Genomic DNA, 72089 nt, shown 5'->3' on the forward strand with positions numbered 1-72089 from the left:
GCACTTGGGCTGCTTCCAAATCTTGGCGATTGTAAATAACGCTGCCGTGAACATAAGAGTGCATATATTCTTTAGAATTAGTGTTTCAAATTTCTTTGCATAAATTCCCAGAAGCCCAATTGCTGGGTGATAAGGCAGTTCCATTTTTAAATTTTTGAGGTAATTCCATACTGCTTTCCACAGTAGCTGCACCAACCTACATTCCTACCAACAATGCTTAAGGTTTCCGTCTTCTTCACATCCTAGCCAGCACTTGTTTGTTGATTTATTGATGATAGCCATTCTGACATGTGTGAAGTGATATCATTGTGGTTTTAATTTGCATCTCTCTGACGATTAGTGATGTTAAGCATCTTTTCATATTTCTATTGGCAATCTGATAGTCCTTCTTGGAGAAGTGTCTATTCAGGTCCTTTGCCCATTTTTGAATATGATTGGGTTTTTGGTGTTGAGTTTTATGTTCTTTATAATTTTGGATATTAACCCTTTATCAGATGTATCATTGGTGAATATGTTCTCTCATTCAGTAGGTTGTCTTTTCATTCTGTTGATAGTTTCCTTTGCTGGGCAAAAATTGTTTGGTTGGATGTGTCCCATTTTGTTTTTCTTTGGTTTCCCTTGCCCAAGGAGATATATCAGAAAAAAATGTCGTACGAGAAATATCCAAGACTTTGCTGACTAGTTTTCTTCTAGGAATTTTATGGTTTTTCAACTTACATTTAAGTCTTCTATCCATTTTGAGATTATTTTTGTGTATGTTGTAAACTGGTCTTCTAGTTTCAATTTTTTCCATGTACCTCTTCAATTTTTCCATCACCATTTATTGAGGGCACTCTCGTGTTCCATTGTATGCTCTTGCCTTTTTTGTCAAATATTAATTGACCATAAAGTTGTGGGTTTATTTTTGGGCTTTCTGTTCCATTCCATTGATGATATGCCTGTTCTTATGTAAGTACCAGGCTGTTTTGACTAATGCCTTTGTAGCATAGTTTGATACCCAGTACTATGATGACTCCAACTTCATTCTTCTTAAGACTGTTGATGCTATTCAGGGTCTTTTTTGGTTCTGTATAATTTTTTAAATATTTGTTCCAGATCTTTAAAATGTGTCATTGGTTTTTTAATAGGAATTGCGTTGAATCTATTGATTGTCCTGTGTAGTATGGACATTTTAATAACGTTATATAGCCCAATCCATGAACACAGTATTTGCTTCCACTTATTTGTATATTCCTCAATTTCTTTTTTCAATACCCTGTAGTTGTCTGAGTACAGGTCTTTTGCCTCTCTGTTTAAACTTATTCCTAGGTACCTTATGTTTTGTTGTTTTTGAATAGTAAGTGGGATTTTTTTTAATTTGTCCTTCTATAGTTCATTAGTGTTTTTAAAATCCTACCCATTTTTGAATATTGATTTTGTTCCCTGGTACTTTTCCAAATTCATTTATTAGATGTAGTAGTTTTAGGGGGATTCTTTAGGGTTTTCTATGTACAATATTATGTTATCTGCAAATAATGACAGTTTTGCTACCTCTTTTCTAATTTGGATGCCTTTTATTTCTTCTTTTTGTCTGATTTGCGACTAGTACTCCCAGTACTACACTGAATAAGAGTGGTGAAAGCAGACATTCATTCTTGCTCCTGATCTTAAAGGAAATCTTTTTAGTTTTTGTCCATTGAGGATGATATTGTCTGTGGGTTTGTCATAAATGGTCTCAATACCCACCCATCATAAATGGGTGCTGGATTTTATCAAATGCATTTTTGCATCTATTGATATGATCATGTGATATTTAGCCCTCATTTTAATTTTTTAAAGATTTTATTTATTTATATTTTAGAGAGGGGGGAAGGAAGGGAGAAAGAGAGGGAGAGAATATCAATGTGCGGTTACCTCTTCTGCACCCCCTACTAGGGACCTGGCACCCAACCCAGGCATGTGCCTTGACTGGGAGTTGAACCAGCGACCCTTTGGTTCGCAGGCCAGCACTCGGTCCACTGAGATACACCAGCCAGGGCTATCCTTCACTTTTAAAGTGTGCTATATCATGTTTATGAATTTGCAAATATTCTAACAAACTTGCATCACCAGAAAAATCCCACTTGTTCATGGCCTATGATACTGGATCCAGTTTGCTAATATTTTGTTGAGAATTTTAGCATCTATCTTCATCACAGATATTGACCTATAATTTTTTTTCTTTGTAACATCTTTTTCTGGTTTTGGAATTAGGTTAAGGCTGGCCTTGTAAAAAGAGTGAAGCCATCTGACCTAGGACTTTTGTTTGCTGGGAGATCTTTGTTTTTATCACTACTTCAATTTCATTAGTTGTAACTGGTCTATTCCTCCTGCTTCAGTTTTGGAAGATTGTATGTTTCTAGAAATTTATCCATGTCATCCTAGTTGTCCAATTTTTTGGCATATGTGTGGGGACCCCCCCAAAACATGAATTATCTTCTGGAGGGCAGGCCCCTTGTGGTACAGGTTTCCCCCATTAGATTAGTGTTCTAAGAACACACCTGGATCAGTGTACCAGCTGGCATTGTTGTAAGAGGCTATGTTGGGCTTCACTGAATTTTTTGGAAGACTCTTTCAATGTGTTTGCCCCTTTCATTCTGGGTGATTTACAAGGGCACCTGCCCACACCATGTGGGCAGCAGTGTTTGAGCAACAAAGGCATAACCTACATGCCCCATCATCTCTATTCAACCGAGTTACTTGTTTTGGGATCCCTGGATGAAAAAAGTCTCAAAGGGAAACGTTTTGCTTGTGTGGAAGGGGTGAAACAAAAAATGGCAGAAGCACTAAAGGCATCAAAATCAACAAGCTCAAACACTGTTTTGAGCAGTAGACAAAATGTCTTGACAGGTGTATTGTATCAGATGGAGAGTACTTTGAAGGTGACTGAAGTTTAAATATGCAAGAATAAATACACAATTTTTTATAAATAAATTCTGGGGTTTTTGTGTCCCCCCCTGGTGGTTGTTCACAATATTTTCTTACAATCGTTTGTATTTCTGTAATGTCACTTGATCCTTCTCCTCTTTCATTTCTAATTTTAATTATGCGGGTTCTCCCTCTTCTTTTCTTGATGAGTCCAGTTAAAGGTTTGTCAATCTTGTTTATCTTTTAAACATACCAGCTCTTGGATTAATTGATATTTTGTATTTTTTTAGACTCTATTTCATTTATTTCTGCTCCAGTCTTTCTTATTTCCTTCTACTTACTCTGGGCTTTGTCTTTCTCTTTCTACTTCTTTTCCATGTAGGTTTAAATTGTTTATTTGAGATTTTTCTTGCTTCTTAAGTTAGGCCTGTAATGTTATGAATTCCCCTCTCAGGACTGCTTTTGCTCTGTCCCACAGATTTTGGGGGGGTGTTCAATTTTTTATTTCCAGGGAATTTTTTATTTCTTCCTTGATCTCATTGTTAACACATTATTTGTTTAATAATATGATATTTAGCTTCCATGTGTTTGAATGTTTTTCGGGGGTTTTTATTGTAATTGATTTCTAGTTTCATACCATCGTGGTCAAAGAAGATGCTTAATATGATTTTGGTCTTGTTGAAGTTTTTAAGGCCTATTTTGTGTCCTATCATGTTATCTATCTTTGAGAATATTCCACGTGCACTTGAGAAGAATGTATATTCTGCTGCTTTAGGATAAAATGTTCTATAAATATCAATTAAATCTATCTGATCCAGTGTATCATTTAAGGTCACTGTTGCCTTGTTGATTTTTTGCCTGGAAGATCTATGCATTGTTGATGACAGTGATGTTAAAATCCCCTATTATGATGTCACTCTCTCACTTAATGCCCACCACGATTTTCCTCATATATTTAGGTGCTCCTATGTTGGATGCATATATGTTTACAACAGTTATGTCCTCTTGTTGGATCAAGTCCTTCAGTACTAAGCAGTGATCTACTTTGTCTCTTGTTATGGTCAGTTTTTTTTTGAAGTCTATTTTGTCAGATATAAATATTGCTACACCATCTTTTTTTTTGTTTCGATTTGCATGGAATATTTTTTTCCATCTGTTTCCTTTCAGTCTGTGTGTACGTTCTGTTCTGAGGTGGGTCTCTTGTAGACAACATAAATAAGGGCTTTGTTTTCTTATCTCTTAAGCAACCCTATGTCTTTACATTGAAGCATTTCATCTGTTTGCATTTAAGGTTATTATTGATAGGTACTTATTTATTGCCATTTTATTCTTTATACTTATATTCCTTTTCTATATATTTCTTTTATATTTTTCTGTTCTTCTCTTCCTCCTCTTCCTCTTCTTCCTCCTCCTCTTCTCCTTCTCCTTCTCTTTCAAGCAGTCCCTCTACCATTTTTTTTTACAATATTGATTTGGTGGTAATTAACTCCTTTAGATTTTTTGTTTGTTTGTTTGTTTGTTTTTGTCTGGGAAGCTCTTTATTTCACCTTCAGTTTTAAATGATAGCCTTGCTGGATAGAGTAGTCTTGGTTGTGGGTCCTTATTTTTCATCATTTTGAATATTTCATGCCAACCCCTTCTGGCTTGAAGTGTTTCTGTTGAGAAACCAGCTGACAGCCTTCTGGGAGCGCCCTTGCAGACAGATAACTGCTTTTCTCTTGCTGCTTTTAAGGTAAAATAGGTACTCTCTTGATGTTGGATCAGGGGTCCCTTAAACTGTCCTCAATTATTTTGGATTTTTTTTTCTGTTCTCATTGGTTGTTTTCTGCTACTTGCTCTTCCAAATTGCTGATGCAGTCCTCTGCTTCATCCAATCTACTATTGTTTCCCTCTAACATATTCTTCATTTTAGTTATTGTATTCTTTATTTCTGACTGGTTCTTTTTCATGTTTTCATCTCATCTTTTATGTATCCTATCTCTTTTATAAAGTTCTCAGTGATTTTATTGAGCATCCTTATAAAGACTCTTTTGAACTCTGCATATGCTAGATTGCTTGTCTCCAGTTTGTTTATTTTTTTCCTTGGAGTTTTGTTCTATTCTTTTATTTGGGATGTGTTTCTTTGCTCTTCATTTTGGTTGATTCCCTATATTTGTTTCTATGTATTAACTGGAACTGGTAATTTATAATATGGCCTTATTTAATTAGTGTCCAGTGGGATCCAGTGGTGCAGTATCCCTGATCACCTGAGTAACCCACAAAAGGTGTGTCCCTTTTGTGGGTTGTTTGTGCCCTTCTGTTGTAGTTTAGCCTTGATTGCTATTGGCACATCAGTGGGAGTGATTGACCCTTGGGCTGATTGGCTATGAGAACTACCTGTGACTATAGCAGAGAAGTTTTTGTGCAGTGGCTGTGCCCATGGAGCAGGACTCACTTTAATGGGCTCTGGTGCCTGCCAAGTCTGCCCTTCTGGTGTGTTGTTTCTGCAACAGGTTGGGTGCTGCTCTGATATGGTCTCAAGCTAGCCACTGAGAATGTTGGGTCTGGAGCCTCTTGGGAGGAGCTGTGATGGAGGTCAAGTTCAGCTACTGCCTTTGCTCTGCCCAGGGCCACCTGGTATGGGCTATAAATTGATCTGCATGTGGTTGCCGCTTGTGCTGGCCTTGGTGGTACCTGGGAGAGGTTAGGCCATGACACAAGGATGGCTGTCACTAATGCCAGGCTTGAGGCACTTAGCAAGAGGTACAAGGCCTGCTGAGTCCAGGTGGTACTCTTTGGGGGTTGTGAACCTTAGACATATTTCAGTAAAGTCTGCACCATAAGACAGGGCAGGCCATTTGTATGGAAAAGTCACTAGAAGTGGCTTGGGTGGGCCCACAAATTGAGTCAGCTGGAGTCTCAGGGATTCACCAGGATGGGGCAAACAGTGTTAGCCAGGTTGATGGAGACTCAGATATAGAGCCTGCCTGTGCATGCAGGGGGAGGGCTCAACACAGAAACAAAGGCTTCTGTCAAGTACTTCTGTCTGGGATAAAGCTGCTCCTCCAGTCTTCATCCTGAAGCCAGACAATTCAGTTCCTCTTCATATGTCCCTCACACTTATCAAGCTGCTGTTCCAGCACTGGGGTGCAGAGCCTGTGAGTCTGTCAGCAAGTAAATCCATGCATGGGCCCTTTAAGTGGAATGCCTGGAACTCCAGACATTCTCTGTCTCCTTCAGCCACTATCCCTGCTAGTCTTTACAGTCAGAAATTACAGGAACATCTCTTCCTGGAAGTGGAACCCTGAGCTGGGGGGGCTAGTGTGGGGCTTGGACCACTTATTCCTCAGGGGTGACCTCTGCAACCAAAATATTCCTCCCGATTTTTTACCTAAGGAGGCTGTCTGACCAGCCTATTCCACATCTCCTTCCCTCCTACCAGTCTCCATGAGACTTCTTCTTTATATCATTACTTTTAGAACTTCTGTTCATCTAGACTTCAGGCAGTTCTCAAAGATCATTGTTCTATAGTTTAGTTGTAATTTGACATGGTCATGGGAAAAGGTGACCACAGCATTTACCTACTCTGCCATCTTGAGAGGAAGTGTCCTTGAGCAGTGCTCAGGGAAGAAAAAAATGGGGAAGTGATTTCTCTGAGTTCTACCTGAATAGAGGTAACTTCAACTTTTTGTGAAACAACTTTATCCCCAAGCTCTTAAAATACAAATGTGTTTCAGCTCTTTGAACTGCTTACCCAGCAAGAGATGGAGCAGATGGGCAGGTAGAATACAGAAAAGTGAAGGGGAAGAGGGCAAGATCAAAAAAAAGATTAGTAGCCACAATGTGGATGCAGGCATGTTTCATTCATAAAAGTCTTTGTGCACACTCAGTGTGTGTGACATTTGTGTACTAGCTTGGTCACAGTGGGATTTGGTATCCATTTGATTAGGCAAGAGTCTGCAAACAATAAGGGGTTTTGATTTCAATATAAGAATCAGCAAATCAGAAAAGTGAAACTGTTCTAGATAGATACATCTCTTGTATAGCTTGGCAACTGAAATCTATACACGTTGCATTATTGTCAGCTCTTGTATCTATCTCCTTTTTTGTCTGTACCTTTGGTTCATATTAGCATAACTTCACCCCCTCCCAAATTTCTTCCTTTCTGGTCTAAGTGTATGAAGACCTCCTCCCCTTGTGTATCACAACATTCTTGGAAGGACCAAATGAAGAGACATGGATATAAAAGTGTGTTATGAACTGTGAAACTTTATAATAATTTCAATTATCATTATTAATTTATATCCTGAAATATACAAAAGAGTGAGTAGACAGTTAAATATATGAGAAATGTTAAATGCTTAAGAAAGCTTACTTTAAAGAAAATTAGGTCTACCACCATTTAATAACCATGCTAAGTATACTAGGGATTATTACACTAAGAAGGTTTTTAAACTCTGTAGGAAAAAAACCTTATGGGGTAACTTCAAGCTTCAAGGTATGTCTCATAAGAAATTCCAACAGTCTGGGTTGAGTCCTAGGATGGATGAATCATTAAAGGAGTCTGTGGTCAGACTTCCCAGGAATTGCCTAAGTTGCAGAATGGTCACCATCTGATGTGGTTCACACTTTGTAACCAGCAAAAAAAGAAATGAGAGATTAGGTCGCCTTAATCGTTTTATTCCAGATTCAGAAAGGTCAAAGTATTGTGTTTTTTTTATAAAAACTTTTTGCAAAGTCTCTGTGATGCTAACATAAACATTGAAAAAAGAAAATCTAATAAGTGTGAATTAGTTTAAATTCCATCTATTATGCTGATCAAAATATTTTAAAATAAAATAGGTACTGTGTAGTAAATGGCAGTTTTACCAGCAACCTTTCAGATGAGACTTCTGATTATAAGACACTCCAAGGGATTCAAAATTGCATCACAGAGGTGGTAGTAGGAAAAGAAGAGCAAGTTTCCCTTTTTTATTTGTATCCTCGCCTTGAGAACCTGAGGTATGCAGGAAAAAGTAAGGTAGCCAAACCAAGAGAAACGCTCACCCTTCAGTGACGTCATCATGAACAGGCTCAGAGCCCTTTCAGAAAAAAGCTAATGCTGTCCTTACTGAGAGACCGCTCAGCTGCACCTTATGTATGTGGGTAGTATTCTGTGCATCTGTATGTTATGCATTTCTTTATAATTTTTTAAGAAAATAAAAAGGGAAATTAAAATTCCTGATTTCAAAGTTTTGTGGTGTATTTTCACTTCTCTCATTCAGATTTTACACTGAAAAGAAAAGAATTGAGGTAACGAGAAATCTAAATGTGCGATCTTCACGCAGTGGCAAGTGGGATTCTAACTTTCAGGCCCATGTGAACAGCTTTATTGGGATGCGCTACGTGTGCCTGTGTGAGTGGCATACATGCGCGTATGTACGAATTCCACCGCTGCTCCAGCACCCGAAAAATTTCCTCTACTACCCATGCGGTCCTTACAGGAGGAGCCCAGCACAGAAAACAGAATTCCTTTCTTATCATGAGCTCAGCCTTTTTAATTTCCTCAAAAACACAAGTGCAAAGTGGGGTAGAATTTACTCCACACAAGTTGCTTGAAATTGTAAGGGACTTTGGCACCTCTGGGGACCAGGCACCCAGTTATACCAGTGACCACTTTTATGGTGGCCGGCCTATTGATTATTCCTAAAAGAGGTGACACCTACAAATATATTAGAAAAACAAAATACAGGATCCTCTTAAAATGGAAACAGATTGCTAAGGGACTTTCCATTCACCTTTAACTACTTACATATTAACACTATTGCTTAAATGGTACTTGGCTTTAACCATCCAATAACTTCTTGATTCTGTTCCTCTCAAAAGATGCTTCCCAATAGAAGATTTTTTCCTTACACAAACAACAACGCAAATATATCAAATGTCATGAATAATGAATGATGGGAAGAGTAAGAGTTTTTATTTATTGTGGTATAGTTGACAAGTAAAATTGTAAGATATTTAAAATGTATAACATGATGATTTGATATAAATATACATTGTGAAAGGATTTCCCTTTCCACCTAGTTAATTAACACATTCATCACTTTACATATTTCCTACGTATTTATTTTTTGGTAACAACATTCTGGTTCCGTTCTCTTAGAAAATATCAATTATAAAATACAACATTATCAATTTTAGTCACCATGCTACACATGTTGTACATTAGACACTCAGACCATATTCATCGTATAAGTTCGTACCCCTTTACCTCTCTCTATTTGTCCCACCTCTGCCTTTAACAGTCACATTTCTACTTTGTTTCTATGAGTTTGATTTTTTAATTTTCATTTTTATTTATTTATTTATTACTTGGGTTATTTTAGTTTTTAGATTCCACATACAAATGATACCATGAAATACTTGTCTTTCTCTATCTGGTTTATTTCACTAAGCCTAATGCCCTCAGGGTTCATCGATATTGCTACAATGGGCAGAATTTCCTTCCTTTTTATGGCTCAATAATATTACATGGTGTATATGTAGATAGATAGATGATAGATAGATAGATGATAGATAGATGTAGGTATAGATACAGATATAGATACAGAAATGGATATACATATCACATTTTCTTTATCTATTCATCTGTTGACAGATGTCTAGGTTGTTTCCATGCCTTGCTATTGTATGTACAGCTGCAACAAACATGAGAGTACACATAGCTCTTTGAGGTAATAGTTTTGTTTTCTTTGGATAGATACACAGATGTGGGCTTGCTGGGTCATATAGTTCTATTTTTAATTTATTGAGGGACTTCCATAATGCTGTTTCATAGTGGGTGCACCAATTCACATTTCCACCAACAGTGCATAAATGCTTCCTTTTCTCCACATTTTCACTAACATTTATTTGTTGTTTCTTTTGATAATAGCCATTCTAACAGGTATGAGGTGTTATCTCATTATCACTTTAATTTGCATTTCCTTGATGATTAGTGATGTTGAACATCTTTTCATCTACTTGTTTGTCATTTGTATTTCTTCTTTGGAAAAATGTCTATTCAGTAAAGTTTCAGGATACAAAATCAATATGCAAATACCAATTGTATGTCTATATATCATCAACAAACTATCAGAAAGAAAAATAAAGAAAACAATTCTATTTATAATAGCATCGACAAGAATAAAAAAATTAGGAATAAATTTAACCAAAGAAGTAAAAAATCTGTACACTGAAAACTATAAGACATTGTGAAATAAATAAAAAAGACACAAACAAGACAGATATTCCATGCTTGTGGACTGAAAAAATTAATAGTTACTATGTCCATATTACCTAAAGACATCTACAGATTTAATGTAATTCCTTTCAAATTCAAATGGCATCTTTCAGAGAAATAGTGAAAACAATCTTAAAATTTGTACAGAACCACAAAAGACACCAAATAGCCAGAGGAATATTGAGAAAGAAGAACAAAACTGGAGACATCACGCTTCTTGATTTCAAACTGTATTACCAAGCTATAGTAATCAAACCAGTGTGCTATTAGCATAAACATAGACACAAAAATCAACAGAACAGAACAGAGAGTCCAAAAAATAAATGCATGTATATATATTCAACAAGTTTACAACAAAGAATGCAAGAATACTCAACGGGGAAAGGACAGTCTCTTCATTAAATCGTATTGGGAAAACTGGGTAGTCATATGCAAAAGAATGAAAGTGGACCCTATATTATACTATATGCAAAAAAATCAACTCAAAAAATTGATTAAGAACTTGAACATAAGACCTGACACCATAAAACTTCTAAAGGAAAATAGAGAGAAATGTCTTCGACACTGGTCTTGGCATATTTTTTGATTTGACACCAAAAGCAAAGGCAACAAAAGAAAAATAAACAAGTGGGACTACCTCAAACTAAAAAGCACAGCAACAAAAAACATCAATAAAGTTTTTCCTATTGGATAGCAGAACATATTTGCAAACCACATATACGATAAGGAGTTAATATCCAAAATATATAAGAAACAAATACAACTAACTAGCAAAAAAAACAAATAACTCAATTTTTATTATAAGGAAGGGAAGAGAAGTTTTAATAAATCTGAAGATTAGACTTCGTAAGAGTCAAGGCAAGATTTTCCTTGCAGAGTAACAAAGGCCTTTCATGTCTCGTTGGCATCACTGCTATCTTTTCCATCCACCCACCTGGACGGTTACTGCAGTCCATGGTGCACATCCTTCAGCAGTCATCCAACAGAGAACTATAACAGCAGCCTCCAAATAGCACCAACGGACACTAACTAATATTCACGTATTTATTAATGAAGCATTTGAAAAGCAAGGTAAGTGCCACAGTTTAAGAACCCATTGTTCTCTAAATACTATTTCAAAACTGGACCACATTGACCTGAAAAACATTAAGAATATGGGATAGAAAATCATTTATGTACATGGTAGCATTAATGGATTGAGGAGGAAATTTATTATTAATGTTGAGTTTTTATTTCTTTTAATTCTCTGGTATATCAGGTTAATGATATATTATGAAAATTAATACCAGTTGGAGGCACATGGTACTGAAATTATGGCAGAAAGAGAAAAACAAAGACTATGAGAAGCAGAAAAGATGTGTTTTTATTATAAAAATCTGAAAATATTATTTATGAAAGTAAAAACATGTAATATTTTAAAAGGGCAAGTTAAAGTATAAATGACCCATGGACATGGACAACAGGGTGGGGATTAACTATGGAAGCAGGGCAGGCAGGTGGGGTAAGGAAGGTGGGGGCAGTGGACAGCAAATTGGGACAATCATAATACAATAATTAAAAAATTTTAATAAAAAAGAAAAAATAAAGAAAATCAGCAATGGGATTAAAATAAGAGATGGCATAGCCTAGAGACAAAGCCAGTTTCTCAAAGTTACTTGAGAAGCAGAGAACAAGAAGAAGAACCAGCTTAAGCCATATACCAGAAACTGCACCAGAAAAAAATTAAGTTCATAAAAATATAATGAAGCTAAAAGCCAATATGTAGACCATAAGAAAGCTTAGTAGGGTATGCATAGTACAAAACAATCTGAAAAGTAAATCATCAAGAGGCTCAGTAGTCTGATCAAAAGAACAAGAGAAACCAATTGGAAAGACAAAACACAAATGCTTGTGTGCAAATAGTTGGAACCAGAGGATGCTCAGGAGTAAAAGCTTAGGACTTGGCAGACCAGAGAATGATAGAAGCTGCAGCAGCAAGAGCAAAGACTGTGAGGCAGGCCTCATATATACGCATTTCTGGGAGCTAGCCCGATTTTAATGCTTGGACACCAAAGCACTTAAAAATGAAAGCAGGCAGAGATTAAATCTGGCTATGGCACTGAGCAAGTATAAAGGTAATGCATAGTTATCCAGTGATTACTGAGGTCTTCAGTTTACAATCAGGATGACCCTTGGAAACCCTCTTTGGCGACATATTAGATATTCAGATATGTTATTTGGTCATAAAAACAACATTTTAATGGAACAAAATAATACATTTGTTCATCTACACATGAATGATTACACTGGGGTTTAGGACATTTTACTATTATTGGTACATATAAAACGTAATTTAGATAAGGTCACAAGTACTATGTAGGATTAAATGTATATTTAATGCACAACAATGAATATATATACCGAATTACATATTAAAAATATCTATGTTATATCAAATATCTCCTTTTGCTTGTCACAATACGTTACTAGTATTTTGGGATATAGCCACATATTTCTTCAATTCATTTCTCCTTTTTGAGAGCCATTTCTTCCATTTTCATCACCAAAATATAAATAACAAAATAACAATTTTGTTTTTAGATACCATGCCCATTTCCAATTGACTAAGAATGGAGAAAATCCAGTAAGTTCTGCTATCTCATCCTTAACTTAATTACCGCTCTTCTGATGAATGGGAGAAACAATCATGTTCAGTCTCATTTAGGATGATAAAATCTCTCACTTACCAGTCATTGCCCAGACTAAACTGTTGTTCACTTTAGTCTTGAATTCTGCTTATTTACAAAGGTCACAAGCTACATTACACTTACACTCTAAAATCAGGTTCTCAATATTTCTTTTTCCAATTTCAGGGCCAAAAGTTTATCAAGGTTAATTCAAACTTGATGACAGCATGAAAATCAGAGCAACTTGACTATTGCAGATTTTGCAGGCATGTTTTTTTAAATTCTCTTCTTGAAAATATTCTTATAATTAGATCTTAAAAATACAAATATTTAGTCCTGGCTCAGTGGCTCAGTTGGTTGAGGGCCCTCCCATACACCAAAAGGTCGTGGGTTCAATCCCAGTCAGGGCACACACCCAGGGTGTGGTTCGATCCCTGGTTGGGGCACGTATGAGAGGCAACTGATAGGTTTCTCTCTCACATCGATTTGCTCTCTCTCTGTCTCTCCTTTCCTCTCTCTCCAAAATCAATAAACATGTCCTCAGGTGAGAATTTTAAAAAGTATTTAAAACAAATAAGAAGGTTAACATATTTTAGATAAACAGGACATTTTCTTGTCCTCCAATATCCTTTTTATAAAAAGAAAATTGAGTAAACATTTTTGAAATTACTATTGGGAATTATTTTTATCTATTTAAAACAAATAAGAATGTTAGCATATTTCAGATAAAAAGGACATTTTCTTGTTCTCTGATATCCTTTTTATATAAAGAAAACTGAGTAAACATTTTTAAAAATACTATTGGGAATTATTTTTATCTAACGACAATATTACATTATATAAAATATTTCAGATCATGGTTTATCTTCTAACTGTGGGAATGTTTATATTATTCAGTGTCAAATATCAAAAGGTTTGTGTTTTGTTGGATTTTAAAGGTGGATTTATTATCGCATTCAAATTTGCATGTATTTGAATCCCCTACTATACCTTATCTGAGAGAGACAAAGAAAAGGAAAGATGGGAGAAGAAAGGGATAGGGATAGAAGAAGATAGGGAAGGAGAGAGAAAAGCAAGGAATTATGGAAGGGAGGGAAGGAAGAGAAGGGAAGGGAAGGGAAGGGAAGGGAAGGGAAGGGAAGGGAAGGATACGGAAAGGAAGGATAGGAAAGGAAATAAGCAAAAAATACTTGAACATATTGGAGAGCAACACTAAATGCAGAGAATTTCTAGAGAACAGTCAATATTCAGAAGAAAATAACAAGGATGATTTTCTAGGACTGGATGGTTTGTAGACTGGGAAAAGATTGCAATAATGCTCAGTTGGGTGGCTAAAACTCTGTCAGAAACCCCACAGTTATTCTGGGCAATTGTGGCCACTTAAAAATAAGCAGACAATCTGAGAAAAGAATAACCCAGAGAAGAGAAGCCCCAAATTTTGTGTATATTTCTGGCTGATTTCTCTGTGTGTGTGTGTGTGTGTGTGTGTGTGTGTGTGTGTGTCTGGCTCTAAGCAGCACAGCTGGGGATTAAAGAACTGAGCTAAAGTTTGAATTGGCACCCAGGAGATAAAGTTTGAAATTTGTCAGCTAAAACAAACAAAGGGTAATACTCTTCAACATACTATAACAAAATCCCAACACAAAGTATTGTTCACAATGACAAGAGTGCAATACAAAATTGCTTGACACATGGAAAACCAGGAAACTGTCACTCATGATCAAAAGAAAAGACAATTAGCAGTGTTCAATCTGGAGATGACTGAGGTATTTGAGCAAAATAAGAATTTTAAAACAATTATAATAATGATCAATGATATAGAGATAAATATGCTCATAATTAATAAAAAGTGAGGAATCTCAGTAGAGAAGCTAAATAAAAAGGAACCAAATAAAATTTCAGAAAATTACACTATCTATTATTTTTTAATTACAGCATGATGACAGAGTCGGTAAACTTGAGGGTAGAACAATAGAAATTATCTAACCTGAAAAACAAACCAGTCAATTAAGAGAAAATGAACAGAGTCTCAGGGACATATAAGACAATTAAAAAGGTCCAATTTACATTAAATTGGTGTCTCAGAAGGAAAGGAGTGTTTGGCCAAAATATTTGAATTAATAATAGCCAATATGTTATCAAATTGGTAAAAAAATAAATGTACAGATATAAGAATCTCAACAATACCCTACTACATCAAATTCAAAGAATATCATATCTAAGAACATTATAGTCAAACTATTTGAAATGAAAAATTTAAAAAATCCTGTGGAGTCTAGGAGATATTGAAATTACATATTCAAAGTGCTGAAGAGAAAAAATATGAACTAAGAATTTTGTAGCGAACAAAATTATCCCTCAAAAATAAAGGCAAGAGAGGAGACATTTTAGATCTTTTACATGAGTTGTCATAAGCAAACCAGTAATATGTGAAATGCTAAAGGGAGTTTTTCATTCTAATGGGAAATAATATCAGATAAACTTGGACCTCTAGGAAGCAAGGAGGACACTAGAAATGTTAATTCTCTAGATAAACATATACTACTATTTTTTCTTGTTTCTGTATGTACATACAAGTGTTTAAAGCACAGATTTGTAACATCATTGGTTGAGTTGTATAGTGTATGCACCTGTACCACGTATGATAGCTGGAGCATAAGGACGAAGAGGGGAGTAAAGGAAACTAACTGACAGAGAGGTTCTGCAGTTTACCTGCAAGGGGCCGTTGTTAATGCTGGCCAGCTTGTGAAAGGTATGAGTGTATATTATCATCTGGAGAGCAACTACTGAAATGTTTTTAAAAACTGAAGTGCCATAAAAATTCATTTTCAAGACAGTGACTGTCACCTCAATCAAATCTAAGGAAGTGAATAAGTTTAGTTCCAATGGAATAATTATCAGCATTATGCTCTTAAAGAAACTCTTTGTGTCATTTCTTTTTAATATTTAGTGTGTCATAATCGTGTTGATGGATGACAGAAGTTATAACACTTCAACGGAATCTGTAAAGCCCTGAGTTAGTCACAATAGTAACTAGATTCCTAATTTTATCTCTATTGTTAGGAGAATTGCTATCATTATTTCACATAAAGGCAGGTACACAAATATTTATCACAGCATTGTTTGTAGTTGAGGAGGAGCAGACGTCATCTGGAAGAGAGGATAAGTAAACTGCAGATGCATTCGATGAAGTATGCAAAGAGTTATAAACTACAGGCTAGACATACACATGGCAACACAAATGCACCTTTTAACTATAAACGACTGAAGAAAAACCAAGACAAAGTTTAGATCGAAATCTCTAAGACCATATCTTCAACATAAATTAAAAATCTATGCTTACACAACAGTGCACATCTTGGAGGAATATATACAAAGTGATTCATATAAACGTGTCAGAATAGTTGTTCCTGGGGAAAGGAAAGGAGAGGAAAGGGAATGCAGAAGGAAGTAAGAGAGAGAGGATAGGTAGATAGGTGGTAGATATGATAAAAAGAAATAATGAGAATATCTGTGCATTAAACAACAATAGTAACGTATTATGAAATACAGAGAGTGAATAACACTAGCTCTGTACCCAACTAAGATTTACCTTAAAAGGAAGGAAAAATTTGGAGGGGAGTGAGGGTGCAGAATGGAGACGACTGTACTTGAACAACAAAAAACAAGGAAGAAAAAATAATTGGATTTTCTAAACCTTGTTTTTTTCTTCTTCTTTGGTTTTCTTCTCTGAATGTCTAGAATTCATGTCCACACTAGTTTTATAACTTAAAATAATTGACAGGTTTTATGAAAGACTCATCAAACCAGGCTGCAGTAACTCTCAGCAATAAGAACTGGAAGCAGTAAGCAAAGTATTTGCAGTGATCAGTGTAGATGAAGAGTCAGATTTTCATCACCTATACATCCGTTAAAGCCAAATGAAAACTGATTCATAGGCTTTAAAATTTTGATTTAAACCACAACCTGGTGATCTAGGCCAGAGGCTGACAAACTATAGCTTATACCAACTCCCACTGAACAAACTGGTTTTGTACAGCCCATGAGCTAAGAATATTATTACACTTTAAAATGGTCTTATACATACCTATATAATACCTTTTATTTTACCTCTTGACTAGCAAAGCCTAAAATATTTACTATCTGCCTCTTCAGGAAAAAGGTTGCTGACCCCTGACATAGACTCCGGAAAGATAATTATTTCCAATATTCTTTCATTTAAGTGACATGACTTACACACCAGGTTACAAAAAAAAAAAAAAACAGTTTTAGAAACAGTTTTTTGACCCATAGTAGGACTCTAACACTGTCTGGCAACCCCTGAAGGAGAATATGGGGAAATGTGCTGTGGGCTAAGTAAAAAATGTGATTTCTATGATAGATATCTAAGGTCATTTGCAAGATAATTTAAGGAATAGCCTTTATTGGCACTAGAGTATAATGATTATTGAATATTGTGCCTTCCAAGAGGGACATCACAGAATTTTCTATTCCACACACTTTCTTAAAATGACATGTTGATACCTTTCCCATTGCTAAATGGGGTCTATTATATTCCCTTGAACTTGAGTACGCTGGTGACCATGAAGAATATGATGCTACATAACTCTTTAAGATTTGGGTTGCTCGTTCTTGGATCCCAGCTTCCATGATGTGAGGAAGCTCAGAACACACAAAGAGGCCATGAGCAGGTGTTCTGCTGGACACCAGCCAGGTCTCAGCTGACAGTCCACATCAACGACCAGACGTCTGCATGAAGAAGCCTCCAAGCTGGCTGGAGCCCTAGCCATCATCCACCTGCCACCTGCATGAAAGACCCCACGCAAGAACCTGAGAGATCACAGTAAATTGATTGCTGTTGTTCTAAGCCACTACATTTTGGAGAATTATTTTTGTAGGAGTAGATGATCAGAACAAGTATTTATAATCTCTTTTTTGAAAGATTCAAAGAATATTCTTAACATTATTCTATATATCATCAGATTAGTTTTATGCAGAGAGGTCACTGTTACAAGTGAGTTATTTGGCCTATCTGACTTCATGATACTGTGGCAGGATTAGATGTAACTGGAAGTTGCTGGCCATGACTAGCTTATAAAGCTTCATGAGCTGAAAGGAACATGCAAGAATCAGGGAGTTTCACAAACCATGACAAATCAAACTTGGTAATAAAGTGATTATTTTGAAATAATCATGTAAGCACAGCCCCAGTAAACCAAAAATTACATCAATAGTATAACTTAAAACTTCTTCTTCTTATGCAATGATTTGTGCATAAATATATCTATGCACATATATATAATTCCTAAACAAACAACGACATACACTTTTTCCAAGGAAAAAGCAAATTTCTTTATCATGCATCTTAGGGTTTACTCCCATATAACCCTTTCTAAAAGATAAGGCTTAAGACATAAACTTTGTTAGTTTATTTTGTTTTTAGGTTCCACATATAAGAGAAATTATATGGCATTTTTCTTCTTCTGTCTGACTTATTTCACTTAGCAGAATACCCTCGAGGTCCATACATGTTGTCACAAATGGTAACATTTCATTCTTTTTTATGGCTGAGGAATATTCCATTGTATGTATGTACCAACTCCTCTTCATCCATTCATTTACCAGTGGACACTTAGGTTGCTTCCATTATCTTGGCTATTGTAAATAATGCCACAGTGAACATGAGGATTCACAGCACATATATTTTTGAATTAGTGTTTTGGATTTCTTTGGATAACTAGCCAGGAGTGGAACTGCCAGGTCATACGGTGGTTCTATTTTTAATTTTTTGAGGCCCCTCCATAATGTTTCCCATAGTCACTGCATCAATTTGAAATCCCACCATGACTGCACAGTTTCCCTTTTCTCCAGAACCTTGCCGTCACTTGCACTGATTCTTTGATCATAGACATACTGGCAGGTGGGAGGCGATATTCATTGTGGCTTTAATTTGCATTTGTCTGGTGATGAGTGATATTGAGCATCTTTTCATGTGTCTATTGGCCATATCTCTGTGTATTTTTGGAGCAATATCTATTCAGATCCTCTGTCCATTCTGTAATAAGATTGCCTGTCTTTTTGGTATTAAGTTGCATGAATTTCTTATATATTTTGAGTGTATCATTAGTAAATATATTCTTCTCCCATTCAGTAGGTTATCTTTTTGTTTTGCGGATAGTTTCCTTTGCTGTGCAAAAACCTTTGAGCTTTACGTAGTCACATTGGTTTATTTCTTCCTTTGTTTTTCTTGCCCAAGGAGACCCCTTTAAAAATATTACTAAGAGCAACGTCACAGAGTTTACTGCCTCTGTTTTCTTCAAAGAGTTTTATAGTTTTGGGTCTTACATTTAAGTCATTAATTCATTTTGAGTTTATTATTGTATATGGTACAATAAAGTGTTTTAGTTTATTTAAAAAAAAAAGAAACAAACTCAAATACAGAGAACAAACTGACGGTTGCCAGAGGGGAGGAGTGGAGGGCTGGGTGAAAAAAGCGAAGGTATTGAGAAGTACGAATTGGCAGTCACGAAGTGGTCATGGGGGTGTAAAGAACAGCAGAGGGAATATAGTCAGTAATACTGTGTTAACTATGTACAGTGTTACGGGGGTACTCGAGTTACCTGGGGAATCACTTCGTAGGTTAGCACACCTGTCTGACCACTATGCTGTGAACCAGAAACTGGCAATATTGAATGTTAACTGTAACTAAAAAATGTTTAAATATGTATATAAACTTGTACTTTGGGGTTGTAATGAAAGTAAAACAGTTTTAATGTGATTTTTATGAACTTTGCTAAATGTGTCAGTTGAAAGAAAGAATATATATAATAAATTCTTTCATAACATTATAAAACAATATTTTTGGTTTTATGTTTGGGATGATAAATTTTCCTTTGTTTGAAATGACATTGAAGTAAACTATAAGAAAAGACTTTTGAGATTTTTTTTTTTTTGACAAAGACAAACCTATGACATTTTCACAAAGCTTTTGGTCTTAACCTTAGAAATCTGGCTGCTGAGGATAAAGGCAGGGAAAAGGAGCAGGAAAGCTCTAAAGGCGGGCTGCCAGTACTAAATGCAAATATATTCATTAAAATTGTCCAAACAGGAAGGTATATTGCATTTTTAATGGTTTTTTAAAACACGCAAATACTCTGCAGGTGTGCGTTTATAATTTAATTAACATCTGAAGGACGCAGTGGTTATCAGTGCAAATGGGCCTTGGTGATAAGATGCTATCTAGACTTAAGTTTTTCACCTGTTAGTTTACATAAATGTTACATAAAAATTTAAATCCATCAAGAGCTGCCTTATTTCTACTTGCATATCTTTGACTTCCCTGCAGAGTCAGTCCATCATTATTATGGGATTTTTATTCTGAGTTGTATTGCTAGAAATACCTGAAATAATGGAAATACTACATGTAATTTTTTAAAAAATCTATTTTCTAAAATCTTTAAAACAGTGATGGGGAATTCAAATATATTTTGCATGTAATGTATTTGTTTGGTACAAGATGAGACTGCAACATTTATTTGAGTATTTAGAAGAGACACACATACTCATCTACTCCTCCCAAATACAGTGAGTCAAAGAGACCTACAGATTTCAAAAGGTAAAATATTCCAGTAACACATTACGCCAGCGGTCCCCCACCTTTTTGGCACCAGGGACCGGTTTCATGGAAGACATTTTTTCCACAGACCGGGACAGCGGGGAGGCAGATGGTTTGGGGATGATTCAAACATAGTACATTTATTGTACACTTTATTTCTATTATTATTATTACATTGTAATATATAGTGAAATAGCTATACAACTCACCAGAACACAGAATCAGTGGGGGCCCTAAGCTTGTTTTCCTGGAACTAGGCGGGTCCATCTGGGGATGACGGGAGACTGTGACAACTGAATTGTGTTGCTTATGTTCTGTCTACTCTGTAATCTCATTTTGGTCTCTGTAACTGCTGAAAACACTGCTTCACAAAGACAGGATGTTGGAAATGGGAGCAGGCTTTTCAGGGCTTTTGTGGCAACCTCAGGATATTCTGCCTGGACTTTAATCCAGAATGCATGGAGGTTTGAAGTTCTCAAACATTTAAGGCCACTGTTATTTGCGATCTCAAGCAGTTGATCCTCTTCTGGTATGGACAAAGTCAATTCACCTGGCTTATTCACAAATATGTTGTGGGGACACATTTCTTCCCAGTTCAGGGGTCTTTTGTGGTTGGGAAGTATGCTCACACTCTTTTGAAAGCTGAGACGGGTGATCATGCACCAGCTGGGAGAAGGAAGGCCCTGGCTCAGCCCCTTTCAAAATCTCTGCTAATGCTTGAAACATGTCAAACATCCCAATGTTCACTTGTTGCCCCCAAATTCCAGTTTGGTCTTGAATGCAGCCACTTTATCTGCCGACTTGAACACAGTTGTCATTCTCCCCTGAAGTGACAGATTGATTCATTGAGCAGGTTGTCTATGTCACCCAAGTAAGCAACTTTTGCAACCTATTCTGTGTCACTGGAATGTGCTGCCAGTGGTGACTGTTTTTCTAAAAGAAGTCTCTGGAGTGACTCTTGTATCTCAAAAACTCTGGCCGGTGATCTACCCTTAGAAAGCCATCTCTCTTCTGTGTGTAAGAGGAGAGGTGTGTGCTCTGCGTCCATCTCCTCACAGAGCTGAGCGAACAGATGGGAGTTAAGGGCATGTACTTTAATGTAGTTGATCATTTTAATTACATCCTGTAAAACATTGTTAAGTTCAGGTGACTTTTTTTTTTTTTTTTTTTGCTAGCCAGCATTTCTCTATGGATGACACAGTGCATAGACCCACATTCAGAAGCGACCTCTTGGACCCAAGTAGTGAAACCATAGCTGTCCAGTCATGGCAGCCACTCTTTCCATGCAAATACTGACACAAAATGACCAATTCAGTTTTCCCGATATGTAATCATTCAAAGACTTGAACAGTTCTGCAGCTGTGGTGTGGGTTGGCAACAAAAGTGCACATAACACATCCTCACGCGTGTCCTCCTGAAAAATATGTTGCACAAAAACAAGCATCGTTGCCTTCTTGTCAACATCAGTAGGCTCGTCAACCTGGATTGCGTACCACAGTGACTCATTAATCCTCTCTAATAATTGTGCCTCAATATCCTCTGCTATTTCATCAATTTGTCTAATTATAGTGCTAGCAGAAAAAGGAACACATGTCACCTTTTGAACTGCAGCCTCTCCTAAAAGTTCATGACAAAGGTCCTTTGCAGCAGGCGGGATCAACTCTTCCCCAGCAGTAAAGGGCTCCTCAGCTTTAGCAGTGTGGTCAGCCACTAAGAATGATGCTCTCGGTGCAGACACACTTGATGAAGTGGTGGCCTTCGATAATTGCTTTTGTTCTTTGCTTTCATGGTTTTTTTTTTCTTTTGAAAAGCTCCAAAGGCTTGTCTTTTCATGCAGGGTGCTTGGTCTCCATGTGGTGAAACAGTTTTGAAGGTTTCATAGCTTTGTTGGGTAGCCAGTTGCCACATAGTATACAAAGCATGCTTGGAGACTGTGAATCACCTGTTGCAATGAACCCATAATTTAAGTAGGATTCCTGATATTTCTTTTAAATGCAGCTTTTTTTGTTGTTGGCAGTCTAAGGTTTCTGCTGTCTCATCATTGGGTCTTTCCCCTTTTTCAAAGGAGCTCGCCAGTGACGTTTGTTTTTTACTCATTTTGGCTAAGGCTAGCATGTGGGCTTACCAACACTGTGACTGATACAAGTGCACAGTGTGGGAAATAAGCACAGATGAAAGTGGTAAATGAAATAATGGTCAGGCCACGCACAGACTGAAATAAGTCAGACTCTGACTTAAAGCCTGCACCAGACGCAGCTGCACAACTGAAGTACATCAACTCACTTGCCACTATGGCCCAGGGGTTGGGCACCCCTGCTCCAGGCATCCGTGGGTATGTTATAGGATATTCTGGTCAGAACACTAAAAAGAATGGTTTCACTCTTTTAATCATCATTCTTTTTTGGTCATTAAGGTATTTGAAAAGTAAAAATTATTGATGGTTTTACCAACAGCTGCTTAGTTTCTACAACACCTAGCAAACAATTTGATAGACTGTTCTTAATTATTGAATTTTCTCAAGTACAAACATAAATTTGAAATGTTCTGAGCAAAAATAAGACACAGGTCTACACAAGCAAATGCAATGAATACTTGTTGAAATTGCTTGAAAAAATAATGGGAAAAAACCCTTTTGTGTTAGCATTTGAGATTAAAGATCTCTTTAGATTGAATCATGTGAAGATTACCTCATTTTTAAACTTCATTTAGGTAGATAAGAGTTTGGACGAGATAGTTACTTTACATACTTATCTTCAAAAAGTGTACTTAAATCATAAATATGTGTTCCTACATACTTAATGAGACTTAATGAGGTAGCTTTCTATAAACAAACATGGAAACATCTCACAATTTCATAGCTGTTTCCTGTATGTGAATTCATGATTTTTTTTATCCAAATTGTCTCTATTTTCATATGCAGGTCAAAATAAAGTCTATCTCTTATTTTAAAGTTATTAATAGAAACTTATAGCCTATATTCATTCTCTTCCTTTCTGTATAAAATTAATGCCCCTTTGTGGATGAAACACCCATTCCTCATCTTTTAAGTTAATCTTATAAGCTGTGAGTATAAAATAGCCTACAGAAGAAAGAACATTCAAATGCCACATCACCTTAAAAAGGTAATAATATTGCTCCTAGCAAGTGGTTGACAGATACTTTTTTTAATCTACAAGAACTCTCTGACTTTCATGGTACTAATGACACAGAAGCGACACATAAAGAAGTGAAATGAAGACTGTCTGACATGGGCAAGACTCACATCGGTAAAAGCATTCTTAGAGACCAGGACTGCAGATAAACCAAAGACCAATTTGAAAAACATTAAGTTAATGCATTGTCACTCCTTATCTACATAACTCATTTAGAAATATTCTAATAGATGCATTGTTTTTATAACATGATTTAGAAGTACATTCAAATTCTTTTTTGACGGTGGTGATGTCTCCTTTAAGGCTCCTGAGTTTGTAAAACATTTCACTTTTCTTTCTTCTCTCTTTGGGACCCCAATTACCTTGGAATTTTTCCCAGAAGTAACACATTTCTTCATTTGTTCTCAAGGTCACATCTGAATGTTTTCACCAAGACTTACCATCAGCTAAATAAAAACTCAATGTTCACAAGTACGAGTAAAGAAGACAAGAAAAAGTATTACCTGTATGGCAGACAAATGATGTGAAGTTCCAGTGCCAGTTCTGTCAATAACCAAACATATTTACAGCATTGTCTTCCCCTGTAAAATGAAATAATTGGTTAGATTTAATCTATGGTTCTTCTGATCTCAAATACAAAGATTTAAACAAGTTAGAGATTGTTCAGAAGTTGCCCTTCAGGATGATTAATCTTACTGATGGATAAACAGATTAAAATGGAATTGGACATAGGAGAAAATGAAAAAGAAGGAATTATAAATATCCAGGTCAAAATGACCTGAAGAGAGGAAAAAAGAAAAATTAATGGAGGCTAAAGAGGTCAAATAATTGCAATATAACAATGGGTTGAGTATGAGTGAAGGGAGACAAAAGAAAAGGAAAGGAACACAACTCTGAGAGGTTAAGTGTGGGCGACTGAGAAGATAGTTTAAGAAAAGCTGAATAGGTAGGATTTTCTTTTAACGACTCAGAATATCTTGGTTAAAGACATATATAGATTAAAATATGTAGCAAGTAGATGACAGCTTAGAAGAGAAGTCAGGAAAAGAAAAGTAGAGTTGGGATCATCGTCATAGAGATGACAGGTAAAGCCACGACACTGAGTGTGACAGGTTATGGGGAGAACACAGGGTCGAATGTCAAAAAATGTTGATGGAGCTAAGGGCTCAAGAAGTCACTGGGATTCAGCAATCAAATAATCACTGGTGACTCATAAGAGAAAATAAAACAAACTGTACTGCATATATGCCATTATTGCCATATGTTCAAATTTTTAGGAAAGTGTTACATCGTCATTAAGGCCAAATAAGATGTCATTTATTGTAGAAGTTTCATAGGAGTTTGAAATCTTGAAACACATACACACACACCTATGTTGCATCTTGGTTATTTTACCTCTCTCATATATATATATATATATATATATATATATATATATATATATATATATATAACATATATAACATAACATATACATATATGTTATTTTGGACCCTATTATTAAATGCATATAGCCTTGTCTCTATTATTGATTGTAAACAATATCACAAAATACTGCCTTTTGCTTTAACATCTTTTGTCTTAAATTTAAACTTGCTTATTAGTCATTTTATTACTCCAGCAATTTTAAATAATTTGCTTGATGTGGTTTTTTGTATTTCTATTTTAACTTCTCTTAGTTGCTTCATTTTAGATCAGGGCTTCTCAACATTGGAGCTACTGTTTGGAAGCTTATATTTTGTTTGAGAGGTTGTGCTATGTATTGTAGGATATGTGGCTTCTGCCCAGGGGATACCAGGAGCACCCCCACTTTCAGTTATGACAATCAAAAATGTCTTCAGATGTTGGCAAGTGTCCCTGGGGGTCAGGATCAGCCTCCAGCTCCTCTTCCTTTGAAAACAGCTGTTTGGGATATATCTTATATTCAGCATCTAAAGTGGTTGTGCAGTTTTTAGACAGAGTCATTTTTTCCTTTTAATAAGTAAACTTATCACATAATATATTTGATGTTTGACCTTCTTCTGGCCTCTAATTTTATATTTGTTGTTGCTTGTGTTTCCTTTGTTTTCTATTGCTTATTACATGGAATGTCTTGTATATTGTCTGTGTATACATGTGTACATGTGTTTGTGTGATATTTTCTTTTCCTGAGATGTTAGAAGGTTTATCATTTTTCCAGTCTTCAGTGATCTAATCATAACTCTGTATCATCTGTTGACACCTTTCCTTTAAAAAAATTAGCTTGACTATATTTATCGGTTCCCAGCTATGAACCTTGAAAAATTAACATACTAATACTCCCTTCCACCTTTGAAACAAGTATAATTTTGCTAATATTTTCAAGCTTGCTTTTTGCTCATTTTATTTGAATTAAGAAGAACCAAAATTCTGTGATTTCCATGTCTCATAAATCCACATCATCACCCTGTACATTTACTTCCCTTGAGAATTTAAAATATATATATACACACACACACATATATATATATTTCTGATATATATGTGTGTGTATATATATATACATATATATACACTTTACATATATATATGTATATATACACACACTTTCTAGTTAATAGAACACTTCATCAAGGAATTAATTCTTACTTATATTTCAACCCTAAATGGTAAAGTACTCTGTTAAACAATTGTCAAAGTAGTTAATACCCAAATATCAAAGTAAATATTACACTAGTAAGAGATGTTGCTTTTAATGAATAAGTGAAAAAAGGTGGATGGACGTGTCACAGATAAGATATTTTCAACAAATTCTAACAGGCAATCATTTGGGGGATGATGGCTGTGTAGAGTGGAATTGGAGGATATTCTTTCCTGGGAAGGACTTACTTCGCAATCTACATTCTTCCAACCTATTGAAAATGATTAGCAGTGGAAGAAGGCAGAGGTGATAGTGGGCCAATACATGTATGGCCTTATGAGTTGTTAGAATATTGAGATAATTCTCTTCAGATCAGTACAGATTTGCTGCTCTGACCTCCCAAGTGGCCTGACTCCTCTTGACTGCCCCAGCCCCTCTACTAGGATCCCCAGAATCTCCCCACAATTGAACAAGGAAAGAGTTCATGCTGTTAGGTCAGGGAACCTTAGGGACCCTGGTCTGTTGCTATAGTTTTCTGTTCTGTTTGGTGGTGCCGGTGCTAATTATAAGATTAAAATTATCTCTGGTAGTTGGCAGTTGGTATGGTTCAGAGTCCTCTTCCTATTAGATAATGACTCAGATAGGTAGGTGGGTAGATAGATAGATAGATAGATAGATAGATAGATAGATGATAGATATTCCTGGAGTGAACATGCTTCAGGTCTATTTCCCATTAGTCAAAGAATACACACACACACGCCTAATATTAAAGTGTGAAGAAATCTTTTACAAGGAAAACTATTATCTGAGCCACTTGGCATAAGCATACAGCCAAATGTTTGATGCTTTTTTCTTGAAAAAATGCAATCTCAAAGGCTGAAACTCCAAACACATCATCCTTACATCTGTCATTGTCTTATATCAGGCACTAAAATCTATCCACGGGTACAGAAGGTTCAGAACATGCACGTGACAAGAAAGTCATAGGACAAGTCAGTACAGACAACTCATAAAAAACTACATCAAGGATATGAACACCATATCACTGGAAAAGAAAAAGAAAAAAGAAGGAATCATGGGGGAAATTGCCCAGTGCTTGGTTACATTAGGGTTGTTTTGTTTTGTTTTGTTTTGTTTTGATTTGTTTTGTTCTTTAAGAAGCAAAAGTTCTCAAGACACTGCCAATAGATTAAGAACTTTGGTTCTGGAGTGACTTAGGGAAGTTGATGATGTGCAAAGCCATAGTAAGACGTAAGCGTTGAACAAAGGCACTTAGGGGGAAAAGTGTATGTTTTAATATGCATGAAGTTAATGTAAATAGTAGAAAGCAAATAAATCATTGCTTCACTTATCCTGACAACATTTCAATTCAAGAAATCACCATTGTGATTGATCCTTTCTTCAATGTTCCTTTTACATTTTCTGACACCTTACATGAAAAACAACATAAACCCTATCTGACCTTTTAGCCCAAGTTTTAGCAGATGACTATTTGGAATTCTTAAATTCGTAAACAATAAACTTTTAATCATTTGCAAATTTTACTTTATTAAAGATAATTCATTACTAATATAGGTTTAGATATCCTGTGACATTTATTCTGATGAGTTTTAAGCTTCTTAATATCTTTTGTTCTTTAATACTCCTCACTCTATCTTGCAGTAGACACCTTTCAAGTCATATGAAGCATTTTAAATATTTTTGCATCAACAATGACAGAAAAAAAACACTGTCATTCCAAACTTAAAAACAGATAAGCAAAAGAAAGTACAAGCTCCATTCCTAAGGAGGAAGAAAAAACAACCTGGTACTACTCAATGTTAAAATTTAAAATCCTTTTAAATGTGGAAAAATATGTTTCAGGTGCTAAAAATATCATGGGAATTTAACATCATTTGAGATATTTATTCAGATACTTGACAGGAATTAATCATCAGCTCTGAGTTTAATCCTAAACATTTAGACCAAAAAATACCAAATAAATGAACTTGTAAATAGAAACAGTCAAGTCCAATCTTAATGAACTTCTTTATTGCTCTATATTAAGAGCAAGGTTTGAGAAAGGAAAGGTCTGCAATAGAGTACATACAAAATTAAGGTGAAAAGTGGGTAACATATATAGCAGAAAAAATAGGACAACTATGACTTTTTGCATAGAATATGCCTTTTGCATTATTTAGATATTGCAGTATCCCATTGACAGGAACGTGGGACTGTGAAGCAGCAAGGCAGCAGACGAGAAATTTCACAGAGAAAACGTGTCTGTTGGAGGTAAATAAACCATGGCCTCCACTGAATAAACACAACTCGAGTTTTCTTAGATTCCTCTTTTCCTGGCTATCTACAATAGTTGCAACACCTTTAATTTTTTTTAAGATTAAGTTGTCAGTTCTTATGAAAGATTTCCCTACTCTTAAATTTCTAGGAGAGGTAGCACAGCATTAATTTCTCTACCACAGGGCACTGCTCTCTGAATAATTCAGACTTTCACTGTCCAGGGGAAAAGGTGGATACCTAGCTTGAGTGTGTGGAATCCTGACCAAACTTTCCATTGTTAGAAACTATAAATCATCACACTTGATATACATGATTCAAAATCTAGTGTTGCTTAAGGTAGGGCAATTAGGAAAAGAGTTAAGTGATGTTAGTCTTGGTTAAGATTTCCACATTCCCATAAGGGGAGTTAGTCTGATGGTTGCTGAAGTATAAATGAGGCAGTAGCAACTATAGAAAAAGTAAATGCCATAGAAAGGGATTATTTTTTTAAGTTGTCTCATCTGTAAATTTACCGTAAGAGACATATGGTAAAATTGAAACTAAAGGTCACGGGCTGCTTTAGATGCATGGACTTAATTTAGAGAAAGTCGTCAACGACTTAGTTTGTATTCATTATAATCATTTCATTTAGGAAATCTCTAAAAGACAAATGGAACTTTTGAGCCCATGAAAGATTAATTTTTGTTCACTTTAGCCCCAGAGTGGCTCCAGGTCAGAGAAATAAAGTGATCATATGTTGGTAATGGTCTATCAGTGCTGTGCTTGAGGAACATGGCAATGACTGCCGAGAATTTTGTTTTACTGCATCATATGTGTACATGTGAGTGTGTGCCTGTTTGCCCTTGAAAACCAGTCTGTCACTTTCCCAAAATCGACTCTCCTAAGGTCAGGAATTTCTTGTTAATCTTTGACATTGGGCAGTGCAATGTCTGTTAAACGATTCATTTCCCAGCCTTTTCATATCCCTCCTGATTCCTCTCGAAGCAATAATCCTTCCAGCATTTCCATTGACTAATTACCTCTACTGTATCCTTGACATTTAATTCCTCCAAGCCTCAGTTTTTTAATCTGTAAACTGGGGATGGTATAACTTTACATATATGTTAAAATCAAAAGAAACTAGCACATAAAAATGCACATTTTGAAATGAAGAACCAGACATATATGCCATTTTAAAAAGGACAAAATAATGTGTAAAAGCAAGAAAAAAATGAGGGAAATGTAATTAGGGTATAATGAAGAACTGAAAATCTGATTTCCTCAATCTTTATTCTATATTTCCTGGTATTTAGTGTATAAGTTTCAAATTCTTGATTTTACCCAGCAAATATGAATTAAAAAAATAATAAAGATTACCCTTTGACAATACAAATGCTATATGCAAGAAGCTGCAGCGAAATAAGGGTAAATTTCAAAGTAAATGACTTCTAAAGTTTTACAGGTTCTCTAACCCAAACTAGTTACCAGATCTCACCTTCATTATTTTTCTCATTTCCTTTTGGTCTAATTAATCAAAATCCTTCTTAGAATGTTCATTTCTGGCCAGTATGTCTTCCTGAATATGAATAAGAAATAAAATACCACTTGATGTTTGAAATTATGGGGGTAATTTCAATGACGGAAATAGATGATTGGTAAAAGGGAAGGAAATATCTGATTAAATATATTCATAAAGGTGTCAAGGGCTTATAAAGCCAATGCCTGGGGAAGAGAAAGCTGTAGGACTACCAGATCTTCTCTGGCGAAGGGTGTTTCCCGACATTCTCACCACCATGGACAACAAAGCGCGCTCATTGAAAGGTATGTGGCACAACTCACTGAGTTGTTGGCTTCAGCAACACTCCTCTGGGGTTACTAATCTGAAATTTTAGCTAACATTCTCTCAGCAAGAGGTTTCAGGTTTATAGAGTTTAGAAAACCTATTTAATCATTTCTCTTTTAAGCAATTATACAAAGGTCCAATAGAATAGAACAGTGGTTCTCAAATGAAGGAATTCTTCTTCCAGAGACATGTCATTAATGTGTGGAGATATTTTGGGTTATCTTGACTGGTACCTAGTGAGTAGAGGTCGGAGATGCTGTTAAACATACTACAATGCACAGGAGAGCACCTAAAACAAGAAATTATCCAGCTGAAAATGCCAGTAATGCCAAGGTTGAGAAATCCTGGACTGGAATAAGACTGAAAGTGTCTTTAGGTCCAATTTATCACAACTCCAGAGGCAGAAACTAAGGTTTTCTTGTACCCAGGCCTCTTGTATCAATTGGTCATAAGTCAACTTGATGAAACTTTCAACCCTGAAGCCGTGATGTAGACAATGATAGCAGAATTGTCTAGTATAATACTGTGTTGATTGGGGTTAAGGCAAATGACATTCCAAAAGGAAAAACAGGCTAGTAACAACGAATCACCTTTACTTTCTTGGTTGACGTTTGCAAAAAAAAAAAAAAGAAAGAAAGAAGTTAGTACGACCATAAAATTTGTTTTATGAAATGAAGAACAAAAATATTTATCAATTTTATCTTAGACTGTGGAAATCCTTCAGATGATAAATGTGCAGGTAAATGTAGTCAGAGTTAAAGAGTATTTATCCAGTTATGAATTTCCTAGAACCAATATTCCAATTTCTCTATCTGCTAAGCACTTTTTGTTTATACCTGTAGATAAATATCCATCCAGCTACATTTCCTGACTATAAGGTACAGAATATAAACTTTTTGGAAACATCACGTTTTTAAAACATTTGAAGTCTATATATGAACCATCTCATAATATTAATATATTTTATTTTGCAGCTAAAAGTTGTTTAGTGGACATTCTATATTAAATATTTTTTAGAGATTTTAGGCGTTTAGGTTTAGGTATTTTTTACACAGAAAACTTTAGCACGTATATAGCTTTATCTTGGACATGTCCAACTACATTTATTAAAGATTCCTTAAAAGTTTTGCTTTTCTGATCAACACATTTTAGTATCAGATATTCTTTTGGAGTCACTTGATGTTAAAAAAAACTTAACATATTGTTTCTTTCCTTTTAAAAGTATAAGTTATTGACATGTTAGAGGTCCACATCTGTCCAACTGCTGAGATAACAAATTGATGACTAAATCATCTCTGATAACTGTCAAAGATTTTAAAGTGGGAGTTTGATATTTATCCACTTTTTTCTGTCTTATAGAGCAGAAAAAAGTGGATAAATAAACTTCTTAAGGCCACTGTTTTCATGGAATCAAAGACTGGTTTTTGTAAGTAATGACAATGGTCTCTGGAAGCACGGAGTCATGGCGGCTATGGATTGTGGTGCCTGTCACACACAGACAGGACTGAGAGCTCACAGGTGTGTGCGGTGGGTGGGACTTGAGGAAGCGAATAAATGGCAGTATTAGCGGCTAGCTTCCTCCACCTACCAATAATAGGACTTGGGGAGAATCCCTTAATCTCTCTAAGCCTTCTGGTTCATCAGTGTAATTTGATGATAATAATGGACAAGGCTATCTCACTGGGCTATTGTAAAACTAAATTCAAATGTTAAAATTTTTGGCAGGGTGTGAGGCATTTTGATCCACGGCGTTACTAAGGTGAGGCAGCAGATCTAGGCTACAGCACCATTTTTTATGTTAGACTTCTCCTCATAGTCAGTACTACCATCAGTGAGACACGGGCTTATTCCTAACAGACATGGAGGTGAAACAAACAGGTCAACTGTGCTGTCCTTGCCATTTCTTTTTTTTTTCTTTTTTTTTTTATTGTTATTCAATTACAGTTGTATGCCTTTTCTCCCCATCCCTCCACCCCACCCCAGGTGAACCCACCTCCCTCCCCCCCTCCACCCTCCCCTTAGTTTTGTCCTTGCCATTTCAGTGTCTAAATGCAAGTGTTAGTCAGTAGAGTGTTGAAAAAATATTATAAAGTCCAAGAGAGCGAGGCTGCTGAAAATCAACAGAAACTCCCAAGACACTAAACTATCTTTGAAGAATGGCTTAAACACTCTGTCTCAAAATTAATTTAAGCTCCAAATGTTTGCAAGGTATAGAAACACTTCTGGGAGAAGTACAAAAATGCAAGAAGCAACCTACTTCTCCAACTATATATCTGTGCAAATATAATTACGTACCTAAATTTACCCAGTGCAAAGTGTTGATTCTTCCCCACCCCAGCTATTATAGTACCGAATCCCGCTGAGGGCCATGTGGAGAGATAAGGCTGTCCTCCACAGGATGGCTTTCGATAACCTCCACGGAATAGACCAGCTGAGAACAGCTCCTGTTTCTGTTTAAGCAGGGTCATTCCTGCTCCTGCTGCTGCTGCTGTCCAACCTGCTCCTGTGCAGGAGCGTGGACTCCCTGCCCATCTGTCCCAGTGGGGCTGTCAACTGCGAAGTGTCCCTCCAAGACCTGTTTGACCGTGCAGTCATCCTGTCTCACTACATCCATAACCTCTCCTCAGAAATGTTCAGTGAATTTGTAAGTACCGCACTTCTTGCTTCTTCCCAGAAGGAACTTTCATGCGAATGACTGAGCTATACCCCACTTTAAACAAGAAAGCCACATGAGTCAAATTTCAAATAATGCACCTTAGAGGTCAAAGAGGCATCATCTGTAAATGAAATGTGAAACAAGAAGAAAGGGACAGTTTCATGAAACACCAAAGGTTTTTAAAGAATGTAACAGTTATTTTTAATTTCCTTTCATTCATTTTGTGTGTGTTTTTTAATTCCACCAAAATTTTCAGCATCTATGTTAGTTGGCTTGGGCTGCCATACACAATATCACAGATTGTGTAACCTGAACAACAGAAATTTCCTTTCTCACGTTGTAGAGGTTATAAGATCAAGGTGCCAGAATGATCAGTTTCTTATAAGACCCCTCTTCATCCCAGCTTGCGTTCTCCCTGTCTCCTCACATGGGAAGAGGGGGGAGGTAAATGGAGGGACTTAGAAAGCAAGAGGAGAATGAGCAAGAGCCAGAGGACACTTTTGCTGTCTCTTCTTATATGAATAATCCTCCTGGATCAGGATTCCACCCTTACGCCCTCATTTAACCTTAATTGCCTCCATAAAGACCCTACTTCCAAATACAGTACATTGGTGGTTGGAGCTTCAACATTTGAATTTGGGGGTGGGAAGACACAGACACCTGACATAAAAAGCTTTTAAGTAGGGCTTAGGGAAAAGAAGCGTGTTGACTTCTTGTCCTTGAACCTAGGGCATGTGTCTGCCAAGGTATTCTTCACCTAACACACTGCAGACGTCTAATAAATGAGGATTGCACTACAATGAGCTGGGCAGATTGGACAAAATTAAATTAAACTGAATGCATGTTAACAAAAGAAACAAATAATAATAGCTAGCTTTCCTGAAACTCAAGAATGCTATGAACTGTTGTTCTAAGATTTCCAGTGTGTGGGTTTAGAACTACAATAGAAGGATTAGTTTAGAAATGGAAGCAATTGTTCTCTTTCTGAGTGAGGTACTTTGAAAGTTGTATGTTAACTCTTATAAGTCAATCAAAGATTGGACAATGGATTAGAACTTCAATAAATCAAAGGATCTTCAGAAAGAATGTGACTCAATGTTTGTAATAAATATGTATTTATGTAGTTTTGTTTACACACTAATTTTTCTTTCATATTAAATTTTTGATTGGCCATCTCTTGTCTTCCAAGTCTTCCTAGCAATCTCTTTAAATTTCCACAATGTTTGCTAATGATTAGGGGTTTTTTTCTGTTAATGTGTTAGCTGTGGTTTTTTCTGCTTGCATTGTCAGCTCATTGCTTAGTATTTCCTGTTTTTCTGACTTATTACATATTTCATCATGATCAACAAACTATACTCTGCATCTATGATGAAGATGGTATAGTTGCATGGATTTAGAGATTAGTCAACAGTAATTTTATAATGCCTATTAAAAGAGTATATCTGTTCAGACCCACATAAACAAGAGATTAAATGGCTAAGTACGAGTACATATGCACTATCACGTTCGGTTCAAGTACTAAAGAAAGGTGATACATAATAACATTTAATATTTAATATTTCAAAAATATTTTTAGTGTTTACTTTCCAAATAGTAATATATGGGAAGAATGAAATTAAGGAAATAGCAAAGAAGGGAAGAGTTTAGAATTTAGGAAAGTTAGTTGAAAAAAATGTTTATAGAAATAATAGAAAGGTAGGGGAAAGGGTGACTTTTTTAGTTCTTGTGTTTTAATTTTTGTGTGGCTCTCCTTTCTAAAAAATTATTATATATCTATCACATGTGTTAATATTTTGGTAATAGATTTATTGATCCAATGCCCAAACAACCCCAATTGAATTTGTTCTATCACTTTCAGGAAAAGCAGTATGCCCAGGGTAAGGGGTTCATTACCAGGGCCATCAACAGCTGCCACACTTCTTCCATCCCTACCCCTGAAGACAAGGAGCAAGCCCAGAAGATCCATGTGAGTCCTTTGTACAGGCTTCTCACCAAAACAACTGAGGCAGTAGATTATTGGGGACGTTATAACAGGTAGTGGTAATTGAACCTGCAGTGCAAGGAGGAGGAAAAATGGCAATGAAAGAGAAGTTACACATTTGGTAAACTATCAGTAGAATCAAATGCAGACTAAATATTGTAGCAGCAAAATAAATAACAGATCTATAAATTGGCCGTGCAGACACGATTTTAATCAATGCATTAGACCCGGGACTGCATATATTATCCCATATGAAAGCATTAACCGAATCGGACTTGCATGTGTGAAATACAGGGTGTGAAAAATTCACGGATGTGTAAGAAATATAAATGCAGTTTTACTTACGACAGGGACTCCTGCAAGGATAGCATTACTGACCGCCACACCATCTGAGCCCTCTCGCCTGGGCTTCCCCTTCACCACACACGAGGCTCTCCCTCTGACTGGCCTCCTTCTCTGACACCACTTCTTCCCTTCTTCATTCTTCACTCACTCCTCTGCCCCCTCTTCCTTCTTAATGATAAGTCTCAGCCCAAAACAGGACCTGTAAATTATCATTTTGCTTCTCATGACTATTGCCTCTGTTCCGATGACAACAAAGTCTGCATATGAAGCTCCAATCATTTACCCCACCTCCAATTTATTTTCATTATAATTTCCCTTCTGATTTCCTACCATAGTCACAGTTAACATGATTTAAAAAAATACATCTTCACATATATAGCTCCCATAAACACAATGTGTTCTCTCCTTCCAACTTTGTTAACATTACCAGCATTCTTTCTGTCTGCTGAGCTCATTAGTAATATGTATAATGATGATAATGATAGTAAGTATAGATAAGTATAATGATGATAATGATTTGTTGATAGTTACTACATTGCCAGACACCTTTCAAAGCACTTTATGTGCATTACTTTATTTAATTCTCATATAAAATCCTATAACACAAAGTGCTGTTATTACACCTACTGACATAAGGAAACCATGGCTTGGAGAGCTGATAGAATTTACACCAGTCACATGGGTAGCAAGCAGTGAGTCTGGGCTTCATCCAATTCAAAACCCTCCCACTTTACTGCTTTGCTACAATGCCCCTAGCAAAACTACCCTGCCATCCACTACATAGCCAGTCCCTCTTTACCTCTCCTTTCTCTCATGTCTCAGTCCGTGCCTCCATTGCAATGCCTAATAGATTCTCCTCTACTCTTCATTTCCCTTACCACTTGACATCAAGATAGCAAACATTTTTAAATCAGAGGTGATCAGCTCTCTAGCATTTCATGCACAATCTTTGTAATAGTAAACGAGCAGACAAACATTCATTGTGAATTCCTTGATGCTCGTATTACAGATACACAGCTTCGTGCCGTTTCAGTCACCGGAGTATGTCAGCAAAGGCAGTGGTCTGAGAGCAGCACGGAGGCAGGGTTGGCACAGATTGAGGAGAGATGTTTCTGAACACTGTATCTTTTTTTCATTGTCTCTTTTTCCTAATTTCGTATTAAAACTAGAAATCACAAACCAATACATTAATGAATAATTTGGTGCATTAATAGGAATTAATCTTTAAATGAAATGATTCGGGCTCGCTGTCATTGACACTGCTGGGATCTGAATGTCCTGAGTCAGGAGGGGCACGTATGGAGCTTCAGCAAAACTCTGGTTTCTACCCATGGACCGGCAAAGCAGTCAAATATGAAACAGTTACCTGTGTAGGCAAATGGTAGAATTTCAGAAGGAAAACAAACTTCTTCATGCCATAAGTTAGAACTCTCATTAAAAGAAGTAGTTATTTAAATAAGCCAGATTTTTTTTTTAAGTTTAGCAAAATATAAGCTAATAGCTTAAATTTTAAATTTTCTCAACTTGTACCACCTAGAAACAACTTTACATACACACAGGACTAACAAAGAGATAATTAGGTCAGCCTCTCTGAGCAAAAATCACATGTAACCCATTGTACTGTGCTTGTTTTAATGCAATTATTTCAATGGTTGCTCAGCACGAAGCCCTTCTGAGCCTGGTCCTTGGAGTGCTGCGCTCCTGGAATGCCCCTCTGTATCATCTAGTGGCGGAAGTCCGCGGTATGCAAGGAGTCCCCGGTGACATCCTATCCAAAGCCGTAGAGGTCGAGGAACGTAACAAACAACTTCTAGAGGGCATGGAGAAGATAGTTGGCCAGGTGAGCAGCCTGGTGACACTTCTTTGGTTTTTGTTTTTCTGGGGTTTTTTTTTTTCATTAATGAAAGAGATGGGCTCTGGGAAGAGGAATGAGTTTTGAAATATCTCATTCTGTAAGAACAAACTTTAAGCGTTTTATATTCTACACTGGTATTAAATAAAGCAAGAGCCGAGTAATTCGTAGTGATAGATTCTACTGTAAGTGAATCTTAGAATTCCAGTGTCATACTGGACAGGTACAGACTTTCCTACACTACACACAAATCCATCCAAGCCTTGGCCCTTCGTGGGGACTGGCATTTAAAATAATTTTAAGGGAAGGAAACTGGAGAGTAGAATCTGCAAGATAATGTTTTCCTCAATGTATTCTAGGCTACCTGTTACTGAAATTTTGCTCGAATACTTTCTCTTTTCTCCCTACACCAATGTGCTAGAGGGAACGGAGAAAAGAGAAAATCAAAATCAGATTGGATGATGTTAATCCCACTCCCCCACCTCGCCCCACTAGACAAATCTGTCAGGGAAGGAAGGAGATTGGAACGACAAGGCAGGGGCATCGATGCTGCCCCAACACCACTAGATTTCAGTGGGTTACAATGAAGGGGGTGTATATTTTCTGAAATGCTCTTTATTTTATAATTTATAGAGAGTTGTGTCATCCTAAATCTTGTTTTGGGGGGCTTCAAAAATGAAACTCAAAGTTACATGTAATCTCCCCAAATAATTTCATATTTATATTAGGAAATATTTTTAATATAGATCTCCGTTTAGGTGGGATCACGTCACCATGAGTGAGGAAACATCTAAACAGCTTTCTGAAGTTCTCAGACATCATGTTGTCATCTAAAGAAAAATACACAATTATAAAAATAACAACAGGAGAGCTATTTTCTTATTGTATACGAACTACATGTTATCATGTGGCATTGGACATTTTCATAGGAGAAGAGTATGTCCAACACAAACACAGAGTGTATGTTACCCTTAGGACAGATGAATGAAACACTAGATGTTCGAGTGATTTTCTTCATTTCTGTGGGCCTACTTTCCAAGGTCATTAATTTGTGCTATACTTCATTTTTTGTTCTTTCTTTGAAAATCATGTATTTATTTATTCTTGTTCATATCATTGTCCCTGACACAGTAAATTTTGTCGTAAGGGTCAAGCACCACAAATAAAAATAAAAAAATTTTAAAAGCAAGCCAACACACCCATGCACACCTTTTATTAAATATAATTTAATTTCCAATAGGAATCCCTGATTTAAGAAGATACTCTTAACATTCAGGAGAAAGTGAGTGTAGTGATCAGACTGTACAATGCCCCCACACTTGAACCTCCTAGCCCTCCAGACTCGCTGACAGCCCTAGTTGCTGAGCTGTTACTGGGTCTCTCAGGTCTCTGGGGACTCCCAACATGCAGAGGCTGATCATGAGCACTGAGCAGCCTGTGCTCCCCATCCATGTTACTCAGTCACCTTTTGTTATCACAGTTGTGCTCCCACCCACCACCCACTCACTACTGGCGGGTCACTGCCAACATCGCCTTTCTAATTGGCACTTTTCCCAGAACCTCCCACCCCACAGACCTCAAAAGAAAGCAGCTATTGCTCATAAAAATTTGGCACTTATCTGTCCTGGGTGGATTGTGAAAGTCTCCTGACTACTTCAGCAGATCATCTTAGTCTTAGTCATCACTGGATTATCTGGACCTTTAAGTATCAAGTACAACCCTCGTCATTTCTAATGTCTCTGCTATGTATACTATATAGAGAATAGAATCAGTTCACAGCAGGAAGAGATCAATGCAATTAATGCGACCGGTCAGGAGACACAGATGAAGAAAACGTTCACTGGAGTTTTGCTTCTAGTTCTTAAACTATAAATATTGATAGATTTCTGATACACTGGCTCAGTAATCAATGCCTCTCTCTGGAGAGTTTCACATTCCTGTCTCTTCCACAAATATTGTTTCAACAATTAGAAAGGACAAAGATAAGCAAATACTAATAAACTCATACTCAGTCACTGTCTTTGGGTCCTTAGGCTTATCCTGGAGTCAAAGAAAATGAGGTCTACTCTGCCTGGTCGGGATTTCCAACTCCGCAGGTGGCCGACGAAGACAGTCGCCTTTTTGCCTTTTATAACCTGCTCCACTGCCTACGCAGGGACTCACACAAGGTGGACAACTATCTCAAGCTCCTGAAGTGCCGAATCATCTATGATAACAACTGCTAAGCTTACATCCATCCCCTCTCTTTCTGAGATGGTTCTTAATGATCCATCCCATAGCGAGCTTCTATTAGTTTTATAGCTTTGTAATGCATGCTTGGTATAATGGGTCTTGTCTTAAAAAAATAAAAACTGACTCCTTAGAGGTGTCAAACTCTAAAAAGGCAATTTGTCAAAGTTTCTTATCTTTATTTACTAGAAAATCAAGAGAAAATTCATCACTACCACTGAGAATTTCCTATTAAAATTTGTCACAAATAGCAGAAGCTAGCACTACTGTTAAATAAGAAAATTAACAGCTTAATTTAGAATCATAGTAAATCATTTGGGTCAAGTTATTAGAATCAAAGAATTTGATCATTATTAATCACGCTGGTCATGCCAACAAGAAGATAGAATTTTCAGCATTCTTTCACAGTACTATGACAGACAAGTACTATGAAATTGTAATGCACCCAATAGCATGAGGTTTACTAACCAGTCTACAATTAGTAGGGTACTGTCTTAGTATGTTCAGGCTACTACCTCAGACTGGGCGGCTTATGAACAACAGAAATTTCGTTCTCACAGTTCTGGAGGTTGGAGTACAAGGACAGAGTGCCAGCACGGTCAGGTGCGGGCCCTCTTCTGCGTCACAGACTTTTCATTGTATCCTCACAGGGCAGAAGGGGCTAGAGAGCTTTGTGAGACTCTTTAATAAGAGCACTAATCCCATTCACGAGAGCCAAACCTCATAACTTAATCACCTGTCAAAGGCCTCACCTACTAGGGCTATCACCTTTGGGGATTAAGAAGATATCAACATATTACTGAATTCTGGGGTAACTCCAACATTCAGACCATGGCAGATACAAACATGCAAGGCCCTCCTCCAGTGGCTGTCTGCAACCATGCTGGACGGAGCTCCCATCTTCTTAGTACCATCTTGGACATAGTCCATCTATTTTCATCACTCTGGGTTTAATAAGTCCAGTCCAGACAGGTTTCAACTCCATCCCATATTCAACCTCTTTAATGCTTTCCTCTCCCCCATTATGGCTCCCAAGCCTCATGGGGAAAGTAGATACCCTCTATCTCCACAAGCTTCTTCTCCCTCCTTCTTCTGGATCTCCATTCCTCTGATATGCTGGATGGGACAGAGGATGAGGAGAGATGAGAAAGTTTTGATGCCACTGACTTATGCGATGCTTTTGTAGCCTTCTCACTGCTGACAGAGACAAAGCTTGAATTCCTTCTGAGTGGCAAGTGTATCTCTTGCGGGGATACCCTACTCTATAGCTTATCGGGGGAAATGCTCTGGCTGGATTCTTCTCTCCACCCCACAGCTCTGACGTGTGCGGTATTCTCCACAGCCCCTCTGCTATTCCCTTCTCCTGCAAGCACCTTGCTGAGTAAAACTGGCTCAACGTCAACTACCTACCAACTGCCACACAGAAAACTCAGGCCTCATAACCACTCTGAACAACTGAATGCCAATCACACCGGATCGCCTCTGACCTCTTCCTGGGGCCTCTAACAACTCTCTTCTCCCCTTCCTCGCATAGACATCAAATGGGTGAGAAACCTGGTTTCATAAGCAGATATTAACCTGAGGAAGGAAATGCCATTCTCTCCTTCCTTTAGATTAAATGACTAATTATCTCTTTTAATAATTGTCTTAGAGAGTTGGCCTTAGAAACATTCCTACTTAGCCACTGAATTGCAGCCCCATCTTCCTACACTTAATTTTCTGTTGATGGAGACTGGAGAGAGGTGACTGCATCGGGGCAGCTCAGCTTATTCAGTTGCCTCCAGACAGCCTGGGAAGAGGGCCTGTCTCTTGCTGCTCTCCTTACAAAGCAATGGCATTGCCAGGCTGTTTTGCAGCAGCTTTAGGGCTTTAGCAGGATTTCCTAGACAATAAACAATAGGAAATATTCCCTCCAACATCCTGATAGAGATGAAGTAAAAAAGGTGAATAGAAAGGGGAACAAAGGGGAAGAAAGGAAGAGGAACAGGGAGGGAACAGAAAACATGAAGAGGAAAAGTCAGTAGAAGACATACTTTGTGAAGCTGCTCTTAGAATACTCTACTTGGTGAAGACCTAAATTTCTATACCGTTACAGCAAATATCTCATGTCTTTCTTTTACCTTATTTTCCTCCTCTCTCTTTCTCTTCCAAAATGTCCCTTTGTATTAGGAGTATTCCTTGCCCTTAATAATTGAGTTGCAATAGCTGTAGAGAGGAACAGAACTTGGCACCTCTTCAGATCACAATTTCACTGCTGAGATTATACCCTAAGAGTCCTGAAACACCAATTCAAAAGAACCTGTGTACCGCAATGTTCACAGCAGCACAATTTACAACAGCCAAGTGCTGGAAGCAACCTAAATGCCCACCAGTAAGTGAGTGGATCAAAAAACTGGTACATTTACACAATGGAATAATATGTAGCCAAAAGAAAGAAAGAGCTCCTACCCTTCGTGACAGCATGGATGGAACTGGAGAGCATTATGCTAAGTGAAATAAGCCAGACAGTGAAAGACAAATACCATATGATCTCACCTATAAGTGGAAGCTAATCAACAAAACAAACAAGCAAGCAAAATATAACCAGAGACATTGAATTAAAGAACAAACTGACAGTAACCAGAGGGGAGGGGGGAGTGGGATAATGGGAGGAAATAGGGGACAGTCCATCAAAGAACATGTATAAAGGACATATGGACAAAGCCAAAGGGGGGAGGTTCGTGGGTGGGAAGCGGGGATGGGTGGGGCGGGGGACTGAAGTGGGGTGAAAATGGAGACAGTTGTCTTTTACTTGAACAAGAAAAAAAAAAGAATTAAAGGCAATTTTCTTCTGCCACGCAAAGAAACATTTCTCCCACATACAGAAACATTGTTTACCAAAACCAATCTCTTCCCTCTTAGCCAGGGTTATTTTTGTCTGAGTCCTGCTCCTGCCTCTGGCTGTGATGACCCAAACCTTTCAGAATACCATGTCGCAAACCAGCCTATCAGTCTCTCCCTTTGTTCCTGCGTGCACACAAAAGGCCAGCTTTCTCATATTGCAGCTCTCTTCTTTTAAAAGGCATGAGAGTATAGAGAAAACTTTATGCACTTTCATAAGTCATTTATTGCTGAAAATATCTAATTCTCTTGTGTTACCCCTTAACTTCCTTTTTTCAATATCTAGATATTTCCAACAGAGAGGATGATATTTATCAGGGGTGAAAATTGTCAATAAAAGGACAATGCCGTTGTATGACACATAAGTTCACCACCAGCCCACATACATCTTCATGTATTCTTCTCTTAAAGGTTTATTCCAAGCACAAAGTTAAGACTTCAGATAAATAACTGAGGTGGTGATATTAAAAGGCCTCTCCCTGCTTGACCGTGACATATAAACTGAATACTGTAGTTTTCAGACAAGACTGAGCAGAGTCATGGGTATTCTGTAGAGTCAGCAAGGGGTAGCTAGAAAGAGAATATTTGGGGAAAATATAATAATCACTCCCCTGTCAACCAAGTGAGTTGTTTTTTCTCTTTTTTACAGATTTCTGTGTAAGATTACATTTAAAGAAATGGCCCTGCTATAGCAACAACAGCAATGGTTACAAAAAAAGAAACAAACAAATACATGGAAACCCTTGAAATTAACTGATCACATAGATTAGTAACCATGTGGTATAGGTACTACAAGGACTGAAAGAGAGGTAAGAAAACTATCTTACAGAATTTTGTTCTCAAGTTGTAGAAAAGAGTGTGTTACATAAATATGCAAATTACTATAGTATACGGTAGACAAAAGATAGTGTCATGGGCGATGCTAAGTAACGTGCTAGAGTACGTGAAGGGCAGCTAGGAGACATCTGCTCATGAGAAGGAGGAAGTATTTTTAGTGACACCATTGTGACGGCTTTATGATGAAGTTTTGAAGGGTTGATGGGATATTGTTAGGCAAAGACAGGAAGATGGCATATATGTCAATTCATTTAGAATCATTTAATAATATAAGTATCTCCTGCATCCTGAGCAAAAAGGAACTGAAGTGTCAATACATATAGTATAATAAGGTATCAGGAAACAATCAAGTTTGACCAAAACCCAAGAAATGTTCACTTTTTTTTAAACAGACATGTAATACCTCTGATGATTACACTCCCATCACGTGCTATACACATTACAGTGAGGTAATAATGGGGGAAACCCTTTTAGGGATTTTAAGTGTGTTGTGGAGAGTCATTTGTCCCAATTTGGAGAGATTATACTTATTCTACAAGGCAAGAGGAAACCAAACATTTTAGGGCAGGAGAGAAATATGTCCAGAATTGGAAAATAGAAAAATGAATCTGGTTTGGAGGGTTGTGGAAGGGTAGGAATAGTAGAGGAAACCAAGCAGGCCAGAAATTAGTTGGAATATTACTATGACCCTCTAAAAGAAAATCAGAAAGGACTCTGCCTGGAGGATAGAAGAAAGAAGCAAAGGATGTGAAAAATCTAGAAACAGCAATAGAACTCTACTGTACAGAGGGAATGAGGCAGATATGAATCAAAAAGTCACCCAAGAACATAGACCAAATAAATGATGGTAAAGTCAGAGAGAGAGAGATGAGAAGGTAAATTAAGGTTTTGTCCAAATACATTTGAATTTTATTTTCCTGTATTTCATCAACTTTGCACCAGAAATTATCAAAAATGTTAACTTACTTTAGCAAATCATAGATGAGTACATTCATCCACTTTCTCCGAGAGTTTTCACTCCTTTCTCCTAAATCCACCCCTGTTTACTGTTCCTTCAATGCCTTCCTCTCAGCAGATGGTCAGTTAATCACTAATCCAATAAAGAATTAAAAGCGTTCTCCCTAAGATAATACTCATATCAAAGGACCCTTGAAAGAAAAGCTTTCTAATCCCCCCAAATAAAACTCTAATAGGGAAGTGACTGTTCTTCAGAACCGTCTTTCCCAAATGCCCCATAAGAAGACATACAGGACCCTGCTACTTAGAAATTTGTGGCAATAATTTTAATCTATTTGGATAGTAAAGATATAAAAGACAAATGAAGCAACAAAAGACACTTAAAATGCAATGCATGTACAAGTGAAAAAGATAACGTGCTTTAAAAACAGACCCATGCCTGCATGTCATACCAGCCTGACAGGAGCCAGGTGAGCCTAATCAGGGTGGCTTCTTCAGCGAAGGCTTTCTATTGGCACTGAGAAATCTTATTCAATTCATCTACTTACATGTGATTCTTTGATTCAAAGACTCAGCGCCACTCATTCTACTTAATTGCATTAAGTCAAAGGAATATACTTATTGAATATTTTAAAGTTGCCAAGAAAGTAGTAGGTCTTAAAAATTCTCTTCACAAGAAAAATGTAACTACGTATGATGACAAATGTCAGCTAGACATATTGTGGTGATTATTTTGAGTATATACAAATTTGAATCATTATGCTGTACACCTGAAACTAACGTAATATTCTATGTGAATTAGATCTCAATATAAAACAAAAAATAAAAATTTAAAAATAAATTTTAAAATGTTTAAAGAAAAACACTTAAATTTGGATAAAGAAAGCAAATCAAGTAGTTTTTAAGGCGGGGGAGGGTGTAAGATACATTCTAGCTAGCATATTGGGTCTAAAACCTCTCCACCACATGCAGAGCAAGAGAACAGAGAGTGACCTAACCTTGGAACATTAACTGCAGAAAGCTTTAGCTATGATAGCTTAAAAAAAATGCACAGTAAATTCTAAAACTTGCAGGCTAGCCCAGTAGTCTACCCTACTACTGGTTATTAAACACGTATTTAGTTAACTTGCACTTCCCCCAGGCACTGTTGTACTGCTAGGTTCACATCCGTGACCAAAGCAGACTGACACCCCTCATGAAACTGATATTCTGTAGCTGGGGAAGAGAGACGACCTACACAAACATGAATACAAGTACATCATATACAGGTTCCCTTGCTGTCTGACCGTAGAGTGTTCCTATGATACCTTTCATAAACCAACATGGCATAAAGTGAAGAAGCAATTACCACTAATTTACATGGAAAAATTTTTGAGCATTCCAACCAAAAATTCAACACACAGACCTTTATTTCACTCACCATGATCGAAATCCTCAATTATGTCCAGTTTTACACTAATTGTAACACCCTTAAGAGCTTTCTTAGGCTGTTCTGATGCCTTAGAACACACCTTGTTAACAGATGCACAGAATAAATCAAGATAAACCACAGCTGCTCAGAGACACAGGTCCAAGCTATGGCAGCTGAATCTGCGATGCTGGGTGTGGTTCCGGAGGAAGCGGAAGGATATCGGCAGGGCCACTCTCACTGCTCGAGGTGTGGACAAATGCTGCTTCTGTAACTGCTGGTGCAAAACAACTACCAAACGTTCATTATTTTCACTTTTCTCCTTTTTTCATAAAAGCAAAGTCCTCTTCAGATTTCTTTGCTAGCAAAAGCAAGTAGTAACATAGGTCTTCACAAAAGCAAAGTGAAGTTAACACAAACTGGAAAAGCAGAAATACCTGTAGTGTGTAGGTGCTCTGTGCTATGGGAAAAAGGAAGTAGTAAAGCAGAGTAAGGAGCTTAGGGTGGAAAGGTGGAAAAAGGAAAGGAATTTTTAAAGATAGATTAGGGCTCACTGAGGGCAACAACCCCTGACTTTCCTCTGGTAAGTCATGCAAACACGTGCTCCTTGCATTCCGGGTTCACATGCTGTCCTGTCCAACAGGTTTCTTCCTCTTCTGTGCAACTTCAAAAACGTTTTTTCTCTGAGGCTCTAAGAAAGATAGATGTGTGTTCTTAAAACTCATGCAAACATAAAAATTCTGAACACTCTGCCTCTCTTCAGTTGAATTAAAAGATTTTATAAATAATTTGGGATAAATTCCCCAGATTAAGTAACTTTTTATGCAGCAAACGTTGACAGTCTTCTGTTTCCTGAGTCATTAATCTCCAAACTATTTTGACTTTACAGCACCCTATCAGTGCCCTGAATTTCATAATTTTAAAATGTTATACATGTATTGCTGTTGTAATATATCATGGCATTTAAAAACATACATAAAATACAAATTAAAGGACAATGAGATTAAAATAAATAGAAATAGATATGCTGATATTTTCTTCCCAAATGGATGAGGGCACTCACACTTAAGGCCAATGGAGTGATGGATTCTGTAGGCACACACATAATTATTCCACAGTTGTTACTACCATTAAATAATTTATTTTACATACAATTTAAATCAAAGCTCTCAGAATGCCACAAGGGGCAGGGAATAGAATTATGTGTTATCTCCCTTCATATGAATGCATAAAATTTTGTAATCTCAATTAAATAGTCACCATTAGTTGTTTTATCCCATCAATTCATCTACTGCTAAATAATAATCCAAATTTTACAATAGATTTCTTTTCTTCAAGGGCTTAATTCTGAAGGCATGCCAAAAACAGAGAAATGCCCAGCAAGAATAAACAAATTTAGGATGGTTATCGTTATATGCACATATCTATTTGTATAGAGAATTAACCAAGAAATACAAAAGACTTAAAATTGGAGGGAACAGAAAGCGTACCCACTCGGAGATAGATGTGCGTATTGTCTACAGTAAACTTAGGTCCTCACTGTCCTTTACAGGTTCTTGGAACTATAGCAAAACAACATATCATGCAACCAATTATACCAAAGACTAATTGATTTTAAAAAAAGACAATGAAGGAAGTGTTACTCAAGGACTTGCTATACTTCCTCTGCTTCCTATGGCTTCCAAAGAAAGAGGGTTCCACAACTTCCATCTCCTTCTGCCTGGCATGGAGTCTTCCCTCCACAACTTCCTTCATTATAATGTCTCCTCTAGGTACGAAACAGACCCGGACTTCAGGTCCAGACAAGGTGGTATACATCTGCTTGTGTTCACTCTTCATCCTGGAAATAACAAGAGGCCACTAAAAAAGATTTCAGGTACTTGGTAAGAAGAAGATGAACTAGTTTGGGACCTGAAGACTGGAGAAGAAACACAGCAGTACCCAATGGAGGAAGGTGACCGAGGCCCAGCATTTCCTGACTTCACCCACGATCCAAAGGCAGCTTGGGTAGGGCCATTCCTCCCTAGACAGAACATGCATGACACCAGGTAAGCTGGACTGGATCACTAAGGAAGATGTGCAGGGATAAGTACTCTCCTGGCAGAGACTCAAGGATGTCACATAGCATGAACAAGAGACATCACACAAGCAGTCTGGTTCTGGAAGCTTCTTTGTCCCCATGGGCCTGTGACTCCCCTATAGAGGGCACCTGTGAGGGGATCCCACCACAACAAGTAGCTTAGCCAGGAAACACTCTCTGTCCACCTCACAGGGGAAGGAAGACCCTGTCAGAACAAGTGTCTGGACGAGGAAGCTTCCCCAAGACTGAAATTTCCTTCCACACTGGGGACATGAGAGTGGTTGGGTAGGAACAGCAGAAGGGACTCAACCACACAGGCAGCAGAGCACAGAATGCCTCTTTGTCTCCAGGAACCTAAAACTCCCTCCTCTGGATGGGGACACTGGGGCAGCTGAGGCAGCTGGGACACTGGTAGGGGATTAAGACATAAATTCTTATTCAGAAAGCCTCTTTCCGTGAAAGACCAGGCTGCCTTCTATCTCCTAGAGACACACAGAGGTTTAGCCTGAAGAAATCCCTTCTGCTACCTCAGGCAGCATCATCAAGGGCCAGTGGGAGCCCAGCAGCATCAGATGAGTCAAACAGACTCATCTGTTGGAACACTAAACTGTCAGTGGAACCAAAGCCCACAAACTAAGTCAGGAACTGCATGCTCAGTCTGAACAGTGTGGCTTTCTGCTACAACCAGATTTAAACAGGATCCCACAGTCTTTGAACAAAAGACAAAATGTCCAAGCAACAACTGAAAATGATTGCTATACCTAGAATGGGAAAAGACAACCAACTAATGCCAACACTGAAATTAATCAGATGTAATTACCTGACAGAGGTTTTGAAATGGACATCCTAAAAGCACTTCAAGATAAATTACAAATTCTCTTGTGTAATTTAAACCTGTGTAAATTAAATAACACATTTCTAAATGATCCAGAGGTCAAAAAGAAAAAAATTAATATAATTAAATGCATAGAACTCAGTTTAAAAAATGAAAGCACAATATATCAAAATATGTGGGATGTAACTAAAGCAGTACTGAGAGGGAAATTGATAGTACCAAATGGTTACATTAGAAATAAGGAAAAGTTTGAAATCAATTATAAAATCTCATACATCAACAAACTATAAAAAAGGTAAAGTAAACCCAACACAAGCAGAAGGAAATAATACAATTAATAGTAGATCAATGAAAGTGAAAATAGGAAAACAATCAAACAATGAAACAAAAATCTTTGATTCTTTGAAAAAATCAACAAAGTTGATAAACCTCTAGAGAAATCAATAAAATGAAAAGATAGAAGACACAAATCACCCACATTAGGAAAAAATAGGTATCACAGATCCTACAGCCATTTTTAAAATTTAACAAAGAAGAATACAAATAATTTCAAACTCATGAAGTTGACATCTTAGAAGAAATGACCAGTTCCTCAAAATTCACAAATTACCACACCCCAACCAGGAATTAGATTATCTGACTGGACCTACCACCTTCAGTGGCATTGAAATTATAACAATCTTAAAGCTGCTGAAAAATAAACCTTCAGTCCCAGAGGTTGTTACTATAGAATTCTACTGAAAATTTAAAGAAAAATTAAGATCAAATTTACACATCTCTCTGAGAAAATAGAAGAGAACGAAACCCTTCCCAACTAATTTGATGAAGCCAGTATTGCCTTATACCAAAAACAAAGGTAAAACAAAAAACCCAAAACAAAACAAAAAACTATAGAACACTATCTCAGAAGTTTATTTATTTATTTATTGTATAATATCTCATAAATTTAGATTTAAAATTCCTCACTCTCACAAACACAAATCAGCTAACTTAACCCAACAACACGTAAAAACAGACCTTGAACTGCTCCTGGTCCCCTCTTATTTCTGGTTGCACCACTTACCTCTTCAAAGTGTTTAAATAAGTCAGTAATACAGTCAGTTGGGGCCTTAGTGAAAATATTATTATAGCAATATAGTGACAGGTACCCAAGTCTAGACCAAATCAGAAATTGACTTTTCCCATTAAAGTTCATCATGCCAAGGGTGATTCTAAATGTCTATCAATATCACATCAAGTACTTTTTTATAAGATGAAGGAAACCTTCTACAGCATAAAATATATGGATGTACTTGATATTCTCTATTTGCACATCCAGAACCACTCTTGATCCTTTTCTATTCTCTTATAGGCCTTTGAAGGCTGTCCTGACCAGACTGCTCCCTCCGGCTCCCTTGGCCTCTCTGGCGTCTACTTGAGCAAGAGATTAGAGAGTCAGTGGAGAAAGAGATTAGTGTCCAGGTTTTTCACTGAATCCCAGAGCTCTGGTCAGATGCCTTCTCCTACTACAGCTACCTACAAGCTCTACAGGTTCCAGTGTCCACTGCCTCCCTTTGTCCCTCCAGACCTTAAGGTGTTAATGTCTTTCTACCTTTGCCTGTCCCCAAAACTTTTGTTGTTCCTTTTAGGTTACCCTTAACTCTGATCACAACTTCCTACTACCCCCTCAAGCTCATCATGCTCTCCTGATTTTCCTCTTTTGAGTATACAACCTTGTGTCGTGACAATGATGTAGATGAACACAGAGCTGCTACATGAAAATGGTCCCTCTGGGATCAATCACTAATGTGCCTATAGCAGATGAGTGACATCTTTTTTCCTGACTCCAAAATCAAATATAGAAACATCTGCAGATGCCCACAAACTCAGGTAAAAATAATTGGAAAAAATCAATTTTTCAGATATGTTTTAACTTTTTATATAATTTTGTAGATATTTCAGCCAATATTTTTGGCATAAAAAGGGAGTTTCTTATCCAGATATCCAGATAACTACCCAGTAGGATTCATTGGATATTAGAAGTAGAAGGAAACTTGGATTCAACCAGACAACGCTCTCATTCCGAAATCTATAAACAAATCCAAGAATAAGTCACTTATCTAAACTCATAAAACTAGAGGGAAAAAATAGAAACAGAAACTAAGTTTCCTAATTTCAACCCAATGTGCATGTAATAAACAGTGCTATGGCTTCAAAACTCTCCTTTTGAAGTAAATACAAGCTTGAACATGCACTGCTGAAAATCTTTCTCACATAAAACGATGTGTCTCATAACTTTAAACATGCTATAAGCATATGTGACATATGCTTCAGAGGTAAAATTGCACTGAACAGATAAATGCCATACCCTAAGTAGGCTGAAAGCAGGAATTCAACTCTAAATAGTAATCAAGGTCATATTTTTGCCATGGCTACTGAGGGGCCAGAAAACAGCATATTTTTTAAAATTATAAAAATAAAAACAGAATAGTTTAGCTAACTTCTAAAACTCTCATTAATTGTATTCATATTTTGTATCAGTCACATTCCTGTGATTTGGTCACCAAGTAAATTCTTCTACATGACCATTAAGTTCTCACAGGTTCCTGGATGTCTGTGTTCCTGACAATCGGTCTCTTCCTCGGCTATACAATTACCAGCAAAGCTCCTTCAGGCAGGCTCATATGTCATCTATGAACTCAGCCAAATATCACATACCATATGTCAATATTTCTGCTCATATGTCCTAAATATATTTCCAAACAATTTTTATTTGGAAGCTAAAGTGACTATCAGACAACATTTCGGAAATACCTCCTTTTCTCTGGGCTTTATGCCTGTGTTTATAGATGTCCTTCCATAACTGAACATAGAGGGGAAAATGTACTTTTTATGGCAGTAATTTTTTTCTCTTTTCCCCCCATTTATTCAGCTGGGAAGAGGAAATGAAAAAATATGAGCAATGGAGTTGAACATACTATAAACTACATCTATTTTTGGCAGGCAGCAGACCTATGTACTGTCTTTGCAGTGGTGTGGGACGAACTTAACTGCTTCCGTTTGGTTTTGCTTAGGCTAGGATCTCATGTAGTGTATTTCTCTAAAGTGACAGCAAAGTACACAAAGACAATATGGAGCATAAGGCAGATGCTAAAAGCAGGGTGAACCCAAACTAGTCCGATCATATTGCTATCATTTTTCAGCCTGTGTTTACAGGACTAAGCTTACCTTGAGTGAAATCTCATATATTTTCAAAGTCCACCATCTCAAACACACCAACTAAAGCAAGCAACAAGAACAATCCATGGACATTTGAAAACCAGTCAGCCATAGCTCTGACTGAACAGAGGGTATTGATAGGGAAAAAAGGGAGGTAACTGAAAAAATATTTTCCGGACACTAAAGATAGGTAGTTGAATAAAATTTAAAAGAAATCATTCCTAAGGTATAGAATGCCCGCTTGGCATCCTGAAGATCAAATATCCATAATGTGTATTCAATTATCAACTTTAGTATTATTCTTATAAGACAGAAAACAAAGAATAAAAGACACATTGCTTTTACTGGAAAAAAAAAACTCCGAGGCCTAAAGAGGGTGCTGTGCACAGGCAGGGGTGCAGAAAAGAAGACAGGAGGGTGCAAAAGGAAAACCTCATCAGCTCTGAAGGGTGCACTGAGTACAATTCTGGACCCAGAGAAGGAGAAAATGCACGTCCTCTATTTATTCCTTCCAAAGCAAATGGGGCCAGAATTCAGGGGAACAACTTAAGTTCAACTTTTCAGCTTTAAGAATAGGAAAATAAACTTCCATGAACCAACATTTAAATCTAACCACCAAGCTAAAAAACACTTCAAGGGCAAATGAGTTCAAAATGGCTTACAAATGAACTCTTGGAATAAAACAATTCCTAGGTGAGAGATTTCCTACAAAGAGGCAAACACAGAAAAGATTACCCCAGGAACCCATTTCCTATGTCTTGGAAAACCTATAATGTTGTAGAAAGAGGCAAGTTAAATTTTAAAATTACTCTGAACCACCAAATAATATATATTTTGGGTAAAATAACTTTAGGTCTTTTTTTTTACTGTTGCTCAAGCATAGTTGTCTCCATTTTCCCACCACCACTTTCCCCCGCCCCACCCACCCCAACCTCCCACCTACTTTAGTTCTGTAAGAGAGTTTGGCAAAGTCGCTATGCCACCATGCATTAACTTGACATCTACTGTTCAGTAACACCATGTGCATAATTGTATTTGACTTTATGTAACCCATTAACTTGTTTATTGGTATGTAGTGAGACTAGGAACTAAGACTTGAAAAATAAGTTGTTTAAATGAATTAATTATTTAAAGTGTGATTGGCTCTCCCAATTTTATTGATAACATTCTTATCTATCATGATGATATTCAAATCACTGATGGCCTAATTTTCCAATTTTAAAATATTTTGGGGACAAGTGAAATTACCTTTTTTAGTGATTTATTCCTTTAGTTATGTGTTTATATTCTGCTTCCCCTGACTACAGTCCAAATTTCATGAGTACAAGTACTTCACATTGTTCACCCCTAAATCTCCAGTGCCTAGAATAACAGGGGGCACAGAGGAGTTGTTGAAGAAATGAATGAAAGAATGTTATAATAAATTATGTAATAGAATGATATTTCTATATCCATCTTATTCAAAAAGTATAAATGCTAAAGCTACTAATGGGATATTTGAATCCGTGGTTAATTAGTTGAAATAGAATAATCTTAAATTCTAATTACTTCTACATATCTTTCAGTTAGCAGTAAATCATTAGCTTAACCGCAACCAGTGCGGTAACCATCTCGGTCTCTACAAAAGATTTCAGGTTCAATAGAACTATTCTAAATATAATCCTATCAGACAAATGCTAAGGAAAATAATTCTAAGCCACTAAAGACCAATACCACCTAACAGTAGAAGGCTCTTGGCTTGAAAGTCAAGAGACCAAGAATCTAGTCTAAACATTTACTTACTAATTGCGGGAACATGTGTAGATCATCTGACCTCTCAGAGCTAAACCCTCATATGTAAAATGTCAGGATTGAATATAATTTCCAAGACCTATTTTAGTTTTAAACTTCAATCAAGGCAATAAATTGTTAGCTAGCAGGAAAAAGTACCATATACACACACACACATGTGTATATATATATAAAATAGCAGATAACACACGTAGTTCTTACTAAGTGCAGACATTCTTCCTTTGATTAGCAAGCAAAATCTTCACAAACAGAGCTATGAGGTAGCTTTCATCCTCTTCATTTTAGACAAAGGGAAAGGGAAACTGAGGCCAAGACAGTTTAAGTGACTTTCTAAGGTCCCAATAGATAGACATGCACCGCCAAAGACCCCAAGTGGTCTGCTCTCTGCCTGCCCCGTATCATCCTGGCTTATCTCTTCTGACATCTCTGCACTTAAACCGTGCAGGGCTTGTCTTGGACCCTGAGCACACAGACTTAATCCCATCTAAGACACTTTGCACTAGTTCTTTCCCTTGCTCGGAGGATTCTTTGCCCAGATCTTTGCATGACCGGTCCCCTCTCCCATTTGTCTCATATCAAAGATTAGTGGCCTGCCCTGATTTCTCTAACTAAAGTCATCCCTACACAGTTACTTCTTTTGCTTCGTAGCATCCATAGCCATCTGAAATTATCTCATTTAGTTGTTTGTTAATTCGTTTATGTGTTTATTATCTGCCTTCCCTGACTAGGATATAAATTCCACTAGGGCAGGGATTTTAAATTTAGATCACTGTATCTTCAGTACCTAGAATAGTACAGCAAACAGAGTAGTTACTGACTGCAGGAATAAATTCACAAGCAAATGAATGATAATCTAATAAAAATGATTTTCCTATATTCACCTTAGTTTTTCAAAAGTATAAATGCTAAAGCTACTCACAGAATACATTGGATCTCTGCTATTCCATTTAAGTAAGAAACATTTCCAGACAAAGAAGAAATGAGTTTACTGACAAATTTAGTACTAGCACATACCAGGATTTTTGCTTTCCTGTCACCTCCTATTAAGATAATTATGTAAACATTTCATTTTTTTATTAAATGAGTATTTTCAATTCAGAGAAGAGTTCAGATCTTTTACTAAATCACCCAAGAAACTGAGTGACAATATGAGTCATCAAAAACATTAAGCTCACAGAATCTAATATTTCCAAGAAGCTTGAAATTTTATATTAAAATTTATATGCTTAAAGAGCATAGCACAAGTGATCTGCAGAAACGGAAGCGTCAGCACATGTGTCGTGCCTTCCCTGGGGAAGGCAGCAAAGTTTTATCAGTACAGAAAAAGCCTGTAGAGGGAATGGTGGGCAAATCTTGAGGGCGGCCTGACTGCACATGGACGCAGCTTAAAGAACGCCAGGGGTCCTAGACTTGGAGAACATGACAATGAAAGGTCAGAACCTTCACTGTTCTCAAAACTCTCATGCGTGCTTCCATAAATTATTTAAGGTAGCTTTCAAAATCCATACAACACACTAAGAAAAGATATACTTATAACTAAGAGGATAAAAAGGGAAATCAGGAAAAATGACAACAGAACAAATTGTTGAAGTGAATGCTCAAGCTACCTGTGGATCTGGACCCTTGCAGAAAGGTCACGTAGGCACCTACATTTTCTGGCCTCCAGTGCAAGGAGGGCCTTGGGGACAGAGGCAGGGACAACAGGATACTGATGAGACCCAGTCAGGTACATTATTCATAGCATGGAGGGGGGAGGGGGGAAATGCAGCCCAGAAAAGTCATTACTGCTTCTGATATCTAAGAGAATCTTCTCCCATGGCTCCTCATCAGGATGGGGCTGGGTAGTGAAACAAACCCAACAGCATTCTTGCACTAAATTCAGCAACACGTTTCATAAGACTGCTTCTCATAAAGTTATTCACTGTAGGCTGGGCCATGGCACCAAAAAAGCAATTCAATAAAAGCAATTCTGTGAGGGGCCGACAGCGAAAAGCAGTCAGTTAATGCAGTTCTCATTCAGACTACATATCCTTCCAGTGGTGTGTGTGTGTGTAAAGATGCTTTTGTTCAAGTGAGTTTTTCATACAATCAGAGCAGCAGGGACCTTAAGGTGGTATCCCTTAACAGTTACCTGGAGTGCAGCTATCCTGTGTTCTACCTTAGCTTGGAACAATGTGCCTGCATCGGGATGCCCAACATCCTCTTTGGAAAGTTGAGATACCTGCTCAACAGGACACATGGTAAATAAAAAGCCTGTCAGTCACTGAGGGAGAGGCGAGAAGTTCCTCTGGATGTCATTTCGGATATACAGAAGAGACCATCAGGTTTCCAAAGTTCTCCAACAGAGAGTACATGGCTGAAAAAAATTTTAGCTTAAAAAGTGCACATGCAGGCAAACCAATCATATGTGCCCCTTGGACTTTTTTTTAAAAGTCTCAGAAAAACACTTTTGGGTGGTTAATCTTGGTTAGCAGGCGATTCTCTACATGGGACAAGAGAATTGATTATGAAATAAATACCTAAATAACAAAACGAGTTAACCTACTGTGTAAGACCATACGTTATAAGGTAGCTGCATGTTATGGAGAATTTGCCCAAGACAGTGACTTTTGTTTTGGTGTGGCACACCTGAGCCTCTGTGTGGCAACAAATGACTCGGCCAGATGCATGTGACAGCCACTGCTGGCTCATGGGACTTTCATCACATGCTCCATAGAAAATAAGTTTACCTCTCTATTCTCTGCTTTGTTGTACTGCTCTAAGAAAATATCCTATGTATCTTAATATTTAAAATATTATATTTATCATATCTATATACTAATTTGCATATAAGTTATTAATGTATGTTATAATAAATATTCTTTAATGTTTAATATTTTAAAGACAAACCCTCTAAACTCTTCACCTGTTAGAATATCACAGAAGACATTGTTCTTCACATTATTCCCTTAATAAGAAATCTTGCAAGAAATTTCCTTCTGGGATTAGTACAGAATAATTGTACCTCTTACAATTGAACAATAAGTTTATTTTTAAACACATAAACTCTGAAAATTATGGCATTGTCCAGGTTACATTTTTTGTTAATTTTTAGAAAGCTTAGTGCTGACTTCTTGGTTTATATGCAATAAGTGTACAGGTTTTTATAATATGCATTAGCTATTTTTATCACTTTTTTACCTATTTGGGATTCAATTATTTTTAATTTAATTTACTTTGAGTGATGTTATGTTGTCCCAGTATGTTTTAAGTCTGCTTTATATCTACAGTAGTAGAATAGACTTTCCTGCAACCTGTGTTCTCTTTATGTGCAATATAGAATTGAGTAGCCTGCTTTATTAAAAAAAAACAAAACTGGTGTACATTTTTAATCAGATGACTAATAATCGAATCACTCTAAGATTTGAAGGAGGAGAAAATAAATACATGGTGGGCTTTTGTTTTTATTACTTTGCAATAGGACTTAAGGTGAGAATATAACTCCTAGTATTCTTAAAAATAAAATTATATTGATTTCCCTTAAGTTGTTTTTTTTTGAGGGGGTAGCAGAAGCTGTTTGTTCTTTTATCATTTTAACTAAGCCTCTCAGAAAAAAGTCAAATTATGAAATAAAATGAAATTCAAAATTTTTAGTACAGCTATAAACTAAATAAGTATATCATGGAACTTTTTTAAACATTTGTTAAAACATTTGGATATTTTGCAAAAGTATTTATTTTTAGTTTGTTATTTTTTTGCCCTTTGTCATGCAAAAAACCATTTTCTTCAACTACTATATCCCAAAATGCTCCTCAATAGATTTATCGTAATGTTACCATATGTTTTGGCAGTCACTAGAACATAACAGAATGAATTTAACTAGAATATGTATATGGTAATATTTCTTGTAAGACTTACAATACTTGGTAACTCCCAGTGCTTCAATTTACTCATAGTTTAAATAGGAATAGGGCTAGTTTTAATAGGAATATTTAAATAAGCAAAATAGAAATAATTTAAATAAATGTATTTAAATAATTTCCTTAAATTTTCATCCCAAAACTTTCTATTTTTAAAGTGTTTATAGTAACATCAATTTTCTATTTCAACGTGTTTTTATACCAAATATTTGAAAGCATGTGATTATTTTGTCTAGGTACATGGTACTCTCACTGTCATTTTAAGATTTTTCATTTAAGATTTATCATTTTAACATTTTCCACCAAATATTTGGTATAAAACTCTTTTACTATCAAATAGTTTCCCTATATGTAGATTTTTTCATTTTAGAAAATAGAGAAGAGAATGTTTTATGTGGAATTGTACTTCAAATTTAAATATTTATATGTAAGTAGCTGAAGGCCCACAAGGAAAAGAGGCAGAGAGAGGACATGTATGGAATTAGCAGTTCTACTTATTGAAGTCTGTGTTATTTAAGTTCATTGAATTATCCAGGGTATGGACCTATTGCAAAACAGTCATTATCCAAACATCTTGGAAAAGATAGAAAGTGACAGGGAAGAAAAAGGGACCTCGTGTGAACAATGTGAAACTGGGGGAGAAAATTAACCTGTCCTGCAAATACGCTTAACTTCTAAGACCCAACTGCGGCCCGTGTGATGTAATGCCTTCTAATGCCTAAGAGGTGGCACAGAAATATTTCCTTCAAGTTTTAGGCAGCAAACTAAAGGATTCTTTGCTCTTTTATGGTGACAAGAATAGTCAGGGTGTGGTTTTAAGATAATGAGAAAATTCCACAATTACATGTAAAAATCAGTCACATTGTCTTTTAGTCACATTTCATTCAAACACAAAAATCCAATTTGTGATCTAATTTAGGTCTTTCAGACAGAAGTTTCTTTGTTTTTCTTTTTTAAAATTTGTTTTAAGCTCTGTCCTTATACAAGAACAGTATGGTAAAAAAAAAATCAAGACTTTATTGGGTGATCCTCTGATAATCTGAACACATGCATTAAGTTTGGTCTCTGTGACCCCAGTAATCAGCAAAATGAACCCTATGCAAACGCATTAATCAGGGCTTAGAAAGTGGAGTTATGAACTGACATGCAAAGGAAAGGACACCTTGAGTGTCACCTGAGACCCAGGCACTCTAAGTATATAGCTGAAAAGCACTTTATAAATAAAAAGAATTACTACATTTTATTGTAATCACTGACAGAAAAATCAGTAAGTGGTGTTAGTAATGAACTTGCCCCAGTACCATTAATATAACTTTGGGCATAAATAGTCATTGAATTTTCCTATTACTCGAAAAGCCATGCACCTTTGCTTGGTACTTGAACTACTTACTTGAAAAAGTTGGATATAGTACACATTTTCTTGACTATTAGCAAAAAGCTAAGCAACAATGCAAGAACTACCTCTAAAATTAAATGCAGGATGAAAGATAAAAATGTACATTGACAAGAAAAAAGAATCCCCTTTATATTCTTTCTTTCTTTTCATTGAATTTATTAGGAAGGATACTGGTTAATAAAATTATATAGGTTTCAAGTGTACAATTCTGTAATATATTATCTGTATATTGTATTGTGTGTTCACCCCCCCCAAGTCATTTCCTTCCATCACCACTTATCCCCCCTTTACCTTCTTCTACCCCCCCTTTCCCAACAATGTGGCAGTCACCGTATTGTTGTCTGTTTGTATCCGTTTTTATTTTTTGCTTAATCCCTTCACCTTTTCCACCCAGACCTCCAACCCCCACCCCTCTGCCAGCTGTCACTCTGTTATCTATACCTATGAGACTGTTTCCATTTTGTTCGTTTATTTTGTTCATTAGATTCCACATATAAGTGAGATTATATGGTATTTGTCATTTTCTGACTGGCTTATTTCACTTAGCAAAATACCTTCTAAGTCCATCTATGCTGTCACAAAAGACTTCCTTCTTTTTTATGACCTTGAAGTACTCCGCTGTGTAAATGTATCACAGCTTTTTAATACACTCATCTACTGATGGGCACTTGGGCTGCTTCCAAATCTTGGCATTGTAAATAATGCTGCAATGAACATGGGGGTATGTAGGGATGCATATATCCTTACAAACTAGGTTTTGGGTTTCTTTGGATATATTCTCAGAAGTAGAATTGCTGGGTCATAAGGCAGCTCCATTTATAATTTTTTATGGAAACTCCGTATTGTTGTCCACAGTGGCTGCACCAGTCTGCATTCCCACAAACAGTGCACAAAATTTCCCTTTTGTCCACAAGAATCTTCTTTCAAATTAGAGCAAAACTGAAAAATCAAATAAACTCTAGTTTTGTTTTTATTCACTAACAGGATCTCATCATTCCAATTATTTCCATAGTTAAAACTCTCTAATTAGTTTTATGATTTCAAAAAAATATTCCTCAATTTTGTTAGTTCTTTTGTGTTTTCCTTGACTCTAGGAGATTCAAGAAGACAAGTCTAGAGACAGAAAAATGTTAGCTGTGATAATGTGGTTCACAGAGAGTGATAGTTGAGGCCCAGAAAATAGATGGTCCCCAAGGAAGGAAGAAAAGAGCAGATGTCCTTGAAATGGGCACTGAAGACCATGCACATTTAGAAAAGTGGGAAACAATACTAGTGAGAGGAGGAGTAGTGAGACAATCGAAGACAACCCAGAATCAATGCCACAAAAGCCACGTGTTTCAAGAAGCAGGGTAGAGTCAAAAAACTACAATCTACAGAGATGTTATGTAGAATGAACACTCAGCAAAGGCCATCAAATATGGTTAAAAGAACATACTAGCGACAGTCTAGAACACAGTGTCGGGAAGACACACAGACTAAATTCAGACCATGGGGTATAAAGTAGACATACAGACATGAGAGTGGACCACTCTAAAATTGTGTTGGTAAGAGAAACAAAAATGGTAGAGCAGTAGCTACGCTCAGAGAAAAACGTGTCATTGTGCCATGTTATTCACATTCCTCCTCTGTTTGGGGAACACTTAGATTTGTTGGCTACTTATTTACTTATTTGATTGACTTTTTCATTTAATTACTATTGTAAGTATAATATTTTGTGTTACTTAAAAAAGATTCATTCATCTAGATATATTATGAAATCTAAAAATAGGGGGACATTTTAAAGAAGAGCACTTGAGCTACTTTCACTTAAAGGCAATGAAACAACTATTATTATCACATAGTAAAAGCCTCATACAAGTACATGTACATGATACTTAACTATTCTTCACAATTAATTATATGATGCTTTATAAAATATTATGTTTTATATTCTATTTTTAAAATTCAACTCCAGTTATATATAACTCTATTGAATTATAATAAATTCAAAACACAAATGAAAACATTATACTACAAATAAAATCTAAACACTACTAATATTGTACTTAAAAGGCATTGTGCAGCATAATAAATAACATCCCTTTATACTAGACTTAGAAATAAGAGTAATAAGAAATAGTCCTAAAATATCTCTAAGGACCCCTCCAATAGGCTTATCGTATAACCTCATAGTTTCTCATTTCTCTTTGTAGGAACTTTAATTTTAAAAGAACCTAACATTTGGATGAGTGGCCATTTAATGACTTCTAAAAATATTAATAGTCACATTATTGTTGTAAGTATACATTGATATACAACACTATAAACAAATACATTTTATTCTGTATTTGATTATTATGCAGAGGTGAGTAGAGCAACGTGATGGGTAGGTAGAAGTGTAGAAAAATGTAAACTGTCAGTTGTTACAAGGAAAGGTAACTTTTGGTTGTCCGTGACATTTGTTGCTAATTATAATAATCATCTTCCTAGACAACAGGAGGATAGTAATAATCAATAATCAATAATAGTCAATAATCAATAATACTCACAATTTCCTCCCCAGGCTCTACAGCCCCTCTATTCAGTTCCTGTGCCCTCTCCAAGCAGGAATTGGATTGTTCTATTTTGAATTAGTTCTAAATCATTTTAACCCTTTTTCTAGACCATTTTCAAAGAGCTGTTTGCCTTGGGCTTGAGCAATCTGTTTAAAAACATGAAAATAAAGAGAGTAGAGAAGGAAAGAGATCTATTCAAACTACAAATATACACATGAAGAATAAAAGGAAACTATAGGTATCAGAAAACAACATTTTTGCCACATAATAAATAAAATATGAAAAAGCATAGTTATGATTTTACTTATGCTGTGTTGAATAATTTTTAAGGCATATTACACAAGAGAATTGCTAACTTTAGTCTGGAACCTAAAATACATCTAAAGACACCAATTTCAATGTTACCTTTTAAATGAAAAAAAATGTCTGAAAACAGAGAGAGAGAGAGGGAGAGGGAGAGAGAGATATCCATGACCTTGTCTATATAAAATTGTTATATATATATATATATATATAACAATTTATATATGTATAAAATGGCTCTCCAGAAAAAGTCCAGCCATTGTTAATATAACGAGAATGGTTTGTGTGACATCGATGTAACCAGGCAGCCAAGGAGAGTGGACTGGAATGTGTGTGCGTGAACAATGACACCTTCACAATACTAGTCAGTGGGGGTGGTAGACAATATTGAGTGACTGTGTGCACTGTGTGTCCGTGGCATTCAAAATGACTGAGTAGAGCAAAAACTCTGCATCAAAATTTGCATTAAGCTTGAACATTTTTCCCTTGAAACTGTTTGGATGATTCAGAAGGCTGAAGCTAAAAGGGCAACTGGTGATTGGCAGCTCCATCATGACAACATACCCATTCATACATCACATCTCATGCAGAGTTTTTTTGGCGAATATCAGATCACCCAAGTGACTCAGCCCCCTACAGCCCAGATTTGGCACCCTGAGACTTCCGACTTTTCCCAAAACTAAAATCACCTTTGAAAGGGAAGATTTCAGACCATTGATGAGATTCAGGAAAATATGATGGGGCAGCTGATGGCCACTGGGAGAACTGTGTGAGGTCCTAAGGTGCCTGCTGTGAAGGGGACTGAGGCATCATTGTCCTGTGTATAAGGTTTCTTGTATCTTACATCTTCTTCAAGAAATGTCTCTCTTTTTCATATTGCATGGCTGGATACTTTCTGCATGGCCATATCCTTACATGGTAAACCTTATTTTTCCTCCATTAGTCACATGGTCCTCTCTCAGTACCATAGGATAATAGGATATGTTCATATAACCCTAATCCTATCAAGATTCTGCTGAAAGCAGTAAGCAGTGGACACATTCTCAGAAGCCATTCCTAAACCAGGATAAACAGCACTGATTTAACTATACGTGAGAGTAACTGTAAACCCTATAAACTGATCCCAATGAACCCAAACTAAAAATACTCTTTACGTGGTCCCTAAAGTACCACTTCATATTAAGTAATGTTTAGGGGTAGTGAATATATTGATTGTCTTGATTTATATTATGAGAGTATACATATGTCCAAGACATATTAAATTGACTTATTTAAATATGTACAGTGTATTAATTATACATTACAAATTTTTTTCATAAGTAATGCATCAGTCAAAATCTAATCAACATACACAAGACATAAATTTGAAGTAAGAAGGTTTGATATAAAAAATAATTAACTATTAAGTTTTGTGAGCTCTTCTCCCTTTAGCCCTGGTGGGTCACTGTTCTGTATGAATGCACACTACGATACAACTAATTTTAAGAGTGTTTTTAAATAAAGTTTTCACTAAATATAAGAAGTAATTAACAATGGTAAAGATGTGATGAAAACTCTAAAGAAAAACATAAGTTTGCGGGAGAGCTCTCAAGGAGAAACAAACTTGGAAGGGGGTGCCGTCCTCAAGGCTGAAAGGAGACTTACTGGAGAAGTTGGTCTTGCAGCGCACCTCATGGCAGACAAGCTAGCTGGATTGCCGGAGCAGGAGATGGACGGTCCCCAGGTGCTGCGCGAGCAGGGATATATCAGTAAGGAAAATAAAAACCTCTTCTAGTTGCAGGTGAAACAATGTTGGTGAATCAAGGTCCTTGGAGTAGACTTGTTGGTGGGGTGGTATGCAGCCGAGGGTATGCAGTGTCAATGTCAGGAGGATTGTGGGAAAGAACTCTATGGGGTGCAAACAGGTCAAGGCCAATGGGATATTGTGCAGAGAAGACTGCAGTATTGGGAGCCTGTTGACCACCCCTGAAGCATATGGTGTCCATGTCAGCAGGGCCACAGGGAGCACAGTGCCCAGGACTGTGAGCTTACAGAGGAGCCGAGGGCTCTGGGTGTGTTGCCGGGGCAGCACAGTGCGGACAGCCATGCAGCAGGGCAAAGAAGGGGCAAAACACCAGAACTGTTAAGTCTGAAACTGTGAAAGTTCTGAAATGTTACAGATCTAAAAGCTAACGGGTTAGCCTGCCACAGACATATATGTGTGTATGTGTATGTGTGCACATGTGTATGTATACCTGAACATGTGGTATATATGTGTATGTGTATAAAACCTCCTGTTCAGGAACAGAACTTTTATACACAGAATAACTTGTGTCCACTCCTCATGACTTAACTCTCCCACGGGGTGATGCAGCAAAGCATCCCTTTCCACATCACATCACTATTTCCACATGTGCAAATTATTCCAAAAGGAAATACTGTGTGATGTGCTGAAGCACAGGTACCTTGTGAATAAAAACAGCTTTGCACCACAGGAAAGGGATTACAAAATTAGGAAACTCGACGCTTCAAAGGGCTGCTGGCAGCCCTGCCATCCGCGCATTGAGAGAGACCTCTGCCCAGAATATAAACAAATCCTCTCTGGGGACTTTCTTCACTCCCCTATATATATATTACACTCTGGGACGTAAACAAATATAAACAAACGGCCTGGGGGAGATGAATCTGCGTGTCTCTCCAGGTGTCTCTATCTTTACAGTTCTGTGCAACCACTCTAACCCACGTGCCAGCGTTCTCTGCTCAAACGCCCTGACTGCAAAAATGTGGAAATATACATGGAGCACCGACTCCAAAAAGGAACCAGGACGAAAAGTCCCTCTTGTACAATGTCTTCCAGTGCCTTCTGTTGACAAAACTTATTATCATGCTTGCAAAGAACGAGAAATGTTTAAAGTTCCATTACCAGAGAGGAGATAAAGAAGAGTGGATTTTGAGAGTCAATAAATAGATAACTAAAATAGTTAAGAAAGGAATATTATAAACTTTATGTCTATAAATCTGACAACTAGATGAAAGGGTTAGGTTCCTTAGAAGACACAGACAACTAAAGCTCACTCAAGAGGAAATAGAACATCTGTATACACTGTAACTATTAAGAAATTGAATTTTTAATTTAAAATCTTCTCACAAAGAAAGAGTAGAAGATGGCGGCCAAGCAGGTGAGAGCCAAGTCCACTTGCTCTTGTACTCAACTCGGTCACTTAGCTGATCTTTCAAAAAATAAAGTGAACAGTCAACAAAATCTTAGCTGATATGAAGTTTGGAAGCCAAAGGATACGGAAGACACTTCAAAACAGGTGGTAAGGAGGTTTCACAGGTGGACGGGGAAAATCCCTGGGTGTGGTGCTGGCAGCTGCAGTGCCAGCAGCCAGGGCGCCAGCATCCGTGGAGAGCCTCCTCAGAGACAGCAGCTTAGTGGCTCCCTCCCCTCCCAGGGCAGGGAATCCCCAGACAGGGCAGGGAGCGACTTAGATACACTAAGTCGTGGGGGAGAACCAGGCTGCACATAGCACCCATCCCTGTAGCAGCAACCGCTACCCTGGAGAGTGCCAGAGACTGAGAGATACTATTTGCTCCTGGATCTGGTGGAAGAGGAGGGCCACAGTTATCTGTGACTGGGATAGACTCTTGACTTTTTGGAGAGGTAGTGTGTATGGAAAGCCCGACAGTGACTCAGCACTTCAGTGGGAGCACCCAGAGAGACTTTTTTAAAAGGGGAGCTGAGGCATGCCCGGCAAGAACCCTGTGCACGCTGCTGTCCTGCCAACAAGGAAAAAGGATTGCGGGTGTAATTTTCTCTCACTCAGTATACCTGGGAAGATTGATCAAAAACGTGCAAACGAGGTGATTTCTTGGGCCCAGCCCAGTGTGGCTGCACAAGCAGAGAGTGTGGGCCACGTATGCTGTGAGGGCAATGGACTGGGACCTGTGCACCTGAGATTCTATAAAGCCAGAATGAGCCCCCTTCCTTGGCAGAACTTCTGGCAACGGAAGGTTTCTCCCAGCCCCCACCTCCTACAGGAGTGGGGGAAGATCTGCAAAACCGGCTTGGCAGGTTTACCATCCCTGCAGGGGACATTTCCACAAGAGAAAGACAGCAAGACTAATGCCTAAAAGGGCCTATTTTGAACTCTTCACAGGAAACAAAGTACACCGGGTCCTAGGGCTCTATTTCACTGAGGCCATCAAAGAAGGAATTTCAGAAAGTGGTGCAGCAAGGGTGATTCAGGGCTCTGCCCAGCCTCAGCGCCCACACAGAGCTGCCACCTACACCAAGCAGGAGAGAGCTGGCACTCTTTCACTGATCGTCCCCTGCTCCGGGAAACAGACAGCATTCAATCAGAAACTATACATTATTGGAAATAAACTGGGACAGACTAAGACGAGACATCTTAGGGGAACAGGGAACGCACCCACAATTTCCCAAGAAGGCTGAACAGTGCCTCCCAGGGGAGACACAGAGCCCCTGACCTCTTGATCACAAGAGAGCCTCCAGGCAGGTGAAGGAGATACAGGCAGTGTGGCCAGAGTTGGATGACCCAGCCCAGGACCTAGAGCTGATAAAAACCAAAGATGAATCCAGAAAGACGTCAGAAGGTGAACAACGCCAATGATTGAGACAAATTTCACCTCACTCTTCCTCAGAGCTTGCATGTTTCTTTCTTTCTTCTTTTTTTTCCTTTCACGTAGCCTTTTAATATTTCTTCTTTTGCTTCAATTGTAGTCCAACTTACTACTCTTGGTCATTTATTTTTTATTCTTTTTATTCAGATCATATATTTTTTCATATTATTGTTATTTCAAATCCCACATAGCACCCATCCCTGCTCTTACTCCATTTTGCCTTCTTCGTGAGCTTCCTTATTGTTGTAAACTTTATTTTCTCCCACACTGTACTGCATTCCAATCCTTGCTCTTAACTATTTCTCCTCCATCTATCCTTGCAAAAGCATTCTTTCTTCCTTAAATCAGCTCACACTCTTTTTCCCCCTCTTATAATAGTCTTATATCCTTTCCTGCTTTATAAATTGTAGTTAGTTGGGCGTGGATATCACAATTATCACTGTTTTTCTCCAATAGTATTCGAATTTGTTCACCATTTGTTTGTACTTTAAAGCCCATAGGATACTCTCCCCCTGCCGCACTCCATTTTGCCTTCCCCCTGCCCTTGATCAGTTAAGTTAGGAATTTTACTTTAATTTTATTATTTTTTAATTTTTTCCCTTTCTTATCCTGGGTTCTATTCTTTCCTCTTATTATGTTTCCTCCTCCATCTTCTCAAAATCACTTTTTTTTGTAGATCTCTCATATTCCCTTTTCTTTTTTGTATAATATTCTTTTTCTCTTTCTACCTTCATTAATCTTCTCTCAGCTGTCATTATATTTACCCTGCTGTGGTTTTTCTGCAAATTTTTCCCCATTGGTTCAATACCCTTTCAACTTTACTTCAAACCTCATAGTATACACTTCTCTTTTCTTACTCCACTTTGACATCAGCTTTCCCTGTTTTACTTATGTTTTAAATTTTATTCTTTCCATTTCTTCACCTCATTTCTATCCCCTAATCTAATTATTTCTCCTCCCTCTTCTGACTTAAAATCATTTTCCCCCTCTTTTAGGCATCTCATATTCAATTTTTCCTATCTTATAATATTCTTAATCTCTTTCCACCTTTATTAATCTTTGTTCAATTGCTATTGATATTGCTGATGTGGTAGGGCTTTTTTGTTTTTTTGTTTGTTTTGCTGGCGTGAGTTTGGTTTTCTGGTAATATTTCTTTGTTAACCAACACCTGTACAATAGCATAAAAGATGCAGTGAGTATTGTGGCTACCAGCCAGCCAGCTGGAGGGGAGAAACCCCCAACAAATGAGGCACGACAAGCAAAACCCAAGCACAACAAGAGAGACCACACAAACTGAATAAGGACCTACAAGACTACTCTATCCAGCAAGGCTCTCATTTAAAATAGATGATGAAATAAAAAGCTTCCCAGACAAAGGAAGGTTAAATGAGTATGTATCCAGCAAACCACCACAGCAAGAGATGCTAAAGGACCTACTATAAGAAAAAGAGAAAGAGATAGAGAGAGGGGGAGAGGGAAAAAGAGAGAATGAGAAAGAGAAAAAAACACAGGTAAAAAAAAGTAATTAATAAGTACCTATAATAATAACCTTAAGTGTAAATGGATTAAATGCTCCAATCAAAAGACATAGGCTAGCTGAATGGATAAGAAAACATGACCCACATATATGCTGTCTACAAGAGACTCAGTTCAGAGAGAAAAAAAAAAGATCTACACAAACTGAAAGTGAAGGGATGGAAAAAAATATTCCAGGCAAATAGACACACAAAAAATCCAGCGTAGCAATACTAATATCAGACAAAAATAGATTTCAAAACAAAGATCATAAAAAGAAACAGAGAAGGACACTTCATAATAATGAAGGGAAGTACCTATCAAGAAGATATAACCATTTAAACATGTGTGCACCCAACATAGCACCCAAATATATAAGGAAAATCATGGAGGACTTTAAGAAAGATATAGACAGAAACACACTTATGGTAGGGGATTTTAACACCCCACTGCCAACAATGGATAGGTCTTCCAAACGAAGAATCAACAAGGATACTGTGGCAATGAATGACACCCTAGATCAAATGGACTTAATTGATATATATAGAAACTTTGACCCCAAAGAAGCAAAATATACATTCTTTTCAAATGCACATGGGACATTTTCAAAGATAGGCCATGTGGTAGGATATGAAACAAGGCTCAACAAACTCAAGAAAATTGAAATCATATTAAGCATTCTCTCAGATCACAATGGCTTGAAACCAACCAGAAACCAACCTCAACAGAAAAACTAAAAAACATTCAAATTCCTTTTTTAAATTTTATTTATTTATTCTTAGAGAGAGGGAGGGAGAAAGAGAGGGAGAGAAACATCAATGTGTGCTTGCCTCTTGCACGCCCCCTACTGGGGACCTGGCCTACAACCCAGGCATGTGCCCTGAGTGGAAATCGAATCAGCAACCCTTTGGTTTGCAGAGCAGCACTCAATACACTGAGCCACACCAGCCAGGGCTACATTCAAATTCTTGGAGACTGAATAACATCCTATTAAATAATGAATGGGCTAACAATGAGATTAAGAAAGAAATCAAAAAGTTTCTGGAAACAAATGAAAATGAACACACAACAGCTGAAAACCTATGGGACACAGCGAAGGCAGTATTTAAAGAGAAGTTCATAGCAATACAGGCCTACCTAAAAATGACAGAAAAATTTCAAATAAACAACCTAACCCTACAGCTACAAGAGCTAGAAAAACAGCAACATGCAAAGCCCAGAGGGAGTAGAAGGAAGGAAATAATCGAGATCAGAGAAGAATTAAATGACATAGAGAATAAAATAATCATTCAAAGGACCAATAAATACAGGAGCTGGTTCTTTGAAAAGATAAACAAAATCAACAAGCCATTAAGCAGATGCATTGAGGAAAAAAGAGAGAGGACCCAAATAAATAAAATCAGAATCTAAAGAAGAGAAATTACAACCAATACCAAAGAAACACAAAGGATTGTCAGCAATTACGATGAACAACTATATGACAAGAAATTTGACAACCTGGGTGAAACGGACAAATTTCAAGAAATATATAATCTTCCAAAACTGAATCAAGAAGAAGCAGAAAGCCTGAATAGGCCAATAACAGCTAGTAAAATTGAAGCAGTAATCAAAAAACTCCTGGCACACAAAAGCCCTGGACCAGATGGCTTCACTGGCAAATTTTACCAAAGATTTAGCAAAGAGCTAACTCCTATCCAGCTCAAACTACTCCAAAAAATCCAAGAGGGAAGACTCTCAAACTCTTTTTATGAGACCAGTATTATCCTAATTCCAAAACCAGGTAAAGACACAACAGAGAAAGAAAACTATAGGCCAGTATTGCTGATGAACATAGAAGCTAAAATCCTGAACAAAATATTGGCAAACTGGATCCAGTAATACATTAAAAGGATCATACACCATGACCAAGTGGGATTCATCCCAGGGATACAAGGATGGTACAATTTTCCCAGATCAATAAACGTAATTCATCACATAAACAAAATGAAAGACAAAAATCACATGATCATATCAATAGTTGCTGAAAAAGCATTAGATAAAGTACAGCACCCATTTATGATATAAAAAAAACCACACTCAGCAAAGAGAGAGTAGAGGGAGCATACCTCAACATAATAAAGGCCACATATGAGAAACCTACAGCCAACATCATACTCAATAGGCAAAAACCAAAAGCTTTCCCCCTAATATCAGGAATAAGACAAGGGTGTCTACTCTTACCATTTCTATTTAATATAGTATTGAAAGTTCTAGCCACAGCAATCAGACAAGAGAAAGAAATAAAATATCATGTCATTGTTTGCAGATGACATGAGAGTGTACTTAGAAAACCCCACAGACTCCACCAAAAATCTACTTGACCTAATAAATGAATTTGACAAAACAGAGGGATACAAAATCAATATTCAGAAATTGAAGGCATTTTTCTACACCAACAATGAAATATCAGAAACAGAAACTAGGGGAGAAAATCCTATTTACTATAATAACAAGAAAAATAAATTACCTAGGAATAAACTTAACCAAGGAAGTGAAAAGACCTACACTCAGAAAACTACAGAACACTGAAGAAAGAAATTAAGGAAGACACAAATAAATAAAAGCATATACTGTGATCCTGGATTGGAAGAATTAATATCATTAAAATGTCCTTAATACCCAAAGCAAAATATAGATTCAACCCAATCCCTGTCAAAATACCAATGACATATTTCACAGATACAGAAGAAATACTTCAAAAATTTGTATGGAACCATAAATGACACCAAATAGCCTCAGAAATTTTGAGAAAGAAGAAGAAAGTAGGAGGTGTCACAATAGCTGATATCAAATTATATTACAAGGCCACTGTAATCAAAACAGTCTGGTACTGGCATAAGAACAGACACATGGATCAATGGAACAGAATAGAGAGCCAGAAATAAACCCACATCTCTATGATCAATTAATATTTGACAAAAGGGGCAGGAGCATAAAATGGAGTAAAAATAGCCTCTTTAATAAATGGTGCTGGGAGAACTGGACAGGTTCATGCAAAAAAATGAAACTAGACCACCAACTTACATCATCCACCAAAATAAACTCAAGATGGATAAAAGACTTAAATATAAGTCATGATACCATAAAAGTCCTAGATGAAAACATAGGCAGCAAAACATCAGATATCCCACACATCAATATCTTCACTGATATATCTCCCAGGGCAAGGGATACAAAGTAAAGAATAAACAAATGGGACTATATCAAATTAAAAAGCTTCTGCATAACTAAAGAAAACATCAGCAAAATGAAAATAGAACCAACTGTATGGGAAACTTGGACAAGGGTTTGATCTCCAAAACATATAAAGAACTCATATGGCTCAATATCAGGAAGACACACAATCCAATGTTGATTCTGGTCCTAGCCCAATGAAAAAATGGGCAAAGGACCTGAACAGACACTTCTCAAAGGAGGACATACAGAGGGCATATAGAAATATGAAAGAATGCTCAACATCACTAGCCATGAGAAAGATACAAATTAAAACCACAATGAAATACCACTTCATACTGGTCAGAATGGTCATCATTAACATATCAACAAACAACAAGTGCTGGCAAGGATGTAGAGAAAAGAGGACCTTAATGCACTGTTGGTGGCAATGCAGACTGGTGCAGCCACTGTGGAAAACAGTATGGAATTCCCTCACAAAACTAAAGATGGAACTGCCTTCTGATCCAGTGATCCCATTGCTGGGATTATACCCTAAGAATCCTGAAACACCAATTCAAAAGAACCTATGCACCCCAATGTTCATAGCAGAGTTATGTACAATAGCCAAGTGCTGAAAAGAGCCTGAGTGCCCATCAGTAAATGAATGGATCAAAAAACCATGGTACATTTATACAATGGAATACTATGCAGCATAAAGAAAGAAGGAGCTCCTACCCTTTGTAACAGCATGGATGGAACTGGAGAGTATTATGCTAAGTGAAATAAGCCAGGTGGTGAAAGACAAATACCATATGATCTCACCTCTAAGTGGAACCTAATCAACAAAACAAACAAGCAGAGAACCAAGATGGCGGCGTAGGTAGACACACTGCGCCTCCTTGCACAACCAGAACTGACAGAAAATCGAACAGCAAGGGGGACCAACAACAAGGAAATAGAAAATAAACATTCATCCAGACTGGTAGGAGGGGCAGAGACGGGCCCCCTGGGTGGAGAGGACTCGAGTGGCTGTGGCAGGACTGAGACTGGCGGAGTGTGGGACAAATGGCGCAGGCAGTCCGAGCACTAGCAGACCCTGCGGCCCCACATTTGCACAGATAAACCCAGAGGGCCAGACTCAGAATTGCGGAGAACGGGGCAGGCAGAGCAGCGGGTAGCACCCCGCGGCACCACATTCGCACACAGATAAACCGGACGAACGGCGGGGAGCGAAACAGACCATGCAACCCAGGGCTCCAGCTCAGGGAAATAAAGCCTCAAACCTCTGATTGAAAACGCCCCTGGGGGTTGGGGC

The 72089-nt window shown here is 37.2% G+C and overlaps 1 protein-coding gene across 2 annotated transcripts; it reads left to right on the forward strand.

Moving 5' to 3' along the window:
• Positions 1-30127: 30127 nt before the first annotated feature.
• Positions 30128-39481, forward strand: PRL (prolactin). 2 transcript variants are annotated; one of them, XM_024565506.4, is made up of 5 exons: positions 30128-30238; positions 32723-32904; positions 34775-34882; positions 36903-37082; positions 39128-39481. In XM_024565506.4, exons 1-5 carry the CDS (start codon positions 30136-30138, stop codon positions 39317-39319), a joined length of 765 nt encoding a protein of 254 aa, XP_024421274.2. In that variant the 5' UTR covers positions 30128-30135; the 3' UTR covers positions 39320-39481. The 2 variants fall into 2 exon arrangements, with proteins under 2 accessions (XP_024421274.2, XP_071077067.1); XM_071220966.1 differs by having other exon boundaries at positions 30150-30238; positions 32720-32904.
• Positions 39482-72089: the final 32608 nt, after the last annotated feature.

Source organism: Desmodus rotundus, chromosome 3, assembly GCF_022682495.2.
Source record: "Desmodus rotundus isolate HL8 chromosome 3, HLdesRot8A.1, whole genome shotgun sequence".
Taxonomy (NCBI): Eukaryota; Metazoa; Chordata; class Mammalia; order Chiroptera; family Phyllostomidae; genus Desmodus; species Desmodus rotundus.

What these genes read in the sequence shown, in the direction of transcription:
- PRL (XM_024565506.4), top strand. Translation starts at nt 30,136, where the DNA reads ATGCCTGGGGAAGAGAAAGCTGTAGGACTACCAGATCTTCTCTGGCGA. An exon ending in CAGAAATGTTCAGTGAATTT is followed by an intron (nt 32,905 to 34,774) that starts GTAAGTACCGCA and finishes TATCACTTTCAG; the next exon opens with GAAAAGCAGTATGCCCAGGG. An exon ending in TGGAGAAGATAGTTGGCCAG is followed by an intron (nt 37,083 to 39,127) that starts GTGAGCAGCCTG and finishes TTGGGTCCTTAG; the next exon opens with GCTTATCCTGGAGTCAAAGA.